Raw genomic sequence first — 71,481 nt, forward strand, 5'->3', positions numbered from 1 at the left:
AAATATGTTGTGGTGCTTGTATTTTTAGAAAATACCCCATCTAAGTAACACTTGAACAATAGCAACACCTCAACATTTTAGGGAACATGCTTGTTGGCTTTCTTGGAGAAATATTTGTCTTCCAAATATGAGGCTATGCTTAACCCATTAGCCAATTACTTTAGCTTAGCATAAAAACTAAGCTGAGTAACTGGCCAAGGGTAAATCATCCCTATTGTAGGGTTGGTTGTCCCCTTGCTTTTTTGGGGGGGGGCGGGGGGTAATAAAACATGATTTTTTTATCCTTATGGCAGTCACTCTATCAGTGAAAAGTATCCAAAACTTTTAAGCTAACATGCAGTACTAACATCTTTTTAACAGCTCATTCTAGGGAGACAAATCTAGTGTCTAGAGTTCACAGTACAGAGGGCATAGAAGGAAAAATATAGCAATAATTAATATTATAATAATCAACCTACAATAAAATATTATTAAATAAAGATTGAAGTTTAGTGGAAGATTGAATGATAATAAAAGACCGATGATATATCGACACCCAAACGGTACATATTGTTCAGGACTATTTGATTTCTTAACTACGGCTCTCAGCCATAACCCGTATAGCAGCTAGTTGTGGTTTTTACACTTGAGCATTTGTACACAAACTAATTGTATTGTGTACATAGGGTCTCCAGATAAGCCGGGCGATGGATTTTGATATTGATGCACTGCTGTTTCACCAATAGATGAAATAAGAAGAAATGGTTTCTCTATGTTCAGTCTTTGTGCTAAGCTAATTAACTGGCTTCTGGTTGTATACTAGATACACATTTAGTATGGATTCGGTTAACTAAATCCCTGCCCCAAATTGAAAAAGTGTATTTCACAAAATGGCAAATTATTAACTAAAGCCCCTTGGCGAAATAACAGGTGTCACATTTCCATCATGAGTTGGATGTTTTTATTAATCACATCCACACAGAGGTCCAATCCAAGAAGTTAGACTTCTGTAACATATTATGGTTTTATCTGGCCATGATCCTTTTAAATATGCATTATTGCAGCAGTATCACGGTGCACTATACAGGGGGGGAAGAGGACCCATGTGGATAAATAAAAGAACAAGTAATACAACTGCTTTGATCCAATTGTTCCACAAAACCCACGCCCTAGGCACTTGGTGTACTGTAGCTGTGAAATGAAAAAGCATCACTGCTTCCACTTGCCTACAACAAAAGCTTAAAGCTTCCGATCCAAACTCAAAGTCAATACAATTGTGCAATTTATCTTTTAAGCCTGTGCAAAGATTTTAAAGTGCCCATGGGGTAGGGTTAAGAGATTGATTTGGTATTGTATTATCTTGGCGTAGTTTTACAGTTTGTCCAGGTAGTTGTCGACGGAAGGTATGTTCTCTTTCAGACCTTTGCGTTTCCTAATTTCGGCAACAACCTGGAAGGGTCTGGTGGCCGGGTCGCTGGGGTCTCCTGGGAGAATCTGCCAGTGGTCAAACACACACTGAGGGAAGGCCTGGCCTCCAGTGTTGCTGCGCAGGTCAGCTGTGAATCCTGGAGGAAATGAATACAGATGCATACTTTAATTATGTAATGAAATGGTAATTAGTTTTAAATGGACAGCTTGTTATTTTCTGCTACTACAGGCCTCTCAATAAAAACAACAAGTAAGGGGACATTTTAAGGTAGACTTGAGAATTGTCATTGCCTTCACCCTTTAGTAAGGATTTCTTCCTTGTTAATTTTCTTCTTTTATAAACAGGGCTTAAAACCTAAAACTGCATTTGATGACAGCCTTATGAAGACAACAACACTGACACTCAGACAAAGGGTTACGTCACCTTATCAGACAGCCATTGAAATCGACCGATAGATTGGAAACATTTTGGAAATGTTCGGTATAATGTAACTGCACAATTCAACAACATACATGACATCAGGTCTAGTTGTCTTTTGTCATTTAAGCAGGGGAATGTTACACACCAAACCTTTAAATTGTGAAAAATTATTCTCTGCCAAGAATAAGGAAATGACATACTAAAACCAAATGATTAAATAAAGTGAATTGTTCTAAATCACACACTCACCAAAGGACTCGTTGACAGGCAGGAAGGCTTTCACAATAAACATGGGAGTGCCTATGACTTGGGATTCCTCAAACACGTGACCTCGTTTCCTGTTCAACACGCCGTAGATACCCCCGACCACCTGCTCCGGGCACTGCACGGACAAAAAGATCAGCAGTCAGACATATAATTTAAACTGGCATCAGATCGTTTTCAAGAAGGATCATAAAGCAATTCCAAAATAGTAAAGTCATCAAAAATACACTCGTGAAATTTCCTTGGAGTTGTAGACTTTGTGAGGGGCCTTTTCAGTCATGTCTTTCTGTTTGCATATCAAATGTTATGCATAGATATTGTTGGAGCCATAATGTATTTAGTTTGTTTTACTTTATCTGCACAAGTTGAATGTATCATGCGGTTCCAACATTGAACACAGGATGAAGCATTCACTTGTGAGTGTGTATATACACTGAACAAAAATATAAATGCAACACTTTTGTTTTTGCTCCCATTTTTCATGAGATGAACTCAAAGATCTAAAACATTTTCTATATACACAAAATAACCATTTCTCTCAAATATTGTTCACAAATCTGCAAAAATCTGTGATGGTGAGCACTTCTCCTTTGCCGAGATAATCCATCCCACCTCACAGGTGTGGCATATCAAGATGCTGATTAGACAGCATGAGTATTGCACAGGTGTGCCTTAGGCTGGCCACAATAAAAGGCCATTCTAAAATGTTCAGTTTTATCACACAGCACAATGCCACAGATGTCGCAAGTTTTGAGGGAGCGTGCAATTGGCATGCTGACAGCAGGAATGTCCACCAGAGCTGTTGCCCGTGAATTGAATGTTCATTTCTCTACCATAAGCCGTCTCCAAAGGCGTTTCAGAGAATTTGGCAGTACATCCAACCGGCCGCACAACCGCAGACCACGTGTAACCACACCAGCCCAGGACCTCCACATCCAGCATGTTCACCTCCAAGATCGTCTGAGACCAGCCACTCGGACAGCTGCTGCAACAATCGGTTTGCATAACCAAAGAATTTCTGCACAAACTGTCAGAAACCGTCTCAGGGAAGCTCATCTGCATGCTCGTCATCCTCATCGGGGTCTCGACCTGACTCCGGTTCGTCGTCGTAACCGACTTGAGTGGGCAAATGCTCACATTCGATTGCGTCTGGCACGTTGGAGAGGTGTTCTCTTCACGGATGAATCCCGGTTTTCACTGTTCAGGGCAGATGGCAGACAGCGTGTGTGGCGTCGTGTGGGTGAGCGGTTTTCTGATGTCAATGTTGTGAATCGAGTGGCCCATGGTGGGGTTATGGTATGGGCAGGCGTATGTTATGGACGACGAACACAGGTGCATTTTATTGATGGCATTGTGAATGCACAGAGATACCGTGACGAGATCCTGAGGCCCATTGTTGTGCCATTCATCCACGACCATCACCTCATGTTGCAGCATGATAATGCACGGCCCCATGTTGCAAGGATCTGTACACAATTCCTGGAGGCTGAAAACATCCCAGTTCTTGCATGGCCAGCATACTCACCGGACATGTCATCCATTGAGCATGTTTGGGATGCTCTGGATCGGCGTATACGACAGCGTGTTCCAGTTCCTGCCAATATCCAGCAACTTCGCACAGCCATTGAAGAGGAGTGGACTAACATTCCACAGGCCACAATCAACAACCTGATCAACTCTATGCGAAGGAGATACTGACTGGTTTTCGGACCCCCCCAATAAAGCAAAACTGCACGTTTCAGAGTGGCCTTTTATTGTGGCCAGCCTAAGGCACACCTGTGCAATAATCATGCTGTCTAATCAGCATCTTGATATGCCACACCTGTGAGGTGGGATGGATTATCTCGGCAAAGGAGAAGTGCTCACTATCACAGATTTTTTCAGATTTGTGTATATAGAAAATGTTTTAGATCTTTGAGTTCATCTCATGAAAAATGGGAGCAAAAACAAAAGTGTTGCATTTATATTTTTGTTCAGTGTATGTAACCACCAGGTGATCTGATTCAGGTGTGTGGGACAGAAGCAAACCGTTTTTGACGTCGAGAGGAGCTGTGTCAAACCTGTTTGTTTTCAGCGCGACTGGCATGCATATTGAACACAAATAAATGGATCGATAGATTGAAAGATATACGACTCGTATGGACATTGTTTTATCGTCTGGAACACGCGTCCGAACAAAGTTCTCCCATTCCCATCCCTCAGTGGCTTACGTATAGATTAGGTTAATAAGTCACTACAGATATCAATTGTTATTTGTCACAGAAAATTGAATGTTAAAATCATTGTATAGATTTACAAAACTGATTTTTGGTCATTTACCTTTGGATGACCTTTTTTTTCTAGTTTGAAAGAATACATGTCATGGAAGCAAGTTAACCAAAAGTGGACCAGTGAATAAAAAAACGTTTTTTTAGATTTTCCTGTAAGGCAAGGCAAGTTTATTTATATAGCCCCTTTCAACACAAGGTCATTCAAAGTGCTTCTGATTGATTTACGACGCTGTACTGACCTGTATCTCCACTTGGTATACAGGCTCCATGAGTCTTGGCTGAGCAGTGAGCTGGCAGGCGTACAGCACCCTACGAGCTGTGGGAATGATCTGTCCTCCACCGCGGTGGATGGCGTCTGCGTGCAGCGTCACGTCGTGAATGTCAAAGCGAACGGCGCGCATATTCTCCTCACAAAGAGCACCCTGCATGATGAAGACAGAGACTGCTAACTTATTCTCAGGATTATAAAAGTACAGAACATTATCACCATTGCATCAGAACAGTGTACTATCTGATTACACATAACTGTTGAATTATTTTCAAAGTATTCAAAGTAAACAGCTGCCTACCTCTTTAGATGCCCACTGGAAACCAGCCACGACGCTGTCCTTGATCTCGTTGAGGTACTGAACGCCCTTCGTCACATCTACCAGCAGGTTGGCCCCGCTGCCATCTGGACCGAAGCACCAGATCTTCCTGGCCTCGCTCACCTCCCATTCGTACTTGTCTGTGAGGTAACGTGCACGGGCCTTGAGCTCCTGCCGGTGGGTGACCTCTCCCTTTTCGATGTCGTCAGCCAGGCCGTCGGGGAAAGGGCGGGCCTTCATGAAGAGGCGATTGTGCTTGTTGGGGGACTTGGACAAACACATCTGCTCTGACTCTTCTGACACCGTCTCTCTGTAAGACACCACTGGGTCTGATTTCTGGAAGATGAAAGAAAAGCAGCAAACATTGAGAGTTTGAGTGGTAGTGCAACACATAAGGAGTATTTCTGCAATAATGATTATTGTTGTTATTCTTAATTTGGGTCATATGTCCCGAGCATTGCTTTTACTTTTGTTAACTGTCTTCCAATATAGCTTACTACTGTATACACATTCACAAAGCTTTGTACAGCTTCAGTAGCTGTTACATACACTGAACTCTACACAGGGGTTTATTCATATATAATTCATAACCTGATTTCTTCCTAAAAAGATGGCAAAAATAGATTTTATTATTGCTGTTTACAATATTTAGTGATTTTTGGAGAGACACTAATATTCCCTACTTAAAAATGTATGTCACGAAAATGAACATGTAATTTCGAACATGGCACTATCCAATATTTAGGTATCGGTCCTAAAACAATAAGCTAATTAGTACATATAAGACACTGTCTTATATGTATATTTAAAAATACATTTCCAGAAAGCTTGTAATACAAAAACGTATTTTTTTTTAATATAAGCAATCAACTTGGGAACTTTCATGGTTATATCTATTAGTTGAACCTTTTTCCTCTATTCATCTGTAGCGTCTCTCCTTATTAGAAAAACGACTCTTCGTATCTCACCTTCAGAGGTATGCCGGCATGATCTTCCTCCAGGTCCTTCAGGCAGATCTCCAGGTGCAGCTCCCCCGCCCCGGCGATGATGTGCTCCCCGGACTCCTCGATGATGCACTGCACCATGGGGTCAGACTTGGCCAGACGCTTCAGTCCCTCCACCAGCTTGGGCAGGTCAGCGGGGTTCTTGGCCTCTACAGCTACTCTGACCACAGGACTCACACTGAACTTCATCACCCTCATGTTGTGGGCCTGCAGACACAACCATAAAAAGGTGTTGTTGTTATAGGAAGAATAAGGCAGACAGCAAGCAATAACAGTAAATTAAGGGGGGGGAAATAAATACAGTACTTGTTCATAGGTGGTAATAGTCCCTGTTTTAATCAGGTACTGGTCTACTCCAACCAGACCCACGATGTTGCCACATGGCACATCTTCAATGGGCTCCACATAACGGCCCATCATCAGAATGGTCCTGGAGGGAAAGAAAGACAAGGTTTAAAAAGGTTTCAGATAAATTCATGAAAACAGAAATTAAACATGAAATTATTTGTATTCATCCCATGTCTCTATGTATTGGTTTGCACATCAACATGCTCACCTCTGGATGGGTTTGATGAAAAGGTCTTCCTTCTTGCCAGGACTGAAGTTTGGCCCCATGATACGCACTTTCAGCCCAGTGGACACAGTGCCAGAGAACACACGGCCGAAGGCGTAGAAACGGCCCTTGTCAGTGGTTGGTACCATCTTGGAAATGTACATCATCAGAGGAGCCTTAGAGTCGCAGTTTTTAATACCTGAGAGGACAGCAGAAATATTAAGCCATAAATAAAGTATAGCCAAAATAAAGATTATAAATGAGGTTATAATTTTACAAAACCTAATCATCTGAAAACACATTATTCCACAGACCCATGGCAGCTTCGTCGTCCCCGGGCCCCTCGTAGAGCAGCTCACAGCGGTACCTCTGTGCAGTGACGGGCGAGGGCAGGTGGATGGTGATCATCTGCAGCAGGGCTTCTCCGGCCGGCAGCCAGCGACGCATCACAGCCTTGAGCAGGGGCTTCCCCTCTTTCTCCTTGTCATCAGAGTCCAGTTTGACATCCAGCTTCTCAATTAGTTTGGCTGTCTCGTCCTTCTTGAAATTCATGATGGCATCAAAGACCTACGAGGGCAAAAATAAGGCATTAAACTGGAGCCAAAAGTTAGCCCCTTCGATGTATCGCCTCTAAGTCATCACCCTTAAGCAGGGATGGTAATCGTTAAGGTTTTTAACGGTACTACTACTTTTATCGATACCGCTTATCGATCCGGTCCTTTAACGGTACTCTTGTTGGTTCTTTTGAGAAAAAAAAGGTAAATTAACTAAACAAATTGCAAATAAAGTGAACTTACAGAACTGTAAAAAACAAATAAAAATAAGTATTTACTGCATATATACAGTGGTACAGGGCAACACAGGTGGGGCATACAGGTATGCTGCAAAAGGCCTAACGGTTCTTCTGGAGGAAGATTGAGGTTGTGGTGGAACATTACGGGACATAATGTGTTGTTGTTTAGATAAATTGCTCGTGTTACTGCCCTTACATGCAAAATTCTTATTGCACTTTTGGCAACAAGCATTGTCCACATCGAGACGGGTAAAGTTGAACCACACCTTGGAGCGCTTAGTTCTCTCCGCCATCTCTGCCGTGTGTGTACAGTATGTGTGTGTGTGTTGCATGCATGTAGCAGCATAAACTGCCCCGCCCCCTCACACACAGACGGGGGAGAGAGATCTCTCGTCTGGATTGGAAAGATCGAAAATACAGACGCATTTTTTTGTCTTATTGCGGATTAGAAACGGAGTTGGCGAAACTAAAACTGCAATATAATGTTTGTGTAGCAATAATACATATGACATATATTTTTTAAATGTCTCCAGTACCGATAAAAAGACAGATAATGTCGGAGCTTAATGGTACCACTGTCTTTAATAATTACGCCCCGGGGCCCGTTTAATACCGGGGCTCAGCTTTTTTAAGAAATTAGACATTACTGGCGAAAAACAGTGCAGTCTATGCGCTGCGTTCAGCCTAATCATATAGTGTTCTCCAGATTGTATGCAATTGCTGTCTACCACAACATATTTTTGATGGAACCACTACAAGGTGCCAAGGATCTAAATGTTTAATTCCTACACATAGAAGCTTGAAATTCATTTTGAACAATACAGAGATATATGAAGGTCTTAAGAAAAATTAAGGCCTGACTTGGTAAACATTAACATAATTATTTTTGGTTTGTATCACTTATTTTCTCTCCATTCACCTTAAAGATGGGGTCCAAAATGAGCTGGCAGAAGGTGCGGGGAAGTTTCTGGCCATCAGGACCGGTTGAAGACTTACTGAACTTGCCGGCATTTGGGTCAAAATATCTGTGCACAAATTATCGCACAACATCATGACAATCACATGATTGACATCTAGCTCATAATCCTGTTTTTATTGTGTATATGTAGGGGGGGAGTGAAGCAGGTAGGTTATTATTGTGAAATGAACCACAACAAGGTGAAGCAGAATCATCCTGAAGGTTATTTAATGTACATTATCCTGCTTATTACACGGCTACTGATGAAATCAACCCCAAAATTAATATTTGGATTTAAATTTGGATTATTGATTCCGCTAAGAGTCTGCTTGCTGTGTTTGGAGATAAAGCCGTATCCATAGCAACGACGGCTGCCATAATTTACTTATCAGATTTGAATATTTAACAAAGCCGTGTAAAAAATGCCAGTCATCGTGAGGATTTCTTGGTGTTGACCACCAGTGGAAAATGTAGGTTTGACTGCTGACTTCTGGTGGTTTTAAAGGTCACCTATTATGCAAAATCCACTTTTTCATGTATTTTATACATCAACATGTGTCCCCTCTGCGTAAAGAGACGCTGAAAGTTTCAGTAAAAAAGATTCCCTCTCTTTTTTTCCTGATCCATTTATATAAAAACCTGTCTGAAAATGAGCTGATCAGATTTTGGCCACTTTATGATGTCATAATGATTTTTTGGCTTGTGTAACTATTAGCCAATAACCAACCAAAGTAACACCCGCCCACCTTATCACCTGAGGCCATGTCCACACGGAGACGAAAACGAACCGAGATCGATATAAAAAAAGTCTTACGTCAACACTGAATCGGCACAAGAAACGTGTCCGTCCACACGAGACCGCTCGACCCGCTGGAGACGCTGTAGTACACATGCCGGGCCTGTAAGTGGCGCTGTACTTCCGCCACAAAATACACCAAAAGCAGAAAATAAGACCCCCGAGCATGGTTGCCATGGTTGCCTGGTTGCCCTTCTGGTTATTCTCCGCGGTGGATTTAGTGGAGAACCACATGTCCACTTGTTGCTGATGGTTGTGGTAGAGGAGCTGTAGATTTTGCACTAACATCTGTAGCATGTTCAGTAGCGTCTGGAGCATGAACGCAACCCTGTGATCTGCCATTGTTGTTGTTGTTGGCGAAACGCATCAGCAATGACGCGGGTGACGCAGGGGTGAGCAGGAGAGGTGGGGAGAGGCAGGGCTATGATCGTTTAGGGCGTACACACGGTGCCGCAAGCGTTACGTTACCAGACCTTCCCACTTTGGGATGCGTTATCGTTTGAGGGCTCAGTTTCCGCGGTTCCGTTACGGCCTCGTGTGGACGAACCGTCCATACGATAAAGAACTATAGCGGATAACACCCGTTTTGTCTCCGTGTGGACGGGGCCTGAATCTCCTCCTAGAGCACCATTGTGTTCTTTTTAACGAAATATCTTGCAGAGGAGTTGGGGAGTGGCTCCTTATTTTCATCTAAAGTAACAGACAGAGAATCAGCACTTTTGAAACAGGGCTGAAACAGAGGAGTTTATGGGATGCTACAATGCATGATCTGTTTAGCATTTCGAGCCAAACACTTCAGAGACATGTTTTGTATATATCTTATAACTATAATATATTGATGAAAAACAGTATAATAGGGGACCTTTAAATATCTTGATGTAGATGTGTACTTCAGGGTGTGGTGTGTATACAGTGACAGCACTGTCGGGTGTGGTGCAACACCTCTGTTTTTCAAAATGGTGTCAGATTACTATGTGGAACATATTTCTGTCTGGATATGTTTATCATCATATGTACCTGTCTCCCCACAGTTTCTTCATCATGTCTTCCACTTTCTTACACCTCTCTGCTGGTCCCAGCTCTGCGGATCCTTTTGCTGTGAACTTAGCCACATACATCTCAGCAAACTGCTTCAAGGTGAAAGCCCAGCCATGGAGGCCAGAGCCAAACCCGACTGTGCCAACAATGGGGTCAATCTGAGGGGGAAAAAGTCCATTATTCTGGGAAATGACAGCTGTAGGAATTGAAATGCAACCTCTCCCAGCTATTGTAGCATATATTTGTGTCTGAGTGGTGTTGGAGCATCACCATGATGTTCCCCATGGGCCCGCTCTCATCCTCTCCATAGGTGGAGATAATGACGTTGACGTTCTCCACGATGCGCTGAAAGGTCTGGAAGAGCGCATCTGGCTCCAGCTGCAGCTCAAGTAAGGCCCGGTCCATCTTGTTCATCATCAGAACCGGTTTGATGCGCTCAGCGATGGCCTGCCGCAGTACAGTTTCTGTCTGCACACACACACCTGTCAGAGGAAATTAACAGGTCAGACTGGTTGAAAACATGGGAGCGTGTGTGTAGGCCTGTGACGGTTATTATGTGATTAAGTTATATAGTACAAAAGATTGATGTTATCAGCGTCTTGACAGATAACGCCATTCGGAAAGACATGTAAGGACAACTTTATAATCTTTCTGCACGTGGGATTCTATTGCCACAAAATCATGGTAGGATTCGGAATCAATAAATGTGACACATTACATTTGCAACAAGTCCTATGTGTGTGTGTAGGATGTGAAGACGAGGATGTGAGTCATCATTACCTGAGACACAGTCCACCACTACCAGGGCTCCATCGGTGACCCTGAGGGCAGCCGTGACCTCAGAGGAGAAGTCTACGTGACCAGGAGAGTCGATCAGGTTGATGAGGAAGCCGTTCCCGTCCACGTTCTGCTTGATAAACGCCAGGTCGCTATCGGCAAGCTCGTAGTACATAGAGATGGCCCTGAAAAACAGATGGAGGAAAAGGTTGGGAACATGTTCACCTTTTGCTATTACTGAGCCTAACCCTAACCCTAGAAGTCAATTAAACTAAGTTCAAACTGAATGTCATCACAATACTGCACAGGCAGATATGCTGAGTGGAGACGTTCCAGTTACTCAAAGTACTTCAAACTGGCTTTACTGGAAGGATTTCAGTAAATATGTTTTAATATATGAATCAATCAATCAATCATTTACTGCAATCAAACCGAAACCGGGATTTTATAAGATTTAGACTTGGGAGTTCACTTACTGTAGTAAAGACATTCACACAGTTCTCACCACCAGTGAAAGGTAACACAAGAATACAAAGGTGTTTCCTAACTTCTCTAAATTACATACGTTGATTTGATGGTGATGCAGCGCTCCTGCTCGTCTTTGCGTGTGTCTGTGAAGCGGGTCTCTCCGGCTCGGGATGAAGAAATTATCCCCGCCTTGGACACCAAGGAGTCGGTCAGAGTGGACTTCCCATGATCCACGTGGGCAATCACAGACATGTTCCTGATGTTGGACTTCTTGTCCATGATGGAACGAATCTGATCCGTGGTGAAGTTCACCTGGTGGAGGTTGAGAGTGAAGGATTACATTCATCCATTTAGCAGAGGTTCATTTTATTCGTCATTTAATATGTATATATGTGCACTACTAGATCTCTGCAGCTGTTCCAAGTAGAGTTATAAAAAGAAAGACATGTTTGAAACTAAATCCAAAACCCTGAACAGGAGAAAAGGTGTGGGCCAGGCCCTGCCTAAAGACTTAACCTTCTGGTTCTTAAAGGGCACCTATTATGCAAAATCCACTTTTTCATGTCTTTTCTACATCAACATGTGTCCCCTCTGTGTAAAGAGATTCTGAAAGTTTCAGGAAAAAAGATTCGCTCACTTTTTGTTCTGATCCATTTATATAAAAACCTGTCTGAAAATGAGCTGATCAGATTTTGGCCACTTTATGATGTCATAACGATTTTTTGGCTTGTGCCAACCAAGGTAACACCCGCCCACTTTTTCACCTGAATCTCCTCCTAGAGCACCTTTGTGTTCTTTTTAACCAAATATCTCTCAGAGGGGCGTGGGGAGTGGCTCCTTATTTTTCATCTAAACTAGTAACAGACACAGAATCAGCACTTCTGAAACAGGGCTGAAACAGAGGGGTTTATGGGATGCTACAATGGATGATCTGTTTGGTATTTTGAGCCAAACACTTCAGAGACATGTTTTGTATATATCTGAGACCTATAATATATTGATGAAAAACAGTATAATAGGGGACATTTAATTATCAGCAACGACTAAGTCAACTATTTCACAATCACGATAAAACATGATGTCTTTACTTCAAATCTTAAGTTTCCGTCAAATTATTCATGTTAAGGTGAAAAGTACATGCGGAATGTTGTCTTTAACCGACCAATTAAAGGTAGGGTAGGTAAGAATGGAGAAACCAGCTAGAGTGCGTTCAAATTTGAAAGTACACAACTGAAAAAAATCTGTCCCTTCCTTCAGACTTCCTTACAGAGCCCCTCCTCCAACACACAAGAACGTGCACATGACCAATGAGGGCACGAGATGGAACCGAGAGTTTGTGCACGAGATGGAAGGCTGACAGGCCAACACACTCTCACTCCATAAACGTCCAGGAGCGACGTTTGGTCAGTGTCCGTGGCGTGCAGTTGTGACGCTCCTAGACTCCTTCAGCTTCATAAAGAGACGCAAATAGCTTTCAACTGATTGCAATGTATTCCCATCTGCGGCGGGATTTGACGCTCATGGAAGCATGGCATTCGTTTGTGTCGGCTGCCCTTAAAGGCAATGTGAGCGTCCATTCTCATTGGATAACGGAGAATTGTACACCCGGAAGTAAGTATTCCCCTTTACTGCACTACTCATCGACTAAAAAACACCAGATTATCCTTGTTAATTACACAACATTGAATGGTTTAAATTGTGTGCAATGCTTTTGTATTTTTCCCCTTCGATTCGGAGAAACAAATATTTTTTCGGAGTAAAGGATGGCAGAAGACACTACACTACCCAGAATCCCCAGCTATCGTTTAGGACTACACCATGTGCTCTGTTTGACAAACCCTGTGATAGTCCTCAAGCTCTGTGATTGGAGAGTGTGCTCCGAGGGTTACGCCGAGCCTCGAACAGCACTTGAAATGGGATGGAACCACAGCAGACTGTCCAAAACTGGATTTGAACGGCCATATTTTGCAAATATGGCAGTAGCCATCAGCTTAAGATAACATATACTTTATTGATGCCAAGTTGGAACATTTGCGTTACATCAGCATGTGTAACAGTTGTAAATATGCAGTGGTGTTTATTTGTAAATCATTTAGTATAATCACACAAATTCTGTGTTTTATATTTAACAATTCTGTGTTCTTTATTTATTGATTGTTAAATACCTGACAAGGCCGGAGATGAAATATCTACATAGATCTTATAAGAGTATAATACATTATGTATAATATCAGTTAAAATAAGTGCTTCAACATAGTTAATAGATGTCTTGTAATGCACTATTGAGGAACCTGCGACCCAAGTTTTTCATTCATTGCATAACTACACCATAGTTGTGTATATGATATGTCAATAAACCTTAGAAAATCTTGAAATCTTGAAAGGGATGTGCAAAATAGTCATTATATACAGTCTTTAATTAACTATTAGTAGAGAATAACGAGTAATGAATATACTTTATAGGGATCCTATTAATATCTAATAATAAAAAATAATGAAATTCAATAACATGCTTTAACCACTAGGTGTCCCTTTATATCAGCTGTGCACCTTTATGGTGTAAATACAGCCTATCTACCAATTGGATCAAATATAGAAGTCAGCCGAATTAGTGTTGATACTGCAAGGAGACGTATTGTGTGAAAAGAAATGTAAGATGTTGTTTAATGGCTGATATATTTATGATCCACGTCACGTTTTCAGTTCCTCATGTTTGTCTAGAAGTCTTCTCATCAGGGCTCTATAAATACAGAACTACGGCAGATATGTAATATTTAATGCAGCCGAACCGTGTATTACAATGCCGTTATGTGATGACTTTCAAAGAGAAAAGCAAGCACACTCGGAATAAAGTATATATATATTTTTTAAAAAATGTTTTCGGTCTGTTTCCGGTATTTGTTAATGACGATGTGCTGTGAGATGTGAGACTGGAATTGCACAGGGGAAAATAACGTATCTTTAGATGCGGATTTTGTTAAACTAATACGTTTGCGCTGTGGACCAACACTATACATTGACGGGGAAGGGGGTAGCAATAAAGATAACACCATTAAACAGTTACACAACATAACATAAATAATATCGATAGCAGCGTCCCTAGCAACCACCTTGGTAAAAATGAAAACGTTCTATGGACGCAATTTCCTGAAGTAATCTTCGTATTAACTAGCAAACTAAAGACCATGTACATCCACTGCACACATAATCTGAAATAACAACTCATATTTCTCGCATAAAATGACATCAAAACGCATTTTAATGGCCAAACTAAAAACTACTACTTAAAATAGGCATTTTCCACCGAGAATAAAACGAAGTTTGGCCATGTTTTTTTTTTCTGCAGGGAGAAATTTGAAGATCACGTGACATAGACGCCAGGGGAAAAATACAAAAGCATTGCACACAATTTAAACCAATCAATGTTGTGTAATTAACAAGGATAATCTAGTGTTTTTTAGTCGATGAGTAGTGCAGATATCACTGTAAAATCAATCGACAGTAAGGGGAATACTTACTTCCGGGTGTACAATTATCCGTTATCCAATGAGAATGGACGCTCACATTGCCTTTAAGGGCAGCCGACACAAACGAATGCCGTGCTTCCATGAGCGTCAAATCCCGCCGCAGATGGGAATACATTGCAATCAGTTGAAAGCTATTTGCGTCCCTTTATGAAGCTGAAGGAGCCTAGGAGCGTCACAACTGCACGCCACGGACACTGACCAAACGTCGCTCCTGGACGATTATGGAGTGAGAGTGTGTTGGACAGGCAGGTAGGCCATCCAATTATCTGAGCCGGGCGGCTCAGATAATTGGTCATGCTTTTTACAGCGCCACGGCTTCCACAGATGAAATATTTGTATATATTTATTGTCAAAGCATTTAATGTATTCATTGCTATTGGGATGTTAAGAGAATTCCATGGAATATAACAAAAAGTGTTTCTGAAGTGAATTAACTACCCTACCTTAAAACAATAAATGTTGCTGATGCATTATCTGAGATCACAAAAAGTCAGGCATACAATTCAGTAATAAAATGGATGAAGGCCTATGTAAAAGTTAAGTTTACGGCAATGTTTTAAGATGATAAAGACTTGTTTAAGATATGTTGATAACACAGTGTGTCAGGGAAAGATAACCATTGCCACTATAGGCCTATGTAGCCCTCAGTACGAATAATTTAAAGCATAAGGGCAATTTCACTTAATGTCTTTAAATGTTAAAGGCATTTAGCCACATAAAATATAGGCTCTGGGATGCCCGGACATTCAAAAGCTGTTATAACATAATAGTAATTCAATACGCTATAACAAATCCCCCATCCTCCAATAGAATACATTCTCTGTAGCTCTATTTGTGACGTACTTTATAATTGATTTTGTCGTCAGTTGGAGAGTTATTAGGCAATAGCTTGTAATTGCATCTAAGAACAACTTTATTCAACACATTCGTATACGACATGTGTCTTGTTTCTCACAGTTTGTAAACACATGATATCTGTGTTGTCATGCTACTGCAGCAGCTTGATATTTAAAGAATTTGCTAGATCGTCACAGCGGGCCGTGCGTCCAGGCCACAGACCGCGCTGCTGTCAGCTGCGTAGGTGATAACAGAGCCTTCACCTGACCACATATCACCGCTAAAGCTTCGACATCAATACCACAGACACCTGACAGCCTCTATTGCAGCTCGTTGCACCGAAACTATAAGGCTTTAACTTTTTATAAAGAATGTACGCAACGCTTTTCACATGCGAAAAATAGATGTACAAAATCATCGGCGTATGTAAGCCCAGTATCAACTCACCATTTTGCCTGCAGACAGTTGGTCTTTGAGTTTACAGATGTATTCCTGTCTCGGAGGACAGGCAGTCCCGGTGGTGACAGAAGAGACGCTGCTACTTCTGCGGATGTCGAGTTGTGGTGCAGAGGCTGCAACAGCAGGGGGCGCTGCGGCTCAACAACAGCAGGGACACCTTTCCATGGATGCTTGTCAGCTGCTGCGAGAAGGGTCCAGCTGCAGCCGCAGCCAGACGGTACAAAATACGGCCCCTACAAAATACGACCACTTGTACGTGACACTAATCCTAACATAAATAGTATATACATATCTAAAACGACAAGACGTTAACTACCTGTGTTTTGGGCGCGCTCTCTTCTGATCATATTTTGATGTTCAACTTCCTGCAGGTTCCTTCTCCACGGGCTTGCTGCAGCTGGGTTTTATTACTGCGGTCAAGCCAGCCGTCTTTCACTTTTGCGTGGTCAAACCAGCCGCCCCTGTATTTCGAGTGCGTGATTAGTTACAGGTTTACGGTAATGCAATAAAACAACCCTGGGAAGCTGGACGTTTCGTATGTGCAGGAACACTTCCGGTGAGGATTTCAAAGTAAAGGATGGCATGTGGGTCATTTATATTATCTGCGATTGAGGAACAGGGTAATTTATGAGAATAATGTTAGGACTTATTGCTTCATACACTTGTTGCACAAATACTATGAACTACTTTTACTGTGTACTTCTTGAGAATGGCAAAAGTCCCTCCAGAGAACAAGAAGGAGCATTTTCGTCAACTTTAATGTGGTCTAAAAAACATTTCTTCCATAAGTAGTTTTTGAAACTGCCATGTTTGTACTTAGTACTTCTAGGACTACTTGCAAAAATAATATGAACTACTTTTACTTTGTACTTTTTGAGTAATTTGAGTTTCAAAGTCTTCTCCAGAGAACAAGAATGAGCATTTGTGTCAAATTTAATGTGGGATAAAACACATTTCTTCCATGAGTAGTTTATGAAACTGCCATGTTTGTACTTAATACTTCTAGGACTACTTGCAAAAATAATATGAACTACTTTTACTGTGTACTTTTTGAGTAATTTGAGTTTCAAAGTCCCCTCCAGAGAACAAGAATGAGCATTTGTGTCAACTTTAATGTGGTCTAAAAAACATTTCTTCCATAAGTAGTTTATAAAACTGCCATGTTTGTACTTAGTACTTCTAGGACTACTTGCACAAATAATATGAACTAATTTTACTGTGTACTTTTTCAGTAATTTGAGTTTCAAAGTCCCCTCCAGAGAACAAGAATGAGCATTTGTGTCAACTTTAATGTGGTCTAAAAAACATTTATTCCATAGACATATGACACTGCCATGTTCTTCTGCCCTAGTTGCAGAGAAAGCAATTCCAATTGCTTGCCCTGGCTTCTTGGAGTTGGTCCTGATTCATCCCCAGGCACTGCTCATGGAACCATCTTTCACAGGTGTCACACTGTATCTGTAAAATGAAATGAGTGACCATCAAATCTGATACATCTTGTCATCGGAAATGATGAAGTATTGAAGTGCAATAGAGAATAATTTTGGCAAAATTAGATTCATGTCAACTTTATTACATGTATCTATAGTCTGTAGCATACTCACCTCAAACACCAGTTTAATATCTGAAAATAACTATATTATGTCTACATTTTCAGTGTTTGTCATTTTCAGTGTTTGTCAATGTTTTTTAGGTAGTTATAGGTATAAGATTTATAGTTCTGGGAAAACCCCATGTTGCATCACTATAATGTAGTTACCTTTTGGTATTCTTAATTGGTCAGTTATGTATTGCATACGAGCTGCTTCTCCCTGCTTCCCATATTTTGATAGTGACTTACAGGATGTTGGTGTGTGAAAGAGGACAACAGCAGATAACACACACAAACCTCTTTCCAAGTGGTCCGTTTTACATTAGGAGTGTTGCCTCAAGGTATAACTTGGTTTCCAGGCCTGATCTGGTAGACATGTACCGTCAGTCTCCCAGCGGCGTAGAGTGAGGTGGAGGAACCGCGGGGTGCGCTAATTCAGTGCCCCATATTGCTATTTTCCAAGCTAATGTAGCTTTGTCATATTTGTCAACGCTGCATTGAGGCTATTGTCATCATGTGGGTGGACTTAGACTCAAACCTGGGGTGAAGTTACACTTTAATTTAATATGTTGCCATTAGACATGATTAGAATTGTCAGTATCCCTATTCCACTACTCATCACATTTTATATTCTCTCTGTTCATTATATGTGTAAACAATGTATATACATTACCATTTCTCTGAGAGAAGTTGTCTTGACTGTTTTGTTAATAAATCAATTTATATCGGTTCCACAGTCATTTTGAATAGAGTTAATGTGTGTGGGCTGCAGCTGGGGCGACGCACGAGGTTGCCGTAAAAAAATTATTCGGCATGCGCCGAAAAGTAGAAATCGAAGCATGGCCCTGCAGCGTTTTCGCTGGACTGCCTGATCTGGATAGACCCAGTGACTCAACAGTTTTATAAATACATCTAATATCATAAATTGAATTTGATTATAATATGATGAAGCCCTATTATAACTACACTACGACAAATACTCACCCAATCTGTAGTGGAAGGCCCAGATCCTGGGGGCTTTGAGGCAGAGCACATTGCACAGTTGTTCTCCATGTGAAACACTGCAGGAAAAGAAAATATGTTATTTAGACATACTGTATATGTATACAGTTAACAGTTTATTGGCAGCAGAAGTGCAGTCAAATTCTATGCAGCTGTTCAGCTATAAATTATAGCTTATGAACTCTAAATGGATCATGAATGGGATCATTAACACAAGTTTAATATGTTTTTAAGGATGGATGTTTTAAAAAGAAGACTATGTACACAGTGTGAACAGAACAACATATAAGCAGACATACATAAACAATCCGTAATATTCTAAACATTACTAGGCAATGACCTGTATGCAACACATTTAAAAATGCAGGAATTTATATTTGTCACTGTTTCACTCTAAGCCCTGTTTTGTGTTCCATATTTCACCCATGCCTCCTGCCACTCTGCCTGTAAGCTTTCAATAAACCACCTATAAACTGTTCCTGGATGCCTGGTACAATCTGTATTCGTTTCCTCTTCCCTGCTCTCCTGACACAAACCGTGACAGTTTAAGTGTCAGTATTTACATTCCTTATTGCAGCAGGAAAAAAAGTTATTCTTCAACTGTTCATGTCTCAATGGAGTGTGTGTGAGAGAAATATAAGTTATGGGTTCAACTGAGATATGTATGGAATATTTGGTTTGGGCCCTGTGCTTAAAATCAATGATGCTGTAGGCTATAAATGCTGTAGTGTGTGGACTCAAAGGCAATTTTACAGGCTGTAGTTATTGTAGATTTGTTTGATTGCATTGGATTAATATAAGTTCATCATTTCCATAACAACTAACTAAGAACCATAACATAAAGCAGGACAAATGACTTACAAACCTGAACCATTGAGTATTGAAAGTGCAAACTTTCTCCTCTCACAAGCCATCTCCTTTTTGGATGTCCCAAAGGACATAATTGGTAATGCAGGAAAGGCCTCCATCACTGCTCTTGCCATCTACACACCAACACACAGAATCACACTTCTCATCTGCGCTACATTGTTTTTGCCAGTAAAATTACAACATTGAATTGATATTTCAATAAAAATGATCAAACTATTAATAACTAATAGTTGTAATGAGGTAATTAACACAACTTGAAGAATGTACATGACAAACTACATGGGTTGTGTCAACAACCAGCCCTCTTATCACTTTTACACAATTCCCCTAAAAAATAAACAGAAAATTGATAATTCAGAAACTAATGACTTATTTTTTAACATCATTGACTATTTTATACTTTAAACTTGTATAATAATCAAGACACTGAAATAAATATAAGAATATATATATATGTAGCAGAAGCATAAATATTACATATAGTAGTTAAAGTAAAAAACTACGTTACTATGGTAACAATGACCCCACAGCTACTGCCATCACGTTGAACTGGATGGTGCATGGTTGCTCCTCTCCATTTCACAGTCCCCCAGTCCTCCTTGCCATAGCAGGTCCTCCTCATCTTGAAGTATTCCCTTTGTAAAACACATTGTGGAATAGTCTCTAATGTAACTCCCAACAGACACATGTAGAATACAAATCTTTAAATATTGTGTAAAATAAAAACACTCCATCCCAACAGTATGGACACTGGAAAATAGTGTAGGTTACCTTGCTTACTGAGCTACTTCATTTAGAATTGTGTACACAGATACTAAGGGTGGGATAAGGAAATATCATTTAAAAAACAGCTGAGACCACCAAGCACAAAATAAATGCTTCAGTGGTGTGGGTTTGGGAACTTCTGTTAACATACTTATGTTTACTTAAATACAAAGCACTAAATATAATTCTAAGATCACTTTATATCTAATTTGCTGACTTACCGTACTCTTTTCGCAGCATTTTCCGAGTCTGCTTTCTCTTTGGAATTTGCCGCTGGATCCACCAAAAATACTGATCTTATAGCAGGAAATAAGTACTAAAAAAAAGGGATGTTATTTCAAAACAGCATCAAACATATATACATATTTAAATGAAAGGGATTTCTGAATGAAAACAATCACTAACCAGCAACTTCCAGTGTGTTCTTTCAATATTTACAAAGGCGATCACGGCTTGATAATCATTAAAGTTGATCTATAACAGCAATAAAAATACTTTTTTTTAAGTTTTCGTAGGAATATGATGCCTTATTTTATTAGAAATAAATCATGGTGTTTGAATTTGTATATTAAATTACAAAATAGAAAACCCAAAGTACTATAACACAGCCTCGCCTACTGATTTCAAATGTGTGCTCTAAAATGATATTTATAAATGACTATTATCATTATTATAAGCAAGACAATAAATGGCAAAGATATGTAGAAAATAAACGTATTTGAGATACGTTCATAAGAAACGTAACGTGGGAGAAAATATGTTGCTAGAAGATATAGAAAATAAACGTATTTGAGATACGTTCATAGGCAAAGCAAGTTTATTTATATAGCACTTTTCAACACAAGGCAATTCAAAGTGCTTTACAAAAATGAAAGACATTAAGAAAATGGCATTCAAAATCAGTCATTAAAAGAAAAGCTAATACAATAAACATTAAAAGAAAAAATACATGGATAAAAGTTACAGTGCAGTCTAAGATATGAATAGTTCAATTAAAAGCAGCGACAAAAAGAAAAGTCTTCAGCCTGGATTTAAAAGTAGTCAGAGTTGCAGCGGACCTGCAGGTTTCTGGGAGTTTGTTCCAGATATTTGGAGCATAATAACTGAATGCTGCTTTACCATGTTTAGTTCTGACTCTGGGGACAGAAAGCTGAAGATATTCATAAGAAACGTAACGTGGGAGAAAATGTGTTTCTAGAAGATATTTAGAAAATAAACGTATTTGAGATACGTTCATAACGAACGTAACGTGGGAGAAAATACGTTTCTAGCTAAACGTAATTGAGAATGCAGTTTAGTTCTGTGGGAACGTACTTTTTAGGAGACAGGGTTGAGCAGTCAAACATGGTGGTGGAAATAATACATTCTCTAGGAGTGACTTTGCCATTGGATTACTGAAAATAATGACAGTAAAAGTAGTTCATATTATTTTTGCAAGTAGTCATAGAAGTATTAAGTACAAACATGGCAGTTTCATAAACTACTTATGTAAGAAATGTTTTTTAGACCACATTAAAGTTGACAAAAATGCTCATTCTTGTTCTCCGGAGGGGACTTTAAAACTCAAATTACTCCAAAAATACACAGTAAAAGTAGTTCATATTATTTTTGCAAGTAGTCCTAGAAGTACTAAGTACAAACATGGCAGTTTCATAAACTACTTATGGAAGAAATGTGTTTTAGACCACATTAAAGTTGACGAAAATGCTCGTTCTTATTCTCTGGAGAGGACTTTTGCCATTCTCAAAAAGTACACAGTAAAAGTAGTTCATAGTATTTGTGCAACAAGTTTATGAAGCAATAAGTCCTAACATTATTCTCATAAATTACCCTGTTCCTCAATCGCAAATAATATAAATGAACCACATGCCATCCTTTACTTTGAAATCCTCACCGGAAGTGTTCCTCGGTGGGATTTTCTGTAGCTTTAAAGTGGTCGAATATATAATACTGCACAAACGAAACGTCCAGCTTCCCAGGGTTGTTTTTATTGCATTACCGTAAACCTGTAACTAATCGCGCACTCGAAATACAGGGGCGGCTGGTTTGACCACGCAAAAGTGAAAGACGGCTGGCTTGACCGCAGTGTATTATTGGCTGCTGCACTGAGGATACTGGATAGGGTTATGTTTATCCATTTCTGTGTGAGAAAGAATGCATTTTATGTTTTTGTTATTTTGTGTCCAAGTATTTTAATCATGGGGCCCTATAAAACCAAGACGTTTCATTTCATTAGTCAAAAGGCAGTTTTTAGTCACCAGTAGCCTACTGTCCAGAAACATAATTTTAGATGTTAGACTACTAGCGTATTTACTTTCTAAATGTTAATGTATACATTTTTTATGGTATAAACATGTTTTTTGTTATATATATTTTGAAGTAATTTGTTATCATTGAGTATAGGCATCGAATGTATACATGCATTGCACATACAATAAATATTGCCCAAAATCACAAACATGCCTATTGTAATGGTGTGTTTATGTTCATTATTTGATTGGGTAAGTCTCAGTTATCAGTTTTAACTAATTACTTGATCTTCAGAAATGTGAGTTTGAATTAAAAAAAAAATCTAAACAGTGCATTAAGAGCATATTGTTATAGTTGGAGGGGATGTTCACGTACAATGATTTATCCAGGCAAATTCCTAATTGCTAAAATGCTGATAGATTTATTGTTATTTGGTTGTATTTCCTACTTTTTCATGCTTAATATTGCTGCAGGTCAGATGGTGAATATAATCCTAGTTCAACCATCACCTTGGTTCATGTGACAGGAGTAAATGGGGGACTAGTTGTAGTAACACTATTGCTGTTGGGTTTGTCATTGGCTTTAATAAAAAGGGTAAGCAGTTTTTATTTCCTTTTGGAAAATGTGGTTCCTCGTAGACACAGCAGTGTTTGCACTGATTCAGGATGTTGTAGTTGCTTTCTACCAGCTGAGGGCAGAACAGGACAAAACATCTCAGGCTGGTTGAGAGAGTCTAAAATGGGATTTCAACTGGGAAAAAACATGTTTTATGTACAGTATAAGAACAGGCACATGTCTGTTTGCAGAGGGTAATGGGATGCTTCCTGTTAACCCCCAGTGGACAGAAAATGCTCTGAGGATAAATGCACAACAAGCAAGTTTTTTTACAACCATAGACAAATCTTTATAAAACCTAGAGAAAAAGAAAACACCAAAAGTACTTCACAAGTATGTGATTTACCTTTTAATAGCTGTGTCTCTCTTCCTTTAAAAAAAAAGAAAAAGAGGAGAGCGTGACTGTTTTTTGGTGAGTCACATCCAGAAATGTCATAAATCTATCCTTTCCCTAAATATTAAATACACCTATGAGTGAATGTAACTTGACCATCAGTCAGTCACGTGCATCCGAATACACCACATTCATGATGATACAGTATGATATCATCAGCAATCTGCAATAACACAGCAATTATCTGTACTGAGCTGTAACCTATTACTGATATCCAGAGATGTGCTTCTTAGATAATATCTGCATGTACTTTGAAACTCTATAATCTAAGATAGAACAACAATAAAGATAGCAGAGCTCCGCTGCCATGCAATTATGCTTATTACAGTATACTGACTATCTGCCATAGATAAGTGGATATAATGCAACAAATGGTAAGGTAACATAAGGTAAGGGCTAGAAACACTGAGGAAGATCACAAAGGGTTTGTAATGGGGATGCAGTGTATGAATTATTTCTGTTTCTGATCCTTCTGGCTTGTACCCTCATGAAACCATAATGCACAGGCTCCAAATTCATTTTGCTGACTTTGAACCTTTTCCTTATATATTAAAAACATATATATGAGGATTTTTTTTTAACAGTTTAGAGATTCTCAAATTGTATTTTTGTTCACCAAAAACCCTGAGCTGTCACCACAAAGTGTTGAAATCCCTTCAGAGCAGCTTCAGATAGTTAGATTTATCCACAGAATACACTAAAACATCAACATCAGAAAATATAAGAAATAAATATGTTGTTTTCATCTTTACAGTTTATGCAGAGAATGACTGGGGTTTTCGCAGTATAAAACCAGGCTTGAATCTGACCTGTTTGTTTTTGTGTGGCACGTCCTATTTTGGCTTCCTAAAAATTATGTGAAAAGTTTAAATGAAATAGTGGTGGACAAGAATCCAAAGAAAATCAAAAGAAAATATATAATGACTGTTTCCTTCAGATGATTTATTTTAACGTAAATTAGGAGGGAGAAAATAAAATGAATTTTCTTATTTATTTATTTGATATTTACTTATTTATAAGATTTTCCCGTAGAAGTGTTACAACACAACACAGTGGTGAGAGGGATGGAAGGACTGTGTTGATGAAAGTCATTCTCAAAACAAGACGACAAACCATTGATTATAGTTATTCTGTGCTGAAGGAGGTATAACAGCTCCGCCATTCAACACTTGTTCCCCAGTGTGATAATGGTTATTTATGTGTGCGTGCATGTTCATCTTGTGTTACTGCTTGATGAACATATTACGTAAGGTCTGCCCTTTATGGTGAGTATTCTTCAAAACAGTACAAAATAGATGTCCCTAATTATGGCAATAAAGATAAGAAACTGTGAGGCACGGTGAGGTCATTCTGCAACATCGTTCATCAACATTGGTAATAGATGGAACGGCACAGTGTTCTTTTACAAAGACATTAAAAAAAACTGTGAAGATTGTCGAGAAGGACCACTTCGACCATTATGGAGGAAATTGAAATTGAATTCAGTAATCAATCAATCAATCAATATTTATTTATATAGCCCAATATCACAAATGTTACATTTGTCTCAGTGGTCTTCACAGTGTGTACAGAATATCAGTATGACAATACGACACCCTCTGTCCTTAGACCCTCACATCGTACAAGGAAAAACTTCTGGAGAAAACCCACAGTTTAAAGGGAAAAATGGGAGAAACCTCAGGGAGAGCAACAGAGGAGGGATCCCTCTCCCAGGACGGACAGACGTGCAATAGATGCCGTGTGTATAATTGAAAAGATAATACATTTACAACATAGGTAGTCCAAATGTTTGGAAATGCATGTGTGTATAATAGGAAGATGAATCCACGAGGATATCCATCCAGGACCTATGATCCAGGACCACAGCCACGACTCAAGATCCAGGGCTCGCGATCCAGGACACAGGACCGCAGGATCATTCATGTGTCCGGATCCCGGCGTATATAGACACCAAAAATAAAGACATTTGGGGAAGCTGGGTTAATCGGAACATGAGAGTACACAGGTATAGACAGAGAGAAGGAAGAAGTAAGATGTCCCCCGACAAACTAAGCCTATATCAGCAAAACTAGGGGCTGAATCTAATCAGCCCTAACTATAAGCTTTATCAAAAAGGAAGGTCTTAAGCGCACTCTTAAAAACGGATAGGGTGTCTGCCGCCCGAACACAAACTGGAAGCTGATTCCACAAATGTAGAGCTTGATAAGAAAAGGCTCTGGCTCCCATTGTACTTTTAGAGACTCTAGGAACAACCAACAACCCTGCATTCTTGGAACGCAATGCCCTAATAGGACAGTAGGGTATAATGAGTTCTTTAAGGTAAGATGGCGCCTGCCCATTAAGGGCTTTGTAGGCGAGAAGAAGAATTTTAAATGATATCCTGTGTTCTATAGGGAGCCAGTGTAAGGCAGCCAGAACAGGAGTAATGTGGTCCCTTTTCCTAACTTTGGTTAGTACACGAGCTGCAGCATTTTGAATCAGCTGAAGCGACTTGACTGACTTCTTGGTACACCTTGATAATAAGGAGTTACAATAATCCAGCCTTGAAGTAACAAATGCATGGACTAGTTTCTCTGCATCGTTTTGAGGCAAGATATGCCTGATTTTTGCAATGTTACGTAGATGGAAGTAGGCGGTCCTTGAAATTGATTTTATGTGGGCGTTAAAGGATAAATCCTGATCAAATATAACACCAAGATTCCTTACAGTCTCACTGGAGGCCAAATTAATGCCATCCATAGTTAGTATATCTTTAGATAATTTGTTTCGTAGATTCTTCGGGCCAAGTACAATAACTTCAGTTTTGGTCGTGTTTAACATCAAAAAATGTAAGGTCATCCACCTTTTTAAGTCCTTAAGGCAGTCTTGAATTTTATTTAGATGATTCATTTCATCAGGCTTGATTGATAAATATAGTTGAGTATCATCCGCATAACAATGAAAGTTTACAGAATGATTCCTTATAATATTGCCTAACGGAAGCATATATAATGTGAACAAAATAGGTCCGAGCACTGAGCCCTGTGGCACTCCATGGCTAACTTTGGTTTGCATGGAAGATTCATCGTTAACACGTACAAACTGAGAGCGTTCAGATAGATAGGACCTAAACCAGCCTTAAGCAGTTCCCTGTATGCCAACTAAGTGCTCTAGTCTTTGCAATAAGATATCATGATCGATAGTATCAAATGCAGCACTGAGATCGAACAAAACAAGAATAGAGACAAGTCCCTTGTCAGAGGCTATTAGAATGTCATTTGTGACTTTAACCAGAGCTGTCTCTGTGCTATGATGTGTTCCAAAGCCAGACTGAAAATCTTCAAATAAATCATTGTTTTTTAAGTAATCACACAGCTGTTTTGCGACCGCTTTCTCAAGAATATTTGAGAGGAACGGAAGATTAGAAATAGGTCTATAGTTGGCTAAAACCTCTGGATCGAGGTTGTGCTTTTTAAGAAGAGGTTTTATCACTGCTACTTTGAATGATTGTGGAACATAGCCTGATAATAAAGACATATTCATAATATTTAATAAAGAAGTGCTAATTAATGGAAAAACTTCCTTCAACAGCTTAGTTGGAATTGGGTCTAACATGCACGTTGATGGTTTAGAAGAGAGAATCATTGAATTTAATTGTTCAAGGTTTATGGCTGACAAGCATTCTAGTTTACTATCTAGTGTAATATTAGAACTTACGTTTCCGGTAGCTGTTGATAACACTATACTGGTCAAAGGCAAGAGGTCATTAATTTTGTTTCTAAGAGTAACAATTTTATCGTTAAAAAAGCACATAAAATCATTACTACTGAGTGCTATGGGAATAGAAGGCTCAATCGAGCTGTGGCTCTCTGTCAGCCTGGCTACAGTGCTGAAAAGAAATCTTGCATTATTCTTATTCTCATCCATTAATGAAGAGTAGTAGGCTGCTCTCGCTTTACGCAGTGCAGTAAAAGTTTGGCAGACTCAGTTAGAAGTGTGGGAGGATAGTTTCCCAAAATATTATTGATTTTGTCCCTTTACAACAAGGCAGTGTTCATTGGCAAACTAAATTAATGACAATGCAACCCTAAAAACATTGAACTCAAACCACTTTTTTCAACCTCAGACTGCAGCTATATCACAGGGTACACCAACATCAAATCCAATAAACCTGGTCTTTCTGCTGACAGTGACAGATGAGATTTAAAGTGTGACTCCCTCCATCTTCTGCCTTTGAAGCCAATAAAAGAGATTATCTCAAAAGAAAATACCCTGCCCAACAACAAATTAATGTGAAACCACACAGGGAATCAAACCCTTATCTTGAGGACATCAAAGGTCACTCTCTGCTACCTGTGAGCAACTGTGAGTAATGAATCTGTCAGCCAGTCTTCCTTTTGTGGCAATTGGCTCTCTCAGTTGACTGCTAAGCAGCTGATTGGACAGTGATCGGCTGGGTCTGGGGAATACAGTTGTGTGATAAGACCTTTCGACTTTGTCCCTTGCAAAAGTCATTCTTACTAGACGTCAAAGACACATTGAGAAACGTGGTGATCTGGTTGTGTGTTTTCATTCCTGCTGGATAGTTTCACGTTCATTTCATCAGCTGCTGCTTTTATATTGGAATTATGATGCTGAATACAGGCAAGGTGAGAGACTTTAACTTGACAATTGGGTGCAGCTATTGGTTTGTTTGAAAGATAATATTTCAGTCTGATTGGTTTTAAAAAATTGTTTTAAAAGGACAGTTCTCCCAAAAATGAAAACATGGAAATGTTTCCTCTTATCTATAGTGCTATTTATCAATTAGTAGCCTATGGTTTAGGTGTGATTTGCTGAGGTATTCGCCATATAGATGTTTGTTTTCTTTTTACTCATGGAAGTAGATGGCTCTCTGCGTATGGTGCTCAAAGAAGAAGAACAAATATTAATTTCAAAACTCATCAGCAAATTGTCTTTTCCGAAATCATGTCCGGGGTACTCAAGATAAAACACAGGCCTTGTTCTGAGCAGTTTCATGTAGGAACTATTTTTTTTTCAAATGCAATACACATGAAATTGAGTGAACTGTGTTTTGCATTGAGTAACTGGGTACGGATTTATGGAATTTTTGGCCAAAGTATTTTTTTGGCACTTTGAATACCACAAGCCTAGTGTCATCTTCTTCCATTATATTTAAGAGAAGGCAGACCTTTTTTAGGCCAATATCTCCAACACTTGGCAACCAAAACACCAGACATCTAGACTGATAAACAGCACTACAGGAACGAGTCAATTGTGTATTTATAATTCAGAGGTTGAATCATCTCTTAAATAGATGTTTAATTCATATTAAGGTAAGAAGTCTTGAATTGGCCATAACTGAATATATTAGTTATTTGAAAGTAAGCAGTAAGAGCACACAGGCTATAAATACAGCTTTTCCTCAGAGAAACAATGAACACCTCCACTTCCAACACATTACTCAGAGCCTTTATTTGATTCAGGTGCACGGCGGCATTGACCTCATTGACCTGCTGCTCAGGAACACGGATGAAACCACCGGTTGTCACAGCAACCAACCATGGACTATCGAAAATAATGAAGTGAGTATGGAATCATCCTGTTGGCTACTGGGCAAACCACTCCGGAGAAAGCGTGATCCCAGCCACAAATATCATTATGAAAATATGAACATGGTCTGTATTTTCAATAAGGGCCGAGTGTTATTGAGCTCTGTTATCTGGGGAGCTCATTCAGTTTCATTATGTCTCTCTTTATGGTTGAAAACTGAGACTGGTATGAACAAAAAGGGCTGGTATGTTTACGTCGTGTCTGTGCTCATTTGTGTCAATTTGATTATCTGAATAAATAAGCTATCAAAAAGTGGTGTTGCCATGGGATGAAGCTTACATACCCTCCTCCTCCTCATCCTCCTCCTTAGACCCAGAGCCCCAGGGGAAGTTCTGCTGATGACTTCCTGGACACCCTGCTGGGGCGGAGCGACTCCTCCTCGGCTCCAGCGTCCCCCCTGTGGTCACCCTGCACCATCGACAGCGGCATCAACGAGGACGCCTCGACAGAGCACAGAGAGGGCCTTCCCCCCCACTTATGCACAGCTTTCCCAGCCTTTGACCTGTCGTCTTTCCCACAGCCTGCACTTCCAGAGAACCAGCCATCACCAAATGAAAGAAACTCGGACGTTTCCATTGATCTAGGTAAGAAAAGATCAGATCAAATGATAATTTGTATGAATACTGGTAATTAATATCAAAAGAAAGTCTGTTGAACTTGAAAATACAGTGAGCCGTGAAATAATGAGATTGTCTCAAAAGCGAGTTTAAATATCATGTGATGATAAAAACCAGGGTGAGCCAGGGCATTGGACAGACAAGAATAAATTAATTTGTGTTACTATTAAAGAATAATGAGAGCTAATTAAAGATAATAGTCTTTTCAGAGAGCAATCATTTGGTTTTCCCATTTTTGTTACTTCTTCACGTAAGGAGTTTGTCTTTTGAGAACAGCTAATTGAGAACAGCTTTTGAGAACAGCTTTTGAATGATAGTCCCCTTTCACAATGCTGAATATTGAAGCTTCAGTGCTAAAATACTTTGAAATCGACTGAATATCTGCAAATCTGGGTGTCAAAATCGACAGTGCTTTTAAATTAGATAAACAGATAAACTCTGTGGTTAAATCCAGTTTTTATCACTTGAGGCTCCTGTCCAAAATTAAACCGGTTTTATCCTTTTTAAACTTTGAGCGTGTAATTCATGCCTTTGTTTCAACTCGTTTAGATTATTGTAATGCACTTTATGCCGGCCTAAATAAGATTACGCTGGCCCGCCTGCAGCTTGTACAAAACGCTGTGGCGCGGCTGCTTACAGGAACCCGCAAGTTTGACCACATCACACCAGTTCTGGCTTCACTCCACTGGCTTCCTGTCCATTTTAGAGTCCATTTTAAGATTTTATTGTTTGTTTTTAAATCTCTTAATGGGCTGGCCCCAGAGTACATCTCCGACCTCTTACAGGTGTACACCCCCTCAAGGGCTTTGAGGTCGGCTGATCAGCTGCTGCTTGTAGTCCCAAAAACAACAAAAAAGACCAGGGGAGACCGAGCGTTCTCATCGGTAGCCCCCAGGCTCTGGAACGAGCTGCCCCCTCAGGTTAAATTGTCGCCCACTCTTGAAGTTTTTAAGTCCCGCCTAAAAACCCACCTATTTTCCCTCGCTTACCGCAGTCTGAGCTATGTCTTACCTATTTGTATGCTTTTACTGTCTGTCCATAGCCTTTATGTGCCTTGTATTTATTCTTATGTGTGCTTTTTTATCTTTTCTTATGTGTGCTTTTTATCTATTCGTGTAATATTATATTTTATTATAATGTTATGTTCATTGTGAAGCACTTTGGCAAACCCTCTGTTTTTAAACTGTGCTATATAAATAAAGTGGATTGGATTGGATTGGATTGAATAAACCAATTCAGCCCCAACACAAATATATCAAACACAGAAAAAACTGTGACACATTTTTGCAAAGAACAGCAGGCTGCAGCAATCAAAGAGTTATGATTCAAGACAAAGACAAAACCTACAAATGGTGTGCTTTGTTTGATACACATGGGGCAATTTTGTGAACCACCTGCTGTTTTACTGCTTCAATCTGCAGGCTGGGAGTCCGATGACCTTCAAGAGCAGTTTGGCATTGCACACTACCTCACTACGAGCCAAACCTCCACTCAGACTCTCACAGTGAAGGACCTGCTGCTCTCTAGCCCAGGACAGACAGTAAGCAATGTGCCCACCAGGGGAAATCTTTGTGTGTTGCATTCTCATAATATTCTGTGTGGTGTTTTAAAGGGGCCCTATTGTGCTAAATTTCAGGTTCATATTTGTATTTTGTGCCTCTACTGTGACATGTTTACCTACTTTAATGTTCAACAAGCTCTTTATTTTTATCTCATACTGCCTGTGCTGCAGCACCTCTTTTCACCCTCTGTCTGAAACCAGAGTCCAGTCTGCTCTGATTGGTTAGCTGACCGGCTCTGTTGTGATTGGTGAACAGCTTAGAGATGTCCCGCCCCTCAGCCACGTACAATGTGTTGAAGCACTAGCCAATAGAAGCGCAAGTGTAACGTAGTGATGTCACTATGTTATTGAAGTGAACAAAGGAGTTTGTGGGAGGGAAACTCCCTCTGGAGGGAACTTTGGGATTTTTTGCATGCCAAAAAACCCTATATAACACACTACATGAAACTTGAGTAGTCTCATTCCCGGTATATTTTTTATAACCAATGTAACCCTTCAAAAGTATATTGTCTTTTTGGAGAAAAATACAATTAGCCTATTTTAAAAACAACACATTTCAATACACAATTAATTAATTAATTAAGAAGTATTGTACATGCAATTTCCCTACTGTCATAACGACATTGTTTTCAGCAAGCCTATAATATACTGCAAAAAATAATTCATTAAATTCAGTTGGCTTTTGGTTTTGATGTGCTAGCTCAAGATTTAGAAAGTATCAGTGTTAATAACAAAGAAATAATAACTAACTGAACAGTTCACTGCTATTCTTTGTAATTTGACTAGAGACATGAGTAAAGAGCATCCTTTGCGCCAAATATGTTATGAACTGGTCCAGTGTTTTGTCTAGGTAAACTGTACAGAGAGTCACCTTAAGTGGTATATTCTGTCATCTGGTTCACAGGCGCTGCAATATCCCCAGCATTGCCTGCAGGAGCTTATACTAAATGAGGATGAGAAGAAGCTTCTGGCTAGAGAAGGGGTGAACTTACCCGGAAAACTGCCCCTGTCCAAGGTACATGAGCAAGAAACATACAGTACTGTATGTAGGGCAGGAATCTTTCCACATTCACTGCCTCCTCTGTTTCTGGCACACACATGCATGACTCAAAATCTGTACAATGTTTGAAAACCTCTGCCAGTTTCTCCCTGCTAAACCAGTTTCCCCTCACTTACTCGTTCGTCTTTATTCTCTCTCATCCCTATCCACCCATATGTTTCATCACCCTGACAAGTTTGAAGAGAAGATTTTGAAGAAAATCCGTCGGAAGATCCGCAACAAGTGCTCAGCTCAAGAGAGTCGGAAGAAGAAGAGGGAATATGTTGATAGTCTGGAGGGAAGGTAGGAGCCAGCTGCACTAAAGCAACATCACTTGTTTTCTCAGAATACATTGGCCTAGAAATTGAACTTTGATCTGTAATAATTTGTTGTGCTCTGTAGCACTCTATAATGAGCCTGGTTTTTCACAACATTACCAAACTGCTGCATGGATTGGATTGGAACATTTCCATGAAAAGCTTCTCAGACTTGCGGAGAAACTCAAAGCAACAGAATTTGCTGGTTGGGAATTTAAAAATAGACAAAAGCATGGCAGTAGCTGTGATGGCTGAACTAACCTGAGAGACTCAGATACTTACACAAGGTTTTTCAAAAGAAAAGGGTAATAAAGCTGTACCCAAAGTAAATGGATAACTGGGGAATTCAGCACAGAAATATCAGACTTATGTTGCCAAAAGCAAAACACAAGAGATATGGAACAATATTTTTTCTAAAGTATCCACATATATTTTTAACAGACACTATAAATGTAAATTATTCAAAGCGCACTCTGGTACAACTGAAAAGCTGTCTACTGTCCCTGCCAACAAAATTAAATGATAGCTCTAGAGTCACAAAAAGGCAGATGTTTCCAAAACAAATCACACGTGTATTATATAAAGTGTTGAATAAAACAAGTGAGAGAATATAATGAGTACAGAGGCCTGTTTGTACTAGCACATTGTTAAACGCAACTTATTTTAGTATTTATTTAAGGGAAATAGAACATGTTGTGGATTGATATATCTATAATACAAACTAACAGAAAAAGATTGTTCAGTCTTGTGAGGCCAACATATTCATACTTCTGAATATTTAAAAAACCGTAGCTCAGGGCTGACATATGAGTATTGAACAATCTCAGAATGTGTGGGTTTTCCAGCACATCAGAACAATGTACATACACAGTGCAGCTGTGAGCTTTCTTTGTCTGATGTGGGGACACTTGGACAGAAAACAACATGTAGTATAATAGCCAGCAGCACAAAAGAGGAGCTGTGCTCTGTGTTAGATTAATTGGAAGTTGAGGATGCTGCTTGGTTGCAACAGACCCCCAACAGAGGTGCAGGAGGTTTTGCCAAGAGCTCAGTAAAGTCCTCCTCCTCCTCTACCTCCTGGCAGTGAAGATCAAGTCTCGTCACAGCCAACCTCACTAAATGTGTTAAAATGTCTTTACATTTGTTAATCCTGCACATTGGCTATTTCTTCCCATCACACCTACAGAAAAACAAGGTTTCCCATGACAGTGATTCATGTCAGAAAAGTAGCGTTACCCTGAATCAATCAACATTTAGTTATAATTACATTGAAAGTCTTAGAACAGCATGTGTGTTTCTACCTTTGGTCAGACACAAATGCATATTTGCGCTGACAGCAGGGCCTCAAAGTGGCCAAACATACCTTGTGCATGTCACTTTTTAAAATCGTGTTTATTTTATAGGAGCTTTAAATATCTGATAGAGTGCCACCAACACTAATTTAAGCATGAGCTTTGTTGTCGCTGGACGTCATGAGGAGATTTTCACCCAATGAGCAGGGTCAGCATATGTTGGAAATGATGCATGCAGAGCATAACACATGGCATCATTATCAGTCGTGGTTCAGCTCAGATAACACCATAATAGAGTGTGACACACTGTGATAAACAAAGCAAGAGCAAACAGCAGAAGAAGAAAAAGGAGGGTGTTCACTAGATGACAGAATGAGGTGCGAGAAAACCCTCAGCACACGGTTATTGGCATTGGATAAACATAGAGGGGACGATCTAACATCATAACAAAAATATTCTATGTTTTTTTTATATTTATATCTCCCCTCTTCTCTGCTGTCTCTTTCTGTAGGATGTCCGCATGTAGTGCTCACAACCTCAAGCTGCAGAGAAAGATCCAGCAGTTGGAGGAGACCAACAGGTGAGTCCTCAAATCTTCTCATAAATTGTTTTGTCTGACCAACAGTCCAAATACATTTAATCTATGGTGAATTAGAAGCAAACTAAATCAGCACATTTCAAACCGTTAGCTGCTTGTCCATGTTTTATCTTTGTTTTTGCCCTTATTTCTTGAAAGCCATTGGATTTGTTTTTATGTAGCTTAATTAAATGTCTCTTTTCTGCCTTTGATGCGTTTTGGAGTATATCTTTCAGAGTTTCATTTCTAATTTTGTGCCCGGCCCTTCACTCTCCAGAAGCTGCCAACCTGCATATGAAAACGTTCAACTTCTTTTCAAACAAGACTGACTAGGCTAAGTGCACATTTTCCAGAATACAAAGCCCATCCAATTATGCAGTAAAACCTCACAGTGTTCTCTGACTTTTCTTTCTCTCCATCCTGCCAACTCATTATGCTGCTTTCTTTCTGAAGCTGGCAGAGTGCTTTATGAGTTGAAACAAAACGTGATAAGAGGTCATTTTCCTGCACTTTTCTGCCACACGCTGTTCTACTTTCAGTTTCTTTTAAGTTGCCATTGTTCCCGGACACTGAAAAAAATAAGCCTAACAAAATCCCAGAAACATGCAGGTACAACAGGTACAACTCTTACTACTTTTAAATCCAGGCTGAAGGCTTTTTAAAAAAAATTTTAAATGGATATATTCAGGCTTAGTATTTTTAGGGTTAAAGTCCCCTACGTATATTGGAGTTAAAGTCCCCTACGTATATTGGAGTTAAAGTCCCCTACGTGTGCCGTTTTGGTTTCAAGACCCTGGTTCACGGAGGACACCCACAAAGTCCTAGAAAAGACAACTTAAACTTAACTAGGCCTATGTGCATTTAAAAAAGAGGAATAGTTTCGGTGAAAACTAAAAGGTACCATGGGGTCAGATTATAATTTTCCAAAGGGGGGTTTGTTTAGCATGAAACACTGGAAATAACTAAAGGACACATTAAACAAGAAAGTAGAAAGAAAGGGAAGTGATAGAAAACTATTGCTGCTAAAAAGTTAGCAATGATAGAGAGTCAGACCTAAACATTTCAGATGTGTGTATCTCTTTTATTCATGTATCTTTGCTTTTAAATGAGTGTTTTTAAATGTCATGTCATAATATGTTTCTTCAGTCTATTAATGTCTTTCATTTTTGTAAAGTACTTTGAATTACCTTGTGTTGAAAGGTGCTATATAAATAAACTTGCCTTGCCTATTTTTCAAAAAGAAACCTGTGTCCCCTAGCGGGAAACTTGTACAAAGTTTCAATCTTCTTCCTGTGTGTATTTGCATTGCAGTGATCTGCTGGAGCAGCTCAGCCGCCTGCAGGCTCTCGTTCCTAACGGCTCCGGCAAAACACACAGAGGGACCTGCATCCTGGTGAGATATATTACTCAACATTACATTAGTTTACACCACTGACTATTTGCTCTGACGGCATAATCTGCAAAAACTAAATAGGAAGATACAAGTGAAGATATATACCGTATTATCTTTTAGACAAAACGTTATGTAGGTTATGCCTAATACGTTGTACATCTATTTAAACAACTATCAATTTTTATTTTTCCCTTGCATCCTGTAATTTCCCTCTGTCTTCTGTTTTGGTCTGCTCTCTTGCTTTATGTCCAGGTTTTGCTCCTGTCCTTCTCCCTCCTCATTCCTTCAAATCTTCAACCAGACCCCTACAGTCAACCGAGCCAAGGAGAGTACACACAAACCAAAGGTGTGTATACACTACTCTCACTTTCTCTAAAACACACACAAACACCAACTCCTCTCTGCCACATCTCTGCCCTCAGTTCCGTCCCGCAACCTGCAGTCAATGGATGAAGGGCGGGGAGTCCCTCCTGTTTCTCTCTGCTCCGTCTCCAGGGGCGTTGAGGCCCTGTGCCGAATGATGGAGAAACTTTGACGCTGAACACATCCCCCCATGATCACAAGCATGGGGAAAATCACTGATTTACACGGGACCCCCAGGGAGAAAGACAAGCAATAGAAAAGCAGACTTGCTTGCATGCGCAGCATCCAGATGAGCAGTCTGAATAATTTTCAGCGTCCATTTCCCACTGCAGAGACTGAATGAAGTGTTATGGTGCACTTGCCATCTGCTCCAAAGCACAAGTAGCTAGTTAAAAAATGTAACTGAAATTCACCCTCTCACTCAGATTGAGGTCGGCCAGGAGGTCATCTAAACATTTCTAATTCTTCATTATGCCTGGAAAATGGAGCCTAGTGGAGCATGTATTATATACATGATACTGCAAAATGTATGACATTTTAAAAAACACAATTGTGTACTATACTACTACTGTATTTGAATACTTACTTTGAATGTACGTCTTATCAGAAATGATTTGCATTTTGTAACGCTTCAGTGCAATGCTGACAAAGCACAAGAGAATTAAAAGTTTACTGAAATAAGCTCGATGAGTTCAATACACACATTAGGGGTATCAATCAATCAATCAATCAATGTTTATTTATATAGCCCAATATCACAAATGTTACATTTGTCTCAGTGGACTTCACAGTTTGTACAGAATATCAGTATGACAATACGACACCCTCTGTCCTTAGACCCTCACATCGTACAAGGAAAAACTTCCGGAGAAAACCCACAGTTTAAAGGGAAAAATGGGAGAAACCTCAGGGAGAGCAACAGAGGAGGGATCCCTCTCCCAGGACGGACAGACGTGCAATAGATGCCATGTGTAAATTGAAAAGATAATACATTTGCAACATAGGTAGTCCAAATGTTTGGAAATGCATGTGTGTATAATAGGAAGATGAATCCACGAGGATATCCATCCAGGACCTATGATCCAGGACCACAGCCACGACTCAAGATCCAGGGCTCGCGACACAGGACCGCAGGATCATCCATGACTCCGGATCCCGGCGTATATAGACACCAAAAGAAAGACATTTGGGGAAGCTGGATTAATCGGAACATGAGAGTACACAGGTATAGACAGAGAGAAGGAAGAACTAAGATGTCCCCCGACAAACTAAGCCTATATCAGCAAAACTAGGTGCTGAATCTAATCAGCCCTAACTATAAGCTTTATCAAAAAGGAAGGTCTTAAGCGCACTTTTAAAAACGGATAGGGTGTCTGCCGCCGAACACAAACTGGAAGATGATTCCACAAATGTGGAGCTTGATAAGAAAAGGCTCTGGCTCCCATTGTACTTTTAGAGACTCTAGGAACAACCAACAACCCTGCATTCTTGGAACGCAATGCCCTAATAGGACAGTAGGGTATAATGAGTTCTTTAAGGTAAGATGGCGCCTGCCCATTAAGGGCTTTGTAGTCGAGAAGAAGAATTTTAAATTATATCCTGTGTTCTATAGGGAGCCAGTGTAAGGCAGCCAGAACAGGAGTAATGTGGTCCCTTTTCCTAACTCTGGTTAGTACACGAGCTGCAGCATTTTGAATCAGCTGAAGCGACTTGACTGACTTCTTGGTACACCCTGATAATAAGGAGTTACAATAATCCAGCCTTGAAGTAACAAATGCATGGACTAGTTTCTCTGCATCGTTTTGGGGCAAGATATGCCTGATTTTTGCAATGTTACGTAGATGGAAGTAGGCGGTCCTTGAAATTGATTTTATGTGGGCGTTAAAGGATAAATCCTGATCAAATATAACACCAAGATTCCTTACAGTCTCACTGGAGGCCAAATTAATGCCATCCATAGCCTCAGAAGGGGAAAGATGACTGTTTCATATGTTGTTCATTAAAGGTTCCACAAACATTCATGCAAAGAAGCCAGAAACGTATGAAATACTGCAGTCAAGATCTGGAAAAAGTACACAGGGTGCAGGCTAAACGATGATAAACATTCAGAGGATTTTTATTTTTTAAAACGATAAAGCAATTTTGAGAAAAATCTAGCAAAAATATGTTTTTCTTTTTAAACTGTAACACTATTTTTTTTACTTTCAGTGTATATAATATAGATACTTTATATATGTACTGCAGTCTGCAGCTATGTAATACTTTCAGCATAGCAGGGGGACTTACTTAGAGAGTTAGCTCAATACATTTGTCTGTATTGCTCCAAAGAATAATAAAAAAGGTGAACACTAAATGTCCTTTGTCAGCCGAGAACCTACAAGAGAAACTGAAATTAAGGCTACGGGAGCTCTAAGTGATATTAAATGTGGTTTCTAATAAAAAATGATTAGAAAAAAGCACACAACCTTTTAGTATTCTTTCTTCTGCTGTGGTTAAAACTAATCATTTAGCACTTTAGATTGAATAAGGTCTTACATAGTCCATGCCGGCTAGTAGCCGTATACATCAAAAATAGAGGCCTACTTACTTTCCATGCTTTATATTTACCTTGACTAGAGAAAAATGTAGATGTAAAAAATAGTGTCTGGTAAAGCTTCAGCAAAATGCAAATGAGAAGCTTCACAGTGAGTCAGACTCAAACTATATCTGCATTTCCATCCATCTCAATAGGCCATAAAGAAACTCTCAACAAACTAGTTAAACTAGTTTAAAAGTTGCTCCTAATCGCTTGTGGAGCCAGACAAATAAATGTGGATGAGAACAAAAAGCTTCCAACTGTCTTGAATGGATTTCAAATCAATCAACATACAGTAGCCTACATCTTAAAATGCAAGGGAAAGATTTATGCTGCTTGAAAAATATACTCTTTCTTACAAATGGCTGACAAAAGCGGGGCGTTGTGTGAATACCTAAAGTGATTTTTAAAAAATAGTACATATCAGAAACACACATAAATATCTCTCTTTTGCTGGCACTCTCCCAAAGACGGAACAATGATTACAATAATTTCTTTTATACCTTTCTAAAAATACCATCCTGTGTAATTTACCTTAACATGCAGGAATATTGAAGGGAATATTTGGACAAAACATCAAAGAGGAGGATTAGCTTGTTCCATTCAAAATGTCAAAACAATAAACCATATGGCAAGCATAGCAAACACCTACACAAAGAAAGCACTGCGTGAATTAGGCCGACTGGTTGTTGATTTCATCGTGAGCAACAACATATCCAACAATCCATTCACCTTAGAGCAGGGGTCTCCAACCTTTCTTCATCTGAGAGCTACTTTGAAAAAATGAAAGTGGCCAAGAGCTACTTGCATCACATCGCTTACATTTATTCACATAGCACTCATCAGTTGAATTAAGCTATAGTTTTGTACACGTGTGAAATTGCAATACCTAAAGCTTATCACAAATCTTAACTTCACATCAAAGTCCAAGAAAACGACAATTTCTCACATATAATTATGGCCTAAGTACATCACTGAGAATGTACATAAATGTCCTTAATCACCACCTGACAAGCTATAGCACTTATGGTAAAATAAGTGCATTCACTCTTTTTTACAGTCAGTGAGATGAATGGCGCTGCATGGAGTCCACCATAGGTGTATGCTGAAGTGGACCCACTTAGGTTCACTCTAATAGTCATTTAATTGTTCATCAGTCAGCCTTGTTCTGTATTTAGATTTCATGACATTCATGTCAGAAAAAGCTGCTTCAAACAGGTAGAACAGAACCAAATAAAGCAGACATGTTCAGTGCTACTTGGTGAATGTTCTTATAGTTTTCTGGGTCTACAAGGCTCCAGAAATGTTCTGAGTTTTACTGAGACTTAAGCTGAACATGATTTTGGAGACGTATAACCTCCATCTCCATCTCCACAGGATTGACACTGAACAGTTCAGCCATCTTTTTCTTCTTCGTCTTGACATTCAATTATAAACCATAATAAATCAATTGTATAGGTCTAACCTCCCTATATCTGTGTGTGAAATTGCTCCATCCTCAAAAACAAAAAACTAATACTTCTGCAGTCTAGCTGCAGCTTCAACGGTCTTCTGTTAAAAAAGGGAGTATTTACAGCATTATAAAAACAAAAATAGTGCATGTGGGTGCACACTTATTCTCTGTCTTACTGTTACATAAATCCAATGAATGTATGAGATTAAGTTAGCTTCATCATATCGCAAACAGTGATTAAGTGAATAATAAAGTTTCTATCGGGTCACTATCAGCCTGTCGCTCATTATTTTCATGGATGGGGCGGGGTTTGGTGGAACGGAGAGGAGACAGTGATCGCGGAAGCTTTCCTCCTGCATTCACAAACTTTACACAAGTATTTATCAACTGAAAATAGCAAGAGGAAGAGGACATTCATACTCTGCAATCCAAGACTTGATTAAATCCACCAAAAACCTGACATGATGATAACGAGTGTTTTTCAAAAAACACAAATCCCTCCCTGTGTGTCTCTGAGCCGCAGCGACAGGGCCTGATTCAGAGCGGGTCATTCTGCTGTTGGTTCTGGACTGGTGTTGGTGGAGAAAGCAGACTGTGGTGTCGTTGGGGTGTCGCTGTGCCGCTGTCACGTCTGTTAATGACCTGACCTGTTGATCTCTGCGTCACCGGCCAATTTGATATTCGTGTAATTCTAAAATCAAAAAACGTTATTGTCCAGCCGCAGCCGCAAAATCAAGAAGCAACCTTACAACGCTATAATCGATAATCGAGCGGCGAGCTACTGAAAAGCTGCCCGCGAGCTACCGGTAGCTCGCGATCGACGTGTTGGAGAGCCCGCCTTAGAGCAAACAGAATTCAGAAAACAGACTTTTTTGGTAATGAATCAGACTGCTAAAGGGTCTTCTTCAACATCTTTTCCCTTTGAAAAAAAACAAGCCTGAATGTACGTTTTAATAAAAACAGATCAGAGAACTGGCTTTAAAACCAGTTTTATAGTTAGTGGAGTTTCATTTGTATCGACTGTAATGATCATACGACTAACCACTTGTTGTAATATTGCGCGCTCATGCAGTGCACCGTCGCGCGCCTCAGAGACTATAAAAGCATCACGGACAGTTCGATGTGGCTGCATAACGGAACACTTCAGCTTGTATGTCATATGTCAACGTTTTTTAAAGTAAAATGCTAGTAAGTTAATAAATTATGCAACTCTGAGGCTTGACTAACTACAGGACAAGGGGGGTTTATGCATCCACACCTGCGCACCAACACTGTGGAAGTAAGTGAAAGAGGAGGATAACACCGCCGCTAATACAGAGAAGCGGTCTCTTGCGCAGCAGCATGCAGAGCAACAGCAGCGCCTCCGGACCGCTGGCCGCTCTGTGCGGGGCAGAGGACGAGAGCGAGATCTCCAAACTTGTGAGCACTTCGGGAGCAGCCTCTAATCTCGCAGATTTTAACCTCTCACTGAACTGCTGGCTCCACATCCTCTCCAAGGAGTCCTCGCTGGACCTGCACGCAGACAGCGCAAACCTGGCAGTAGGTGAAGCTAAGGATTTCTTATAACTATGAATTAATAAAATACATCTATAATTTTATTTCGCACGAATCACCTCAGAAGACCATGCACAGGGTAAAAAAGTCAAGGTCACACTGAACTAATTAAAGAAATACAATGAAGTAGCATTACTACTAATTGGTGAAGTAGCTTTTTTATTCCTAAAGATAGGAGCCAAATTAGTATTTAGCCGTTGTTTATTATTTATATTATTATCATTTAGCTGGATGTGGTTAATGGAATTACCTGTGGTGTGTTGTTGAAAAAGAGCATGACTGCTCAGATATTATCTATATGCATTAGTTATTGTTTAAAAAAAATAAACATCTTAAAACTTTGACTTTAGGACCTACTCTTCTCTGGAAGGCCTCACAGCAATGAGCCAAGTTTAGCCTCTTAGCAACACCATTTATTAGAAACTTGGTTGCTAAAGAATCAGTAGAAACCAAGTTTCTATAGTATAGATACACTATAGTTATTATATATGTCAACTTACTTGACTGTACTATTTTTACAACTTCTTAAAGAAATACTGCATTTTAGTTATATTTAAAGTGAACTTAAAAGGCATATACAATCTTATTCATTATAATGTATGTATTAACTACATATTTTTGACTGTATTATGAATATATTTCACATGTTTTAATAGTTATCGGAAAAATGTATTGAAATATACTTGTTCTTAAAAAGGTACTGCATTTCTTAGTTAAATGCGTACTTATATATTCAGTCAACTTAAATATATTTCATCATATCTTTAGTAGCACTAATAGTAGGCCTACATTTAAAAATAGCAAACTTTTAGTTTAATCGCGTGCACATGGAAACAGCTACGAATATTATCCTTGCTATTGATAGAAAGTGCTGAAAGGATGCATGTTGTTTTTGATTTAATTTCCTTGTGTGAACCAAAATAAAAATGATTATATGTGTTTGTCAGGTACGAGTTGTCATCGCCTTGGTGTACCTGGTGGTGTGTGTCCTGGGGCTTGTGGGTAACCTCCTGGCTCTGTTCCTGCTCCACTCGCGCCGCTCGGGCCAACACCACTCGTCTATCGACTGCTTCGTGATGAGCCTGGCGCTGACAGACCTCCAGTTCATCCTCACCTTGCCCTTCTGGGCCGTGGACACCTTGCTGGACTTCCGCTGGCCCTTTGGCCGGGTCATGTGCAAGATCGTGAGCTCGGTCACCACCATGAACATGTACGCCAGCGTCTTCTTCCTCACCACCATGAGCGTGACCCGCTACCACTCTCTGCTCACCTCGATGAAGATGAGGAGCCCCAAGGTCGCTAATGCTCGTGCCAAGTGGGCCAGTTTAATTATTTGGGTGGTGTCACTGGTGGCTACGCTGCCTCATGCTTTCTACTCCACCACAGTCCAGGTTTGTTGCATTTACACTTAGACCGATTTAAATTGCAGCAATACAAACTTTTTGTTCAAAAGTTATCAGCCACATACAGGTGGTTCAAAAGGGCCTCCTCAACCAACTATTGGTTTTATCCTCTATTCACACGGTGTAAAGAATCACCATTAAAAGAAGGTGACCCTGACCACTAGTGACCGTATTAACAATCATTCTGTTGCCTAAACTTAACAAAGTTGTTTTTTATGTTGGAAATGTGACTGTTAATTCAAATTGAGCGTTAATGACTGAAATCACAAATGTAACTGGCTGTGTAACGTTCAAAATATGTGTTCTGTTGGAGGGAGTTAGCAAACCTGTTATGTTGTTTTTGTGTTAAAGGTGTCTACAGATGAAGAGCTGTGCTTAATGCGCTTCTCTGACTCCGACTCAGGTTACTGGGATCCTCAAGTCCTGCTTGGACTTTATCAAACACAAAAGGTTCTCCTTGGATTTGTAATTCCCTTGACCGTGATCTCTGTGTGCTACCTCCTTCTACTGAGGTTCATCCTGAGCCGACGCATCGTAGGAAGCATGGAGAGTGGGACCCTCACAGAGAGGTCAGAGTGTGAGAGAGGACGCCACCGCCGCCACCGCTCCAAAGTCACCCGCTCCGTAACAATCGTAGTTCTGTCATTCTTCAGCTGCTGGCTGCCTAACCAGGCTCTCACTCTGTGGGGGGTGCTGATCAAATTTGACTTGGTCCCCTTCAGTAAAGCCTTCTACAACGTCCAGGCCTACGCCTTCCCCCTGACTGTGTGTTTAGCTCATGCAAACAGCTGTCTCAACCCCGTGCTCTACTGCCTGATCCGAAAAGAGTATAGAGCAGGACTGAAGGAGCTCCTGCTGAGCGTGTCCCGCTCCGTCCGAAATGTTCTCAATAGGACTCTGAGAGGGAGGAGAGTGGAGGAAATCGTCATGTGATTTACTCTACATGTGGTTAATACACTTCGCTTGCTTGCTGAGCATTGAGAAAACTGATACCAACCTCATGTTTGTAAGCTTAATATGATGCTACAGCCAGCTCCGGAAACGGAGGGAGAGCTAGCTTCTAAAGGCCCACTAACTAACACATTTGGTCTCATTTGGTCACTTTACCCTTGCAAAAACGAAGCGAAAAGATGACAATCTCTCCAATTACTGTTACTGTGTATTTGTGCCTCTCTCTCTGTGAACTAATATAAGGCCACAGCTAAAATGTAGGTGCATGATTTCCAAAAGAAAGCAGCAAGCCAATTAGTGAAGTGTTCACATAACTGTGCACAAGCAGATATGCAGTGGAAAGGCCGGTTTCCCAGTTTAAAGCTAAACTAATGAGGTGACCAGTGAGCTTTCAAGGTGCTGGACAGCTGACTTCATTACTTTTCTACAGAACCAGGCTAGCCATTACCTCCTTTTTCTATTCTTTGTTCTTAGAACACTCCAGTGCAAAGGCACATCTCCCAAGATGTCAAACTGTTGTGTGCCAAATTGACTTTGGTGCCATTTTTTAATCATGTTGCCGTGTGACACTATTGTGTCATTATTTTACATTTGCACAGAAACCTGAACAGCAGGGTTAGGGTTAGAGTTAGGGTTAGTTCATTATTTCCGTTTTCCCACTTTGGAACTGATCTCCTTGATGACAACTACAATCTTGGAAACGATCAAACCCCTGATTGAGCCCACTCTTAGTGACAATGGCAGCAAACAAAATACCATGTGTTGTTTGAAAAATGTTAACCTGTAAAGTTATTTTTTTACTTTGCATCTCAGACGCCTACATATGCCATCATTAGGACGGTTTGTTCATTTTCACTATTGATGTGTTTAATATTTGTGTAATTGTTGCTAAGTCAATAAGGACACTACAGTTAAAGCATGAACCTGTCGTCTTTCGTGTCTCTCTGCCTTGCCGTGCCACCGTGAGTCGTTTTGTAACTGCCCAGATGTAATGTGACATTAAATAAAATGAGAGGACAAAAGAGTCGAGTGACGTCTCTGGAAAGTTAATCTCGTCTGAAGTCAAAACAGCCTCAAAATGTGAAAACAAGGAAAATTAGTCACACACACAAAAGCAACCCTGCATCTTTGCCCTTTTGCAACCTTTAAAGTCTGAACAAGGATAACCATCTTCAGCTGACAAATAAAACACACACACACACGTCTCTCCCTGGACTGCTCTGCTGGTGCTAACAAAGTCAACATATCACCTGGGAACCAGCTGTCATTCACAACAAGCATTCGTCTGAAAGTCATCACAGTTTTCTTGTTTAAATTGCTGCACTGCATTGTGGTTTGCCGTGTTGTGAAAAGAAAAGCGCATGCATCAACAAAAGACTCCAAACTCAGTACAAATTATAAAATAAACCAATACTAAACTTGTAAGGATTGAGCAGGATATTACAGTATGTGCTGTTGATTATCACTAACTGTACACAATCTGAATTGGAGGATGTTTTTGCAGTGGAAAGGCCAATGCCATGTCAAGGTCTTAAACAATCCTCACTGAGAGGATGCTGGTGAAAGCTCAACCACTTTGCACAGGCTCATCATGCAGACTGTGACAGAGACGGTGACTCAGCTGCTACTCTCACTTAGTATGAACGCTTTCAACTAGAACTTGCAGCCGTAATGTAAAAGATGGCAGTTTCGTTTATTTAGTCAACTGTTCAATTAATGATGTCCTTTTCCATACTATCACACTGACATTCCAAATTCTCAGGACATGACTACATACAAATGCTCACAGATATTCTATGGAGGAACGGGAACTAAAAGTCCTTTTTTAAATCCGATGTTGTAAAAGGGGGGCAAGCTTAGCTTAAAATGTTTTAACGCAAACAAGACCATTTCTCTATATGAGTTGCGTTATAACACCAATGATTTAATATAAAGCCTTCTTTCTTCTTACTTTTATTGTCAATGCAATAAGTCCTTTATTTATTCATTTAAAACGATTTTTAATAATACTAAGATAATTGATACTAACTATATATTGCCGGCAAAAACACGTGTACACATTGTAATGCACATTTTGTTGCAGGAAGGACAAGCTGGAAGAACAAAACATGCTTCTGTGATGCATCTTTGAAAAGTTGTTAGCGCAGTCATGTTCCTCTTTCAAGAAGGCCAAAATGTCCATAAGACAATTTTCCAAAATGAGTCCTTGACGATAAAATGGTCAATCCGACTTTAACTGACTTTAACATTTTCAAAATGTCTTCAATCAAGACAAAGAGCAAGATTGTGGTGAACTTTGCTCCACTCAGCGGTAACAGCTCAATGTAAAGTCTCTCTGGACATTTTACTTCCCATTTAAGAGGACGGAATGTTTTTTTTTGTCTTTGCACCCAAGCCAACTAGAATTCAGGTTTTTGAGCATAAGTGCTCGAGCTCGCTCATAATGTCCCTTCTGCCTCATACCTTCTTTATAATGTTTTTTCCTATACTCTCTCCAATTCAACATCAGTCTTCAAGTTATGAACAAAATCTTTCTTATATCAGCTGAATATGATGCCTTTCACCAGAAAGGATATGATGACAATTATTTACCCCCCAAGGGAAATATAAGGACCAATTAAGTGAATGTGGTTCTCATTTGAAATACCACACCTTTGGCCTTGATTACTTTCTTCCTCAGGGACAATCATAACTGAACAAGGAGCAGTTGTAAATAGATTGAAAACAACCATTTTAAAATAACACAGGCCTTAAAAAAAGATTCAAGTACTCCGCACTCTGGTTTCTGATTCACTGAATACTTTGTCTCTAACAACATAGAAGCATGAATTCAACCCAGTCGTCCTGCAGCAGACAGATCTGACATCTTTGGCCCCAGCTATTGTTCTCACTGGCCTTAAAGCATCGAAACAAGTGCAATTGAAAGTCTCTCAGGCAGCATGAAGCTGCCTCCTGGTCATGTCAAATGTTAAATTAAATAATCCTGCTTTTGGACATATTTAGCCCTTTGAAACTGAGGAGGCATTTAATTCTGGAAAAATAACAAATCTTTGGTGCAGGGGTTTCTACTCCCTTTGTGCCGACCTCAGGCTTGCTGTCATTGAGTCCTTGTGTCCATTACAGCACAGGGTTAGGAAGTACAGCACAGACTGTGGATCTTCCCAAAAAGATCACAGAACCCTGATATAGTTTATCTGACCGAGGTCCTTCTTACTGAGTTCAGATGGATTAGAAGATGAAAGAACAGTCTGTTGAGTGCTATATAGTTTCCAAATCTAACGAGGGAGCCTGTGGACATGAACATTTCAGAAGTCGTTTGAGGCTGTGCTTTAGACCTGTGCCTCACCATTATTCTGTGTTCAGCTCATTAGAGTACATGGCTTTGAGGCACTCATCCCTCAGATATGTGTAATCATTTATTCCCTGTCCTTTGAACTGATCAGGTAGCACAGTTTAAGAGACTTATTTCTCCGGCCGAATCTCCTGCTCCCAATCTGTGGCATTAGAGGCCATGAACACGGTGCATTATCCTGCTGGTGGTATCCAAGTAAACTCTCGCCTTACAACCCTATTTGAAGCACACAGTCATCAACAATACTCAGGTATAGCATTAAAACCATGCTCAATTTTCATTAATGGGCATAAGTTGTACATAGAGTTAAAGAAGTAACCCCAACAATATTGAACTGTTGAAGCAAGCTTAAAATAGATCCATGTTGTGAAAAATGATTGCTCCTCACACATACATGCCTTTTTCCCCCAATCATTCACTATTCAGTTTTAATGAGCCTCAGCCTCAGTTCCCTGCTGTGAGCCTGCTGAGACCTGTCCACTGTGATGTGATGCACATTCAGACCGGCTCTTCTGCGTAACACTGTTGTAACACTGTTATTTGAATTACTGTCGCTTGTAAAAAATCCTTTGTATCAAACTATATTACAGCACATTAGTATTCACGCAGAATCCCGTCAGGATGTGTTTGTTCCGCTGCCTTTAAAGTTTCATATTGAGTCTATAGGCACGTTTACTGTATATGCACATGAATGCAAAAGCTGCCATGAAAATGTTTAAGTCAAAGCCCTATTACATATGCATGCCCCAGGTTTGATGAACGCTTTGTAAAAAGTCAAAGTTCAGCCTGGCCAACACACAGACATATCTTCAGTTAAATCCTCATTGCTATCACCGGTAACGTAGGACAGGCGCGTTATTTTGTGAAAGAAAACATACAGAGACATCCCATTATAGCAGTTAGCAGAGATGGCTCCACTGCTGTGAGGATTTTGAAGTTTAAAGATTTGAAGATTTTACACCTTCGTAGTGTCACACTAACTCCACCGGCAGATCAGTTTCTGCAGATTTTCTCCCTCAGCAACACACATGCTAATTGAGAAGTAGATTAGTCTAAGGCTTGCAAGTTTATAGAAGCTCAGGTTTGAAAACGCACATATATATATATATATATATATATATATATACACATTCATCTCAGATGTCTGTCAGTATAGTATGGTGAAGCTGACACAAAGCAACTTGATGTACAGACAGAGACATGAAGATAAGGGTGGTGATTTGGACGGTGTAAGGACTCATTCACAGAGCAGGTCATTAGACTCCATGCGTGCGTTTAAGTTTAAGCTGTTGTGTTTGCTGTTGATTATATATTTGTCTTTTACATCTGGTGAGACAAAGTGCCTTAATGGACTGATGCATATTCAGCACCAGACATGCATGTTTACTGCAGTGATCATCTACAACACAAACACCTGTGGCCCATTGTACTGTCGTAGCTTCTTATATGAATGATTTTGAAAAAAGGAAACTTTTGTTTTTCTGGTATTTGGGTTGAAAGGAACAGAAGGATGTCTGATATTCTTCCCATGGACATTGGCTCTGAGGAGACAGTGAGTTTGATTATCATGTCCCGTCACAATGCAGGAAAGGATAACGGAATCGTATAACTACCCAGGTGTATAGAAGTGTACCTCTGATGATGATTGGGTTTTATAACATACACTCATTATCTCAAATGAACAAATGCACACCATCTGAATTTCCTTTAAAACGTTGGTTTACAACTGCAACTAGTCCACTTTTGTTTGCCAGAACACAACAAACAGCCAATATACACAAAGGGTTATACAGCAGGATCGGTACAACTTTACAATGAGACTACCTGGCAGGGTTTACCACACATAGGCTATACTTGGGCGGGCCGCCCAGGTATATTAACGGCCGCCCAAGTATATTTCGCGACCCATTTAGTTTTTTTTAAAAATTATTTTTATTTTTATTTGTATTCGTCCGTGCCCACGACGCCATCTGCGATCGATTAACTTGTGGACAATGATCCCTCGCTCTACGCCTCCTGTACCCAGTCCAGGACTGGCCATCGGGAGGACCGGGGGGTTTCCCGATGGCCTGGCCTGTTAAGTGGCCTGCCTCACACAGGGTGACTGGCTGTCTACATGATGTGGCCGACATGGCCACTGTCATACAGATCATAAATCAAAGCCCTTGATTGGTCTCTGTGTGTCATTCAAGCTCGGGATAACCTCAGCTCAGGTGAGGTAAAGGACTCTCTTGAGTGTTTAGATAGTTAACTTAGTCTAAGTTCTCAGTGGGTCTCAAGCAGTTTGGTCACCATTTATGTAAACACATATTTCCATTTGAGAAGGTAGTGATTAGTAAAATATGCATGAATAAAAAGTTAACTAATAACTAGGTGAAAAAAGGTAAGATACACTTTTAAAACTTGTTGCGAGCTAAAACTAGTCTTTGCTGCTGCCTCAAAGAGAAGCAGGGGGGAGAGGAGGGAGAGGCTGATTCAGGAGCAAAGACACACTCACAACTATAAATGAACCAAAAATAAAAGTTTCAGTGTCTTTTCATATTGGAAATGGTATGTTATTGGTTATGTCCATGATTTTATGATTATTGAAATGTATACAGTTCTGTTTCATATAGGTGTTTCCATAGATCTAGTCTCTTTATTTTCCCCTCAAAGTGCACCAGATTGATGCATTTAACTCCAAAATTTAAAAACAAATCTTACCGGGGGAGCATGCCCCCGGACCCCCCTGGAGGATTTGAGGTCCACCCCCACTTAGAATCACATTGATAGGTTCCTAAATACATTTACTTTTTTTTTTTTAAATAGTAACCCATGTCCATATGTTTATTTTTGGGTAGTAGATTTAAACTATAGGGCTATCACTATGGGCCCTGCCTGTACCTGTTCGCTCTGCCATCTGCCGTCTGGTAACAAGCGACCAACAGAAATGTTAATGTTAATGTTGTTGCACGTCACCTCAACCCGCTACCTACCACCACCCCCCCAAGTATATTTCAGATATGTGGGAAACACTGTACCTTATAAAGGATTCATAAAGAGTTTATAATTAGGTTATTAATTAGTTTGTAAACACTTTATTAATCATTAAGAACCATTTATAAACCAGTTCTAACATATGGCTCACTATTTGGCAAGATGACTAAGCCTTTTATATTGGCACTAGCTTACTTCGTCATCTTCATCAGCCAGCATCCTTGGTATCTGTTGTTCACTGAGTTGATTCCCCCCCTTCCATCTTGATGTTTCTTGCCATCTCTTTATAACCATTTATTTATGAGTTACTAACATTTATAACTGCCAAAAGGGAGCCTTATTGTAAAGTGTAAAACACATTCCCATTTTTTAATGAGTTACTACCATTTATAATTTGTTTAAGTTATATTAAGCCTTAACGTTTTGCATAAATTAGGGCGTGGTCACATTGAGTGATAGGTATGTCCAGCGATCTGCTAGCAGCTCCGTGATGCTACAGGGGCTCAACCAGCTCAACTCATCCGAGGAACATAACTTGAACTCGGCCGTGTTTGTTGTGCTGGTGCTATTCTTCATGCTTATATCGGACTATTGTGACTCGCTGTGTGGTTAAAACAGACGGTGCATGAATACGGTTTTGCGGTAAGTGAAATTTGAGTACTTTATTTATGTGTTGCTTATGTTTTTAGTCAGCTAACGTTAATGAATGTTAAGACTTGGGTTAGCATTTAAGCAAGTGGTAGCTACATCTGTGCTAACGATGCTAATTGTAGCCTCCAAGTTAAAACGTAATAGAGAAGTGTTAAGTGGGATAATACTGTAGAATAAACGGCTTCTGTTTGAGGTTGGTAAAATAAGGTCATCCTTGTAAGTTAGAGATATATTTTATTAGGTATGTAACTTTATGCATTGCTAAGGTTAATTTAAATTAGCTATGATCAATTATAGACAAGCTAACGTCAAAGTAGTGTTGAAGAGCGGCCTCTTGCAATTAACCTCACAATAAGATGTGTGTATATTACAAATAATAATGTCATATTTCAAGATGATTACTTAGATATTACAATATGGTTGGTTGAGCTGGAGTTCATTATTGAGCATACGCTTTAACGAAACCTTGTTCTTTTTATTAATTGTATTACCAAATGAGTATCAAATAAATAGTAAGCATTGGTAGAGAACCGCAGTGACGCGTCCTAAAACCCGGAAGTAAGTTAGCATTTTTAGCACTTCCGGTTCCTTCGTCAAAAAGCAATGCATTTTTTTATAGGGTTTTGGAAAATAGCTCGAAATAAGGTCTGTGGTTGACACAAATTTAAGAGATAAATCACGTTTTGTTCTACGACATTAAATACATCAGCAGTGACCCCACTGGTGATTTTTGAAGAGTTTACGTGTCTGAAAAACAATGGTTGTTACCGAGTGGCTGAATAGGACTACAGAAATTGTCGAGACTGTTGTACGTCATTACGCCGAACATATTTTTCATAGGCTATAAACAGAGGTGGTATAAGTATAGATCTTGTACTTGAGTAAAAGTAGAAGCACTCAGATCTTGTACTAGAGTAAAAGTAGAAGTACTCAGATATTGTACTAGAGTAAAAGTAGAAGTACTCAGATATTGTACTTGATTAAAAGTAGAAGTACTCAGATCTTGTTCTTGAGTAAAAGTAGAAGTACTCAGATCTTGTAGCCTACTTGATTAAAAGTAGAAGTACTCAGATCTTGTTCTTGAGTAAAAGTAGAAGCATTCAGATCTTGTACTAGAGTAAAAGTAGAAGTACTCAGATCTTGTACTTGAGTAAAAGTAGAAGTACTCAGATCTTGTTCTAGAATAAAAGTAGAAGTACTCAGATATTGTACTTGAGTAATAGTAGAAGTACTCAGGTCTTGTACTTGAGTAAAAGCGGAAGTACTCAGATGTTGTTCTTGAGTAAGAGTAGTAGTACTCAGATATTGTACTTGAGTAAAAGTAGAAGTACCAGAGTGTAGGAATACTCTGTTACAGTAAAAGTCCTGCATTCAAAATGTTCCTCAAGTGAAAGTAGAAAAGTATTCTCATCAAAATATAGTGAAAGTAGCGACAGTAAAAGTAGTCGTTGTGCAGATTGGTCCATTTCAGAATAATATATATGATATGTTTTATAATGATTGATCATAAAAGTGTTCTCAAAGCTGGTAAAGGTGCAGCTAGTTTGAATGACTTTGTATACTGCAGGGTAGCTTGTGGATTTACTCCAGGTGGAACTAAAGTCTGATTTAACACTTGGTTATATTTCACATAATTCATCCACATCTGTGAAGTAACTAAAGGGATTACATACATGGAGTGGAGGAAAAGTACACCATGTACCTCTGAACTGTAGAGGAGAAGAAGTACACCATGTACCTCTGAACTGTAGAGGAGAACAAGTACAAAGTAGCAAAACATTGAAATAATTAAGTGAAGTACAAGTAGCTCAACATTGTACCCAAGTATAGTACTTGAGTTTATGAACTTAGTTACTTTACACCAGTGGCTATATAGATAGAAAGACTACGCCTTGCACAGAGGCATGAAAATACATTTTCAAAATGCTCAACAGTGCTGCCAAAATTATAAACTGACTGCTGCAATTAAAATAAATGCTTTTATATATTTCTATTAGATGTGACTCTTTGGCGTTTCTGTTATTACTAACTGCTGCTTTAGTTGTTCTGACTGCTAAAATCCACTGTTATTCCTAATTTTAAAGCCGATATTCCGTGGGGTCGGGGTTAGGATCCTTGTCACCTTTTTCATACCTGATGAGTTTGTATCCCTGATCTGTAGTATCTCTAGTATCTGTATATCTATATATCTGACCATTAGAATCGGTATTTTTTTTTAACACCGTAGTTTTACAAATTATAGAATAATTAATTACCAGTGTTTTCCAAGTTTACTCGGCAGTTTGTTTCGTTAGCTAACGCTAGCTAAAGCTAGCGCTACTAGTTAGCTACGCAATGGTTTTTTGCTTTGCTCCGGGTTGCAGCCACAGGTCTTCGCATGATCTTCGTGCTCGTTCTATCGTTTCCCGGCCAATGTTTTCCAAATGAGAGTCTGGATTCGTGCCATGTAAACTGACGTTACATTTTTGTCCATGTCACGGTGAAATGTAAATAATGGGTAGTGACTGTATCGCCGTTTTAGAGATGGCGCTGCTGAAAAGACCGCAACATAAGTAAAGATAATGAATACATCCTATTAAAAACCTGTGTCGCTTATATGATAAGTCTAATTAGTACAAGCAGCATAACGTTTCACCATGTAACTAAAGATTGTAGTCAGGGAAATCAGTTTGACATATTGAACTAATAACAAATCACCTCTGGCTGGCAGAGAACTCTGCTCCATAGCTTCTCTTGGACATAAAATCACATGTACATTTTACATTCATATTCAATTTAATATTCCATCCCTCACATACTAATATATAATAACTTATATTTTCTTTTTATGCTGCTGAAACAAACATTTCCCAAATTGGGATCAATAAAGTAATATATTATCTTAATTAAGAAATCTAACTATTATAATTAGTGTAGCAGCTGACACCTATTTTCAATATGGATTAATCTACCATTTATTTCTTTTAGTTCAATTTTGATCTATACAAATGTCAAAATAGTGAAAATGTTCACGAGACTTATCAAAGTGCAAGGTTATATCTTTAGATGTTTTGTTTTAGCCTATGTACTGTATGTCTTAATGTGACGGTGTGACTTCCATGAAACTAATATTTTATACCTTCCCAACAGACAAGCTGACAGGAAGCCCAATGCCTGTTCCCGCATCTGCAGCTGTAATTTTCTTTTACAAAAGAGAAAAAGGCCTGTTTCCTTTAAAGCACAGAATGTAGAAGAGCATTCCTACTGTCTGAGAGGGATAATTGATGGAATGGAGGAAGAAGCTGCGTGTCTAATGACTGAGGAGGAAGCAGGTCCATCAACACAGGCGGCTGCTAATGAAGATCCTCAACCACTATCTGAGAATGCCGAGGAGCAAGCAACCACGGTAGAAGAAAAACTTCAATCTCAGAAAAGACACATAATGCAGCTAGAGAGCCAGCTAGAGGAGTCCAAGGCAAAACAGAGTTACTGCCGTGACAAGTATTCTGCCTCTCAGCTGAGTGAAAAGGTTCTTCGGATGGAGACAGGATTGCCAGATAGAGACAGTGCTGTGTGTGAGTATGTTGCTCGTTTTGAGGGTTCCATTACATACCCAGAAGGTTGGTTCCCCAAATCACTGAGTCTTGAAGACCAAGTTTTCATGACCCTCATGAAACTGCGTCATAATTACACACACCTTCATCTGGCTGCACTCTTTCACTGCGGTGAAAGCACTGTCAGAAATGTGATTGTAACATTTATAGAGGTTCTCCATAAATTACTTTTTAAGGACATAATGAGTACTGTTCCCAGCCGGGAGAAAAATAAAACCAGCTTGCCTTCTTCATTTCGGCACATCCAAAACTGCAGAATGATAGTGGATTGTACGGACATCAAAATTGCTATCCCCAAGCAAATGGATATCCAGAAAGAGACCTACTCTGCTTACCGTGGCATGCACTCCTTCAAACTACTGCTGGGGGTAGCACCAAATGCTGTGATCACATACTGCAGAAAACTATACCCAGGATCAACAAGTGACAAAGAAATAGTACGGGATTCTGGTGTTCTTCAGCATTTCAAACCTGGAGATCTGATATTGGCTGACAAGGGATTCTTAATCCAGAACATTCTTCCTGAAGGAGTTACTGTCAACATTCCCCCATTCCTCTGTCATGGCCAACTGACACACAGCGAAGCACAGGCTACAAAGCTTATCGCACAAAATAGGATTCACGTCGAGAGAGCAAATGCTCGTTTGAAAGAATTTAGGATCCTAAATTTCATTCCATCTCACCTGAGGCACTTCACAGATAAACTGGTGCAGGTATGTTGCGCACTAGTGAACTTCCAACGTCCTCATAAAAGAGGTGGCAGAAAAATAGTGTCTTTTCACATGTAAACACATATGTTTCATACACATCTTTTCAACTCTGTAAGCCCCCCTCCCCCCCTCTCAATCAACTTCCTCTTGACTGACTTTTCTGTTTATTTTACTATATTTATTTGTTTGCCTGTCCTTGTTTCTCTACCCTCCCTCATACTGTAAAGCGTCTTTGAGTTGTAGAAAAGCGCTATATAAATAAAATGTATTATTATATTTTGTTTTACATTTTGAGTTCATCATTACACTCAAACGGTCTTTTCATTGGGTGCATTTTATTTCTTTTATTTAGATTCTGCTGTTTAATCAATCCAGAAACATGTTTCATACTTTGTTTTACATTTTGAGTTCATCATTAAACTCAAACAATGTCTTTAAACTGGGTGCATTTTATTTCTTTTATTTAGGTTCTGTTTAATACACATGTTAATTTGACTCAGATGTGCTGATAATATCTGCAAATATAAATCTTTAAACTGTCTTTTTACCTTGAAAAGTCTGGCCTCTCGGGTAGGCTCATGTTTGTTTTCTGTCTTTCTCTATCAAAAACGTTACTCCAAAGAATGGTTTGTGATTTGGGATTCAGAATCAAGAAACCACAATAGTTTTCTGCATGGACTGCCTTTTTTTATTAAGAAATATTATTTTGTAAATATGTTATTCTCTGTAGTCAGAAACCTAACACTCTAACAACCACAACATTGCAAAGGTGAGTAAATGTAAATTAAAAACGATTCACAATCTCTTAAAATGACTATATTTGAAAATGATAGATTTATGATCTTTTTCATCGAACATATGAACGACTCAAACATGGATCGCAGCAGCTACAAGAAAGATCTTCAAAGGGGAACCATAACATCATGAAGATGAGTTTTCTCAAAAAAAATATTTAATTTTAACAGCAGTGCTCTCTGAACTCAGAACAAGTCAATTAATATGCCTTTTTGTTTTTCTGTCTTTTTCAGAAAATAACCACAACAGTGACAAAGGTGATTATTCCGGCAGTGCCAGCTTTGGAAGCATGTGGGCCTTGAAAAAGTCCTCAACAGCCAACAGGTTAGGCTGCCAATTGTTGTCTCGGGCTATCGGAATGATGACACTGTCTTTCGTAGTCCAGACCATAAAGTAGCAAGTCTCTCTTGCAGTGAGGTGAAGCTGACCTTGCACTTGGTGCCAGTAAGGATGTTCCTCACGCAGGCTGAATGTTTCTCCCTCCTTACTGACACAGAAGCCCTTGATTTGCAATGCTTCACTAATTGTCATTTCCCTGGCTCCGTAGGGACACTTTACCTCCAGCACAGCGGAAGACCCTACCAGACCATCTGGAGATGCCCCCAACACTCCTGATTGGGAGAGCCACAAACCTGACTCATGGACCTGCATCTGGGTTGCAGTGGTGAATGCCCTGACGCCCTCACATTCATTCATAGTCCCCCACTGTACAGACAAAACACCATCAAGGGCCTGTTGTTGCCCTAGCACCCTGGCAATAAGGGAAGCAGTCACACGCTTTGACCTCAGGACAGCTCCAAAGTTGCTCCTCAGACAATGCCATGCTTGCCACAATTGCCTCACGTCCCTGATGCCTAACAGATTTGATAATTTAAGGAACAGTAAGTGTTTCCAAGCTGTAGTGTTCCTCTTCTGGCTAGGGGGAGAGAAGCCAAGAAATTCCTGAGAACCTGCCCCCGAGTCTGTCCCTCAGCCAGTCACGATCTTCGGAGGTGGGCTCTCTTGTCAGCGGGTTGAATGAGTTATTGGTTGGAGGAAATAGCTCCTCCACTGAATGCGTACGTTTAGCTGCCTTTGGCTTCTTCCACTGACAGGGGGTGTCAGTGCAGCTGAAATTATGGATGGCAAAGATGGCTAATGCAGCTGCATGACTGCATTTCCATTCTCCACGTGGGCATTCACATTTTGTGGAGAGAATTCCCTCTTCTCCTGTAGATACCTGTGGTGGTGGGATTGTTTTATTATTTAAAATATATTTACATTTGTAATGTCTTCCCAATTATCCCTTTAATTGTTTATAGCCTACTGTATGTTTATTTCATGGATATTTCTGTGTTTTCTGGTATGTAATATTTGTAATAAAGATTTCATGTGACACATAACATGGATTTGTTGATGGGAATTAATGTTACTAATGTGAATAAATTAACTCTAGGTTAACGGTACTCTTGTTATCACTACTCACCGACACTCTATAAACCTTGTCTCTCATGCTAGCCCTGACAACACCGGTAAGCACACCCAGGGCCGCCCCTGGCCAACTTGGGGCCCCAAGCGACATTGTGAGATGAGGCCCCCCCCCCCCCCAACCGACAGGAGTGAAAAAAAATGTTTTGGAAACAAAGTAGGCTACTTTGCAAATATAATTCCTGTTTATTATTATTATCAACGGTTACTTTTTTATACAGTGAGGTAAATAGTAAATGTGCATGTATGTCGTTCAGTATGCGTTTACAGGTGAATTTTGCATTTCCTGCCAAATACTAGCCTCAAAAAGATAAAAACATAATTAATGCAAATAAACTACTTCTACTAATAATCATAATCATAATCAATTCAATAATAAAAATACTATATTGTTTTATTATAATATAGTTGTAATATAGTCCAGACAAAACATGCTTATGACATGCTCAAAAACTGATATTTCTTAAATCTGTATTCTAGTTCTCTCTGTCAGCAATGTGTCAACAACTACACACATTTCTATCAGTATTTCTTTGTGTTGTGGTTGACATGATGATGACTGTTAGGAGTTAAGGGGAGAGGCTGAGCGTCACCATTAAATGTGCAAATTGACATAAAAATGAATAAAAGGGGAACAAATGCTCCATGTTTTTTAGGCTGTAAACTTTAACTGTTATGTAAGCCAAGTAGACAGACAGTGTATCACTCTTCCTCCTGTACGTTAGCAGATAAAAGGCATCACATAATGAATGAATGGTAAATAAAGAATGCTGGAAATAACTGCATCTCCATTAGCCTATATGCTCTGCAGAGACTGCCTTCTTCATGTCGTGAATTGCAGCTGATGTTTTAAGATGGCAATTGGCAATTTGACTTATACAACATTCGTAAGTTGTACATTTGACTCATACAATAACCCACCTTCGAGTGATGCGCTAGTTTCTTCATGTTTTGTTTTTTGCGCCGGACTGAAACTGTCTTTTCACCGACATCCCTTCACCTGCACTAGTGGGCGTATCAAAGCCGTGATTGGTCAGATGTCGATTCATTGCAACGGTGTCGGGTTACAGACGTGCTCCTCTTGTCACCTCTAACTCTCGCGGGGGGTGCGCGGAGAACTGAGCGGAGAACTGCGCACAGCAGCTGAGGCCCTCTGGGCGGGGCCCCCTGCACAAGGCGGGGCCCCATGCAGCCTGCGTGATTGGCCTGTAGGGAGGGGCGGCCCTGAGCACACCTTCATCTAGGCTGCACTGTTTTACGTGTCCTGACTTGTAGTGGTTCTCTCCTCTATCTACACTTTTCTTGTCATCTTTGTAAAATGATATCAGACTGGTAATTGACACAGCCATGACTTCTAGTGAAATTCAGTGTGGCTCAAATGAAAAGCTTTGTTAAAATATGCAAGCGCGCGAAAGTCAGTTGAAACGATCTAAAGTTGGCGTGACGTTGAAGTCGTGCGACCCTGCTGCTGTACTACTTTTTTGTAGTTCGTTTATAGCATAACGTTAGCATTTTGCTTCTGGCGACTAGATTTATGATTCAAAAATTATAAAAGTAGGGTAGACATGTGGATATTATCCGGCTGAACAAAACGTGATCCGTCTCTTAAATGTGTGTCAACCACAGACCTTATTTCGAGCTATTTTCCAAAATCCTATGGAGAAATTGCATTGCGTTTTTGACGAAGGAACCGGAAGGAGTTTACATCCGGGTTTTAGGACACGTCACTGCGGTTCTCTATACCAATGCCGATAAAGTAAACTATTTTAGTATTTGTGTCTAGACTGTGCTTTCTTGTACAAGAGAATACAAAACAATTAAAAAATCAATATGAACCATTACTGTATAATTATCCTTAAATGATGTTATACAATGCACCTAATAAAGTATGGCATTTTGAAACATGATGTGCAACAATTTTTACTGTAATTTGTGTGCATTTTGTTGTTAACTAAGATGATGTTATGATTTATTTTTTGTTAGTATGCACGTGGACGCTTTGGACATACCTGGAGACGGAAGAAATGGGTCTTTGGAATGATGGGAGTTAAAGACAAAAGGCGGAGACTAGTGTTGAAACTAGAGGGCATACAGGAGAGTGCTGAGTAACATGGGGTACAACCACTACACCATAAACCACAGCAGGTGGTTTGTGAACCGGACCCCCAGACGGCAGTCATATCTAACATATAGAAAGAGCTTGGTCGACCATCAAAGGACATGTCCGTAGACTGAGAGGAAACCGTACAGAGGGTTTGTTGGAGGAACACCTCAAGGTTCTTGAATGGTCATCTTGGCTTGGCTCTGCTCACCCTTATGGACTGCTTGGATGCTTGTTCAAGAATACACACAGACTTACACAAGACTTTTCCAGTACCATTATGTCTGAGAAAAGCTTTTATGTTTAAATATGTGTATCAGTCATACTAAATATTCATCTTTCTTTTCTTTGATTCTTCATGTGTGAATCAAATATTTTGCTTGGCTCTTTTACATCTTACTTTGCATTTCATGAGAAAAATGTGTATTTGGTCAGCGTGAATGTTATAACTCATTCATAAATGGAGATGTGTATTAAACTTAAAAACAACGCATCACCCTTTCAGTAGTTATAAACGTTAGTGACTCATCAATAGATGGTAATGTGTTTTACACTTTACAATAAGGCTCCCTTTTGGCAGTTATAAACGTTAATAACTCATTCATAAATGGTCACAAGAGATGCCAAGAAACATCAAGATGGAAGGGAGGGAATCAACTCAGTGAACAGATACCAAGGATGCTGGCTGATGAAGAAGACAAAGTAAGCTAAGTAGCCAATATAAGGCTTAGCAGTACAGATAAATGTTGGCTCACTATTTGGCAAGCAACCGGTCACAGTTGCCCCGTTTATCTCATGTCTTGTAAAAGCTTATTAATGATTTGTAAAGTGTTCACAACCTAATTAATAAATGAATTACAAACTATTCGTAAACCCTTTATAAGGGTAGTCCTATTGTAAAGTGGTACCGCAGGATCTTAATGTGTGGATTGTGAAAACATATGTTTTAAGATAGAAAATAACAGTAAAGGGACTTTTTCCATTAGAGTAAAATGCCTTGTTCCCGAGATAAAACAATTTCCTAGAAACGCCCAGAGCGATAATGGTAAATTTGCAGCCATAAATACACAGTCTCTAGAGAAGGTAAACGCTTCTGTACCATGAAAGAAGTAATACAAATGCTATGGTTATTTTTGGGTTTAGGTTTAACCTCAATTTCCCTCAGGTCTATGAGGCTAAGATAAGATGTACTAAGTTATTCAGACCACGAGATGTTCTATTGATAGATGTTTTGAGAAGTATCAAGGTGTCTTTAAAGGATAGATCTGTAGGGAAAAGATCTGAAGTGCATGATTTAAATTAGAATGCGCAACACACCTCATTATAGGCTATATTTATAACAGTGTGTTCCAGATCTCACCTCAAACACATTAACTTCACATACTGTGTATTAGTATGTTTACTTTTAGGGCATGTTGTTTGACAAGAAATGCAAAAATAAAAACACTCCAAATGAGGTCTGCACCACGTAATGTTTTTTTATTGTCATTGTGGTGTCCCCTTGTGCAATAAATGCATCAGGAAAGACTGCACTTTGGACTCAGGAATTTCAAAAGTGAGCAAGAGAGTCATTGTTTCACTTTAAAATGTAAAATGTAACTTTTAAGACAAAAAAGGGTTCGAGAAACAGCAGTGTTCTTTTCTTTAACCTTTCTTTCTTGTTGTATTTTAGCCGTAAACTGAAAGGAATGCGGAACTCAGGACACTGAAATATCTGTTCATTTATCGCAAGTAATATCATAACTGTGATATTCAACATTATATTCCATACCTCCTCATATAAAGCCATCTTTTTACCTTAAACACAATCTCCTAGTTAAACTTGCTCCATGAGGATGTCAACTTTTGAGCCTTCAGCTAAGGAGTCAGTTTCACATTTCTGTTCGTCGTAGATGAAAGGGTGGGGGGGTTTGTATAAAAAATTGGGATTAAAAAAAACTACAGTACAAGAGAAGTCTTTGTTTGAGAGGGTGTTAAGTGAACAGAACCTCTGTCCTTTGAAGCGGATCAAACCAAGCACCCTCGGTTGTAGAGTTTATTTCTGGACTGTTTGTGTTGTGAGGAAAAGTACCTGAGGCTATTTCTCTTCACTTATCTCCCCCGGAGGGTCCGCTCTCTCCCTCTTTACCGAGACCGCCTCCTCCTTAACACTCCCATCGTCTGCCAATGCCGTTGTGTCTCTGTTCCTCTCCTCCTTTTTCAGGCACTTTTTCAACTTTCTCTTTGCTGTGACTGCACGTGGTGGTTTGACGTCGACGGAGGACTCATCGGGGTCTCCGGAGTTCTCGCAGATTGTCGGACCCTCCCACTTTGGGATGTCCAGGCCCAGCAGCTCCATCAGCTGTTTCATGACCTCGTCTACGTAGTTGTGGATGAGCAGGTGCGCCTGCTTGTGCTACGAGACAGAAAATCATGACGGTGAAATAGTTAGCAAGAAGAAGCCGGACAGGACACTGGGGCAAACTTTTTTCCACAGACATAACAAATAGAACATACATGGAGATGCTTACATAACTGCACCTGTTGTACACCAGGGTTAATCATTCATGCTCTCCTTGGGCACCAAAAAGACATATATACAATTTCTTGATGCTATCGATTTTCATATTGTGCAAACATTATCAACATATTACAGACATTATCATTCCCCCTCATCAATAAAATGATCGCACAATACCTGAACCATTATGTTAGTAAGAACCAGTGCTTTACCATCCATGAAACAAGTACAAGTGCAGTGAATACAAATAAATGAAAATAAATAAAGAGGTGCTGCTAGAGTTCTGATGTTGCTTGTATTAATGGGAACATTTTTCTTCGAATGTATCAGTTTTCAGCTATAGTCTTGATTTTTGCTTTCATTTGTGCCGTCATATATATGCATCAGTTGGGGAGGCTTGATTGAGACTCACATGTTTTGTGCGCTGCAGGTTGACAATGACCAGTTTCCCTCCTTTGCGTTTTGTGATGAGTGGAAGGTCTCCGCTGGGTTTGATCTGCAGGGAGGTGCCGAGCGTCAGAGCCAGGTCCGCTCGTCTGCAGAGAAATACGTCACATGCTGTTCACATTTTTCATTTGCCTGGTATTCATGGTTGTGCGTTGAGGAATACGCTGAGTTTCCAATGCTGGGAGAAATGTTTGTTATTGAGGAAAACGTACATTTAAAGGGTTCAATGTCCTAATTTTGAATGTATTGTTACACATATTATCATTATATTTAAGTCACAGCTCTAAGCATCAGTTTGGAAAAAATAAAGCTTTCTGGCAACATTAGAATAAACCAAAAATAGTCTGTTTTGAAACATTGACAAACAGGAGGGAAACAACACCATTAAAAAGGTAGTTTAGGTGTTTTAAAGTGGGGTTGTATAAAGTACTTATCCATCAGTGTGTTTCCTATGGTAGATGGTGGACGGCAGGACCCCTTTTCAGAGAAACAGACAGGAATACCGGGAACAAAAAAAAACAATGTACTGCTGTGGATGGGGGCTGCACATTATTAAAGCACGTAAAACCATCAAAATCAAATTTAGTGCATGATTTTGATATCCTTTAAACCCTTGTCATCAGACGGCCCTTCTCCGATAGGAAACTGAAGTAGCTACAAATGCTCGTGCCAAATCCAGACTCCATTGACAGAAACAGAACAATATGCTTGCAGGAGATGAGGGTCTATTGCTGCCTCTATTGGTTTGTTTGTGTGGAAAAACAAAGACTATAGCCTCTTGACTGCCAGGCACCTTATTTTAGGTGGGCCATTTTCCAGTTGATAATTCCTATTTTTCTCCAGTTCCTGTCCACAACAGTACATTGCTTAGCTTCCTGCAGTAACTCCCATCTGTTATATACTGACTGTTAGAGCCAGTTTTTTGTTTTTATAAGAAAGGCCACCTAATTGTGACGTCTGTAGTCAACACACTATAAAAGACTACAACTCCCACGGCGCCTCCTCTAAAGTGACAGTGATGGGCAACCTGCTAGAAAGACGTGGTCGAGGCACACTTTTTAACCGTCCAATTATCCTTTAAGTTATCAAGTATATAAGCCTTATCAAGAAAGAAAGAATACCTACTGTTAGTTGTTTGTTATTTTATTTGAGTTTTGCCTATTTGTTTTGAATATTGTAAAGGTCTCTTTTCTTTGTTGCATGTGTAAAAGTTTGTTATTTTATTTTGAGCAAACTCATAATATCATCCAAACCATCGGAGGCCAAGCAACTCTTCAACTGTAAGTAATATAAAGGAAAGAAAACGAGTTAAAAATGTCTGTTTAAGGCGTCTAGTGGCTTGAGAAAAACCAAGGAAGTAAGCCACGACATTGACTATGGATAAGTACCTCATAGAACCCCACTTCAACACATCTGAACTATCCCCTTTAAGCAGGCTGTGAATAATTTGCATGTCAGGACAGTTGACAGTAAAGCCACTCAGAAAGCAATTAGATGCCACATATTATTTCCCACGTTGGATCTGTGACTTGTACTATTTGGCCGACAACGAAACATGGGTGTCTAAGGAAATCAGGATAGATAAGAGTCTGTGTTGTGGGTCATCATGACAACAAATTAAAATAAAGAAACACGGTAATAAAGAAACGACTGAGCACAAATTGCTGCAATTTGGTCCGACTCCCCTACCTGCTGGCATCTTCTGCTTTGTTCAGGTCTCTGTCCGGAAGAGCATCCTCCCAGTCCAGGATAGTGCTTATCAGCTTCCCTCTAGTAAAGAAGAATACACATACGGTCATACTAAGGAAAGGATCGTGGTTCAATATTTCCAAATGCACTGAAACACGTGTTACCTGCAGGCTCTGAGTCCTCTGGATCGAACCACATCACAGTAACGTCCCGTTGGCTTCAGTCCCATCACACCTATCACTTTGTCTCTGACATACTGCCTGGAAAACCAAGACTCCTATAGGTTACTTCTTTGTTCAGCTTTAGTACAGTTACAGTTTAGAATTAAAGGTTGCCTGAAAGCACCATTGTCCATTTATTAATATGAGTATTTCAATCAGTTAGCACCACCACTTGGTGTTACTTTAGCCAGTTCCTGCACATTTAAACAAAAAAAAGAATAACACTAGACATCCAAAGACACTTGACTTGCCTAATTAAAAAAATGGAAAAACAACACGGTAACACATGTCACTGAAGAGCAGCTGCTGAGCAATTAGCTGCTGACTTCATCTATGATTCACCGCAAAGGTAACTTATTCCAATAATAACTGAAGACTGAGTAGAGGAGTGGAGGGAAATGAAGTCACAGCATGTGCTTCGTGTGTGTGTGTGTGTGTGTGTGTGTGTGTGTGTGTGTGTGTGTGTGTGTGTGTGTGTGTGTGTGTGTGTGTGTGTGTGTGTGTGTGTGCACATACCTGCCACACTTCTCACACTCCTCCACAAACATGTTTCCATGGAGCTCTGATAGCTTATCCCTGCCAGAGAAAATAAAATCAAACACAAAACCAGACAAATCACTTCAAAAAAGTTCAGACTATTTCAGAATTCCTCAGTTCATTTCTGCTTTCAAATGTCTGCTTTACACACAGTGCCAACCAGTTTACTTTCCCAGTTTGTTTGCTGTCTCAATGATTTCCTCAGAGAAATAGCATTTCAATGCCTGGCCTCGTCTACCCTGACTGATAGAGGGAAGAGTCTGTTACAACTGTTATCACAAAGCAGCAGCTTCATATTTAAATAAAAAATGAGTCACACTTCAACATTTAACAAACCGGCATGAAACAATATGGTTAGCTCAAACTTACTCTAATGTGGCCAATTAACGTTGAGTAATTCACTGCATTTTCTGACACATTGCATTTCCTCTAAATAAATAAGTATCTCACGTCCACTTGTCATTTGTTCATCCCCTCTCCACTCACTCAGCTGCAACTCCAAATCATCCCGCACAGGGAGGTAATCTAACCGGATCCAACATGTTACATGTATGAGCAAACGGAGGACCTTTTTTGACATTTGCTGCAGGTATGCTGTAAACCAGAAGACCCCCTGACTCTGCAGCCCCCCTGTACGCTGCTCTTTAGTTACTTTGAGATAATTGTTTTGGTTTTAACAATCTTTAATGTTTTTGCAGCTTAAGAGCCATATATTTCCTTCAGGAATGAATAAGGTGGACACAGACATGTACAGAAACAAAGTCATGCTAATGTTGCCCGGTGTCTGCTGGGTGGCTATCTCAACGTATGTGATGTGTTGTGGCTGCAATGACTCAATCAACAGAAAATGTATCAAAAGCTATTTTGAAAATTGGATTAAAGTAAAAAAGGTGATGGTTCTAGCATCTCAGAATTGATTAATTATTTGTATTCCCTTAACATAGTAAACTGGCTCACTATGGGTTTTTGACTATTGGTGAGACAAAACAAAACAATTGTAATGACACAAGCTTTTGTTCCAGTGAATAGAAAATGGCAATTTCCAAGGTTATTCGGCTTCCAACATGAGGGGGATTTTTCTTTCCCACTTTGAGTGCTACTAGACGCTTTGGGAATTATCTGTGAAATCATGCATTGCTAGCTACTCAGTGTGTAAAATGCTTTATGTGTAACCATCATGCTGCAGAACAGAATTACCTCGGGAAGCCTGATCGAGCATGAAGTCCGTCCACATTCTGGCTGATGAGATACTTGAGGTAGCCGGCCCTCTGAAGCCCCAGCAGGGCCAGGTGAGTCAAGCTGGGCCGGGCCTCTTCGAAGGTGGTGTCAAAGTGAGGTGACTCACCATTTTGCTCCAGTGTCCACACCCCCTTTGGACCCCTGAAAGAGAAAATACGATTGAAGTAATGACTGACAGGAGTTATAATCAGGAGTTGACAGGTGGTAATGCAGTGGGTGGGCTGCAAGCATTTCATATCCCAGCTGGTGTGTGGGTTTCTTTTCAAGGCTGAAATGAGTGTTAGGTGGATATATTCTGCAAGTCTTGTCCACGAAACTGAGAAACAGCTGCCACATGCTGCACGTCTGAGACCACTGGAAATATGACCCAAAAAAAACTATGTATAAAGATTATCCTACAACAAATAATATAGATTATATGTAGAATAAATTAAATTCTACAAAAACATCCTTATGAGCATTTTATAAAATTGTCTAAATTGACAAGAATAATGTTAAATACAAACACTGGCAGCTAGCTGGCTCGCTGTTTTTCCCACATGCCCCACCCCGGAACCTGCGGTCTTCAGACTCTGGCCCCCCGCACCAACCTGTGAGCCTTCGGGGATAGAGCCTTCAGTATGGCAGCCCCCACTCTCTGGAGCTGCGGAGATCCACAACATCCCCACGCTTGACTGCCTTCATAAGGGCCCTCAAGTCGCATCTGTCTGCCAAGGACTTTGGCCCCAAATCTATTTGTTGTTTTGTCTGTCTAACTGTTCGTCTGACTGCCTTTTTGTTTTTGTTATGTTTGTTTATACTCCTGTTCTTCCTTGTAAAGCGACCTTGGGTCTCATGAAAAGCGCTATTAAAAATCTAAGTTATTATTATTATTATTACTGACAGGTTTTCAGTGTATAAAATGTATAAAGTCCTGTTCCTTTAGCCCACCAATTAGCTAAGAGTGTCTGAATGATGAATAAACATGGCAGTACTACTGCTGTGTAACACCCGAACAGTTGCCATGTTATTTTCATAGTTAGCTCATAAAAACACGGATGCACAACATCTTCATCTCTCAACACTACTGATTCTATGGCCCAATTCCAAATCACACCCTACCCACTCCCACACGTAGTGAACTCTGTGGAGTGACACTCGCAGCTCAATGAGGCTCCCTCCTGTCAGATGGAGGGAGTAAATACAGCAGCAAGCTTTGGAGCCAACTCCCCTCTCTACGGCAAAAACAGGAAATGCCGTAACTGTATGTAACAACGGTTTCAAATCAGCATCTCTTGGACAAAAAATTAAATTAATAACTCAAATAAAACTCCAAACATCTTTAATTTTTTGTAAAGCTCTTTTAGTTTTAAACCTGATGTTTATAAGCTTCTTAGTTTTTGCAACATTCTGTAAATATACACAACTTTATAATAAAATGCACACATTTACCTTTTTCTAGACTAAACACAGGTATGATCCTAAATTAAAAACATATGAGGTTATCATGAGGTTGTTAACATCGCAGTTTATCAGTGGATGTTTGCAGGAACTGTTTGTAAACAGCGTGTTTCCTGACGGACACACACAGCGTTGAGTCCAGGTTGAGTCTGGTCAGGTAGAGACCGGTCTCAAGTCAGCACCGATGCAGACTCGCTGTTTGAGGGCTTGATAGCCCACTCCCCCTCCACACTCGTTGGTTTGGAACAGCACTTAATGTGGCGGACCCTCCGCGCGAACGCGCAAACGGAGGGGTAGTGTGTGTAGGGGTAGTGTGTAGGGTGTGGATTGGAATTGGGCCTATGATTCACTGCTCCCTCAGCCAAGACTAGTTCAAACAAGTTCTAACATTTACAGAAGGAGTTGTACGCCATCTATTACGCTCTTATCACCATGAGAAGATGCTGCAGGACATGAAAGCCACAGGATCTGTGAAGCCAAGATATATATCGACACCAGTGGCGAACCGTCAGGGCCTTCAAGGTATTCAGAGAATACCCTGGAACACTCAGATAAAACAAACAAAAAAATCGATTTAATTATATAAATAAAATGTAATAAAATGAATAAATGAGAATTGTATCTGTGTTGTTGATCTGTAATATTACAGTGTTACGTTGATTTGTTTGTCCTTCTCGGACCATGCACTACGCATTTCAGTGTTTTTGTGTTAGAAAATAAAGCAACCAATCAGATCTTGTTCTGGGTCTCTGGGTAGAATATCCTTCAACAAGGTATTCTACATCCTTGATAGAATGTCCTAGCCGTTGCACTGAATGAGAGCGTACGTATGGACTGACAGTTTGATCAACCAATCAGATATCGACTTGTAGCCAATGGGCGTATTCTTTCAGAGTTTCCCTCGTTTCCAGGGTACTCTAGAAGGCCCGCTAGTTAACTGGCTCGAGACAGAGGATCTAGATGAATGCGACGAAGCAATTCATGCCGTTTTATTGTTTTTAAAGTTGAAATGGCAAGTGCAACAGGTGAAGATGAAGTTGTTGCGGAATTGTTGTGAGTACCCTTTTCAAGACGACAATTCGATCAGTGAAAAGACGGACATTATAACGCGGGGGGGTGTGTGTCTACAGAAGATCCAGTTGTGATAGACACGGTTCGCCACTGATAGACACACGTTTTGGTGTCGTTAATAATGCATGAACCTGAGGCGCTCAGTTTCTAGAAAACGTGTGTGTGTGTTAGTCAGCATTGGGAATATCATTTGTGATCGTGGGCCCCATGTGTACATAGAGATATTGGCTTTAATGATATTGCCTTCCAAGGTCATTTCTTGCTGACTGACAGGCAACCAAACCAATATTAATAGGTCAGGTCTTTACGGGGGAAGTTCTCCAGTTGTACATATATGAATTCTGACTAGAAGATTCCACCAGAATGAACTCAATTAATGAGTCAAAAGTTCTTCATTTTAAATAAGTGCAAAAGCTCAGCTGGCAAAACAAATTATTTCACTATAATGGAAGACCACAATTTGATTTATTTAAGCGTGTGTGGTTGTTTACAAAGAGCTGAATGCAACAAATAATAAGCAAGCACTGCCCTCAACTGCTCATACAGTAGTACTGCAAGAAAAGAGCAGGAGCTTAAGTCGAAAGGTCTATATTATACCATCCAGAAATGGAGAAAATAGAGAAAATATGAAAGTGTTTTTGTATTAGTGGCATAAAGTTGGTGGTTGTCCACATTTTTTCCCCAGGATCGTAATGTTTTCTAATCAATTTACCAACTAATTCAGTCAAAATAAAATAAATATTGAAGGTTAATACACACAAAAATATATAGGGTCATATACAAATTAACAGAAATAAACTGTATGGCCTGCAAACACTACTGTATATGGGCACACATAAGCAAGAGTGTGCTAGATGTTCAAACCAATCCTGTAACAAGTTGATTAGGAGCTTTTCAACAAAAAAGAAACTTAAACTTGACTTGGGACTGTGAGAGGTCACTGTGCAGAGAGAGAAAATCAGTATGTGTCTGTGATAAAGGGCTATAGATGCTCTGATGACTCTGTGCCTCACCTGAAGTCGGGGATGCCTGTTGAGGTGCTGATTCCTGCTCCAGAGTGGACCACCAGGTACTGAGAGTCTCTGATCAGCTGAGCGAGGGTCTCCACATTCGCCTTGAGCTGCTCAGGACTATCAAACACCTGCAATAGAACAGGAAACAGCTAGTTTAAGAACAGTTGGCAGATACTGACACAATAAAATATCATAATATGTTTGTAACAATACCTAAATATCAAGAGTACTTAAGAATGACAAGGGGTTGATAAGGGATGCTTTTCATACAGTAATGTTGTATCACCGGGGTAAGTGGTATTGTCTAATGTGGGTATGATAGCCCTTTCTCCCAATTAACCCTGAAGCCAAACATACATAAACATGGTATGTGTCAATATTATGCAACTTTTCAATAAAGAAACATTTCACATGGGAGCAATAACAAACGTTCTAATTAATATGTTGTCTATCTTTGGGAATTCCTTTGTTGTAATCTGGACATTTTAAATGCTGAGTTTGTTGTGGTGTTGCTTTCTGTTATTAGCTAACATTACCGTACATTTCGTAACATTTGTACATGAGTAAACATAGGAATGTATAACTGTCTTGTCATGGAGGATTTTTACATTGGTGTTTAGCTTTTATTATGTATTTTCTATTATTTGTAATTGAACTGAACCTAAAAAAGCGTCCTCTTCTGCTAAACTGCTAGCAGTAGATAAGCTAACAAACACAACCCAGCGTTAGCTCATGGTCGTTCTTTTTTACCTCAGGAAGTCCGCAAACACCTTTGTCTGCGTACGGCGAGAGCCCAGCAGCATAATTCACAGACATTACTGTTGTCGGTAATGTTGCTTGACTCTATTGTATTGCTTTTAGAAAACTGTTAAAGTATTAAGAAGCTCCAAGGCGGTTCTTCAGTTGTGGTGTTGAACTGACGTCATCTCTTAGCGACGATATGTTCACAACAAGGATTTCCCATGGGATTTCCCCTCATCCAATCAGTCCAGCTAGTACAGGCCTGTACGATGAAGCCAGTTCAACAGACCCTGGATATATTTGGCCCAATTCCCTCCGTTTGCGACCCTTATAAAAAAAGTTTCATTTTGATAAGGGGGGACCCTTATCAAAAGGTACATTTATTATAAAGCGGGACCCTTATCAAAAATTAATTAGATTTCAGAGATTCCTGTGTGAGAGAAATGAAGCACTGTCTTCGCCAATCCCTTTTAAATCAATCGTTGAATGTTAAAATAAAGGTTCCAAAATCACATTGGTTTCTCATACTGGTTTCTTCTCTGTCCTAAACGGCTTGTTGGAGCTCGTCCTGCCCCCAACCCTCCCTATGAGCCCACTGTGCTCTG

At 39.8% G+C, this 71,481-nt stretch overlaps 5 protein-coding genes and 1 long non-coding RNA gene across 8 annotated transcripts in view; 3 read left to right on the forward strand and 3 right to left on the reverse strand.

Annotated features, from left to right (window-relative positions):
- The window catches only part of LOC117532654 (BTB/POZ domain-containing protein 2-like), a 6,262-nt gene extending 6,257 nt beyond the window's left edge, over window positions 1–5 (forward strand). For both annotated transcript variants that reach the window (XM_034196044.1, XM_034196045.1), the window contains exon 9: window positions 1–5. This exon is cut by the window's left edge and continues 1,040 nt beyond it. The gene's annotated coding sequence lies outside the window, so the exon portion shown is untranslated.
- A 912-nt stretch (window positions 6–917) lies between these two features.
- Window positions 918–16,567, reverse strand: LOC117532653 (elongation factor 2). The gene is made up of 14 exons (XM_034196043.1): window positions 16,148–16,567; window positions 11,434–11,648; window positions 10,872–11,053; window positions 10,362–10,573; window positions 10,071–10,249; window positions 8,219–8,324; window positions 6,821–7,073; window positions 6,510–6,705; window positions 6,260–6,383; window positions 5,918–6,160; window positions 4,932–5,285; window positions 4,602–4,784; window positions 2,078–2,210; window positions 918–1,544 (listed from the first exon to the last, which is right to left on the reverse strand). The coding sequence occupies exons 1-14, from the start codon at window positions 16,148–16,150 to the stop codon at window positions 1,351–1,353; spliced, it is 2,577 nt and encodes an 858-aa protein (XP_034051934.1). The 5' UTR covers window positions 16,151–16,567; the 3' UTR covers window positions 918–1,350.
- Window positions 16,568–18,700: 2,133 nt separating this feature from the next.
- LOC117532744 lies at window positions 18,701–20,863 on the reverse strand. The gene is made up of 5 exons (XR_004566912.1): window positions 20,793–20,863; window positions 20,609–20,703; window positions 20,131–20,257; window positions 19,618–19,735; window positions 18,701–18,811 (listed from the first exon to the last, which is right to left on the reverse strand). It is a non-coding gene; the product is annotated as an uncharacterized LOC117532744 (long non-coding RNA).
- Window positions 20,864–28,141: 7,278 nt separating this feature from the next.
- On the forward strand, window positions 28,142–37,078 carry LOC117532700 (cyclic AMP-responsive element-binding protein 3-like protein 3-B). 2 transcript variants are annotated; one of them, XM_034196129.1, is made up of 10 exons: window positions 28,142–28,274; window positions 29,112–29,210; window positions 29,549–29,822; window positions 31,277–31,395; window positions 32,321–32,431; window positions 32,652–32,758; window positions 34,576–34,644; window positions 35,953–36,034; window positions 36,287–36,380; window positions 36,457–37,078. In XM_034196129.1, exons 1-10 carry the CDS (start codon window positions 28,254–28,256, stop codon window positions 36,567–36,569), a joined length of 1,089 nt encoding a protein of 362 aa, XP_034052020.1. In that variant the 5' UTR covers window positions 28,142–28,253; the 3' UTR covers window positions 36,570–37,078. The 2 variants fall into 2 exon arrangements, with proteins under 2 accessions (XP_034052020.1, XP_034052021.1); XM_034196130.1 differs by having other exon boundaries at window positions 32,664–32,758.
- Window positions 37,079–41,389: 4,311 nt separating this feature from the next.
- LOC117532583 (relaxin-3 receptor 1-like) lies at window positions 41,390–45,340 on the forward strand. The gene is made up of 3 exons (XM_034195929.1): window positions 41,390–41,964; window positions 42,927–43,370; window positions 43,734–45,340. The coding sequence occupies exons 1-3, from the start codon at window positions 41,767–41,769 to the stop codon at window positions 44,313–44,315; spliced, it is 1,224 nt and encodes a 407-aa protein (XP_034051820.1). The 5' UTR covers window positions 41,390–41,766; the 3' UTR covers window positions 44,316–45,340.
- Window positions 45,341–61,431: 16,091 nt separating this feature from the next.
- sirt6 (sirtuin 6) lies at window positions 61,432–71,441 on the reverse strand. The gene is made up of 8 exons (XM_034196006.1): window positions 70,886–71,441; window positions 70,136–70,263; window positions 66,570–66,752; window positions 65,352–65,411; window positions 64,779–64,874; window positions 64,615–64,695; window positions 62,891–63,014; window positions 61,432–62,373 (listed from the first exon to the last, which is right to left on the reverse strand). Exons 1-8 carry the CDS (start codon window positions 70,949–70,951, stop codon window positions 62,056–62,058), a joined length of 1,056 nt encoding a protein of 351 aa, XP_034051897.1. The 5' UTR covers window positions 70,952–71,441; the 3' UTR covers window positions 61,432–62,055.
- Between the last annotated feature and the right edge of the window lie 40 nt (window positions 71,442–71,481).

This window comes from Gymnodraco acuticeps, unplaced genomic scaffold, assembly GCF_902827175.1.
Source record: "Gymnodraco acuticeps unplaced genomic scaffold, fGymAcu1.1, whole genome shotgun sequence".
Classification (NCBI taxonomy): Eukaryota; Metazoa; Chordata; class Actinopteri; order Perciformes; family Bathydraconidae; genus Gymnodraco; species Gymnodraco acuticeps.

Coding starts and splice junctions, on each gene's coding strand:
- LOC117532653 (XM_034196043.1), bottom strand. Junction 8,325..10,070: donor AAGAAACTGTGGGGAGACAG/GTACATATGATG, acceptor ATTTGTGCACAG/ATATTTTGACCCAAATGCCG. Junction 7,074..8,218: donor TTTTGGACCCCATCTTTAAG/GTGAATGGAGAG, acceptor TTGCCCTCGTAG/GTCTTTGATGCCATCATGAA.
- sirt6 (XM_034196006.1), bottom strand. CDS start 70,951: ATGTCTGTGAATTATGCTGCTGGGCTCTCGCCGTACGCAGACAAAGGT. Junction 64,875..65,351: donor GAGTGTGAGAAGTGTGGCAG/GTATGTGCACAC, acceptor TTGGTTTTCCAG/GCAGTATGTCAGAGACAAAG. Junction 62,374..62,890: donor ACCTGCAGCGCACAAAACAT/GTGAGTCTCAAT, acceptor TCTGTCTCGTAG/CACAAGCAGGCGCACCTGCT.
- LOC117532583 (XM_034195929.1), top strand. CDS start 41,767: ATGCAGAGCAACAGCAGCGCCTCCGGACCGCTGGCCGCTCTGTGCGGG. Junction 41,965..42,926: donor CAGACAGCGCAAACCTGGCA/GTAGGTGAAGCT, acceptor TGTGTTTGTCAG/GTACGAGTTGTCATCGCCTT. Junction 43,371..43,733: donor TCTACTCCACCACAGTCCAG/GTTTGTTGCATT, acceptor TTTGTGTTAAAG/GTGTCTACAGATGAAGAGCT.
- LOC117532700 (XM_034196129.1), top strand. CDS start 28,254: ATGATGCTGAATACAGGCAAG. Junction 28,275..29,111: donor TGATGCTGAATACAGGCAAG/GTGAGAGACTTT, acceptor TATTTGATTCAG/GTGCACGGCGGCATTGACCT. Junction 32,759..34,575: donor GTTGATAGTCTGGAGGGAAG/GTAGGAGCCAGC, acceptor CTCTTTCTGTAG/GATGTCCGCATGTAGTGCTC.